We start from the raw sequence: 72,089 nt of genomic DNA, 5'->3' as shown, positions 1-72,089 counted from the left end.
AGGCGACTTACTTCTTCGTCTCGCTCGGGCCTTCATAAATCATCATCATCGTCATCGAAGGTTCATGTGATAAAACAAACCCTAGTCAGAAACTCATTTACTATAACCAATCTCATCTCCAGGGACGGAGCCAAGGGGGCTAGGGGGGGCTAGAGCCCCCTCCCAAATTTTGAGTTTTTTTTTTATAATTTTAAAATATATATAGATATATGTTTATACCTATTATAAAATAATTTTGTTTTATAAAAGAGTATTTGGTTATTATATTCTCTCATATATATATACTTAATTTAAGGATAATTCTGTTATTTAAAACTATATAATCTTGAAATATTGTTTGTTATTATTACTATTATACTTGTCTTTTAATAAAAAATGCCTAATATGTATGAAATGTTAAAAAAATGATAATGTATTGAAACTAATTTGTAATATATAGAAAATATATAATCTATGAACATGTTGTTTGTTATTATTATTATTATGCTTGTCTTTTAATAAAAAAATGTCTTAAATATACGGAATGTCCAATTTTTTTTTTGTGATATATTGAAACTATATAATCTATGAAAATATTGTTCGTTATTATTAGTATTATGCTCGTATTTTAATAAAAAAATACCTTAAATATATAGAATGCCCAAAAAAAACTCAATAAAACTCAATCCCTAGGTATACTTAACTTCTAAGGATTCACACGTCCTTCTCTCGACTTAACACTCAACTCGGATCAAACTCATAGCAATCAAGCACATAAACAAGCATAACCACATAAGCATATCAAAACACACATAGACAAGTCAAAAACAAGCTTCACTCTGCACTGACTCGACTTCAAAACCTCACCAGACTCGGTACAGAACTCCACTGTAGTCGTGGCCTATACCAAATGAAACCAATTTGAGTCTAGTTTCATTCAAAAAAAGTAGGATGAAAAAATCTAAGTATTTTAGGAGATATGACTGTTTTACTACAGTCTACCATATTCGGTAGTTTTGAGCAATCAAAAACTTTGATTTTTGAAAAATAGCAAACGTTGCTGAAAAGGTTTGAAATTTGGTGGGTACTTATCTAAGACACTCGTGTCTTAACAATAAAAATTTGGATTCCAAAAAGTTAGTGAAAGATACTGGAAAACGTGACTCTATTGGCTACTCACCGAACATTTCGGCAGAACGTAGCAGTTTTGGTTTTACATTTTATAAAAATAGTAAACAAAGTTTAAATGACTTGAAATTTTATATGTGTGCTCAAGACTCTCAAATAGACTTAGCATAAAATTTTCATAGTATTTGGGTAACAAAAACCCCTCGAAAACAGTAGGTCAGTGCGTCCCAAAAAAAAAGACTCCCAACTCAATCACACAAGTAAACATGCTTAACTCAACATTCCTTCAAAGAAAACTTATCAAAGCTCATCTTAAACACTTATAGCGCTCAAAAACATTCAAGCATATCATAATACTCATCATAACTCAAACTCGACTCTTCTCTTACATCTCAACTCAAATCTAAAAAAAAACGTTTCAAGAACGCATCACTTCAATACTCATCTCATTTTCATGCTCAAAATTATTCAATCAAATATAAATGACCTCATACATCATATAACTCATTATACATACATAGACTCTCATTAATCATGCAAACTAAACTCAAAGAAAAACTCACGTATCGACGTGGACTCTTAATTAAAGCATGACAAACGTTCACGTAATTATCATAAAGCAATTTGACTCCATCAAACCAAGCATCGACTTCTCAAAATATGAAAACTCAAAAACTCATATAAACTAAACTAAGTCAAAATTTTATTTAGCCAACAAAAGACCTAATCAAACATAATTAGACACTAATATCATGCTCAATTTCAATTATCCTAAGCCAATTCACTTAATAAACACATAGGCAAGAAAGTCCTAATTTTTATTAAACTAAACTCTTTGAAATTCTACAAGCACATATGTAACTTTAATACAACCATGGATCTATCAATTATAACCATTTAATCTCACATTTAAACCATCAATTAACAATTTAGGGCATAGATACTCACATCTCTAATTTTATCAAACTAACTCACATCAAGTCATCAATTAACATCACATCCTCAATCTACTCCATCAATCATCATCATAGACATCTCATAGTCTCATTCTCATCATCAATTCATCACTTAAAACATCAACTCACAAATTCTCAATTTTGGGTAAACTAAACTCATTCAATTTTCATATCTCAAGGCATAGCCTTTCAAAACACATATCAATCATCACCAAACATATCATAGATCTCATTTTTCACCCCAATTCAAGGAAAGAAAAAGAAAATTTTTTGAAGGGTAGGAACCCTCAAATTTTCGAAAATTTTGAAAAAAAAGAAGGGGTGATTTTCTTGCTTCAATCTTCCAAATATATTCACATATAACATCATACAAGTTAGCTCTATGAATTTAAAGATCACTTACCCAAGCTTATACCCAAAATCAAACTTTCTCTTTCTAACTTTTAAATCAAACTCCAAGGATCTTCTTGGATTCAAGGAGATAGAAGGTGTTTAGGTAAGATTTAGAAGTGGATTTGTGTTTTTGGTATGATTTTGTGAAGCTCCGAAGGTTTTCAACAATGATTGTCAATGGAGGAAAAGTGAGAGATGAGGGAGAGAGGTGGTGGTCGAAAATGAGGGAAGTGAGGGAGTGAAATGAACTTGTCTTGCTTAGGAAGGATGATTAGGGACAAAGCACTATTCCTAATTAATGCATGTCTCCCCTAAACCTACACACTAATCTCTTCCCTTCATCCTCATCATGCCACACGTTCACTTGCAAGTAAGGCTAAGGAAATTAATACATGCCAATTAGATTAAAATAATCATGTGTGTATAAGGTTGTGTGGTCTAGAATAAATCATGTGTTAAGCTACATTAATAAAATCATAAAAGACTAATTACTAATTAATGAAATGCTTTAAAACAAAACTCTTGTGACCAAATTTAAAATAAATATGGCACTAATAGTAGTGCACTCACTCAATTATAATATTCCTCCTCGTAGGAAAAATAATTTGAAAAAAATATTATGCTTGGAAAAATTTCCATAAACCGGCATTATTTGATTTCTCGGTAAAAATAAACCGCACTTGCTTTGGAAACTTAATTAAAATTCCCAGTGCTAAAGTCCTCAAATAAAAATCATAATAACTTGCTCATAAAGACACAAGTAACGAAAATCACATAATCAATCAGTCACGTAAATTCACATAATATCACGTCAAAGCAGTCGGCAAACACAAACAAACTAGACGTCTCTCTGACCGACTCTTTTCATCAAGGGTTTTCACTCTTTCTTTCTCGACTCTATTTCCAACTTATTATTCCTATTTTCTTAATAGGACAATCAATCTCTGATAACTCGGTATCCGGTAATTCTATTCCCGGTAGTCAGAAATAAAATAAAATCTCAACTCAATTCAATCAGCATCTCTAACTCAACTCATTTCTCAAATCTAATCACTCTAACTCCATCATTGGTTTGTCCACTCGTAACTCTATTTAAAAGACAATATGTCTTATCTGGTCATAAAAAAAAATCTCACATCTCGACATCTCAGTACTCTCCATAGTGTTAAGACACTATCTCACAACATAAGGAAAAGTACGGGGTGTTACAGGTTTCAAGTATCTTGATTGTAAAAGGATTTTTATAGTGAACATACACTGTAATTAATTAATATTATAGTATAAAACCAATCTATTGTGTGTACTTTACATTTACGTTGTATTTATTGAGAGAATTGTTCGATCATTCTACCTGCCATTTCTGTGTTTGCGAAAGTAACAAAACTGTTAGGTCCTGAGGGTCTCGAATAGGTGTATGGGGGGGGGAATACACCTATGGGCTATTTTTACAAAATCCTCTATAGCAGAGGGATCTCCAAGAGAGATCAAAATGAAACTTTACACGCAAACAGTGACGCCTGTTAACTGAAAACAGTTTTGACCAAACAGGGTTGACGAACTGATACTGAATGCTCTTCAGTAAGGAGTTATCAGTTAAGTTACTGGAAATTAACTGATGCACTTATGGGCTTCAGTCGAGTTTGCTAAAACAGAGATGATAACACTCTTCCTGACTATCAAAAGATAGATCAGTCAGACTGATATCATACGCAGCGGAAATTAAACTTAGTTTCGTAATAGCCTCGGTTGAGCACGTTGTTGGTCTTAGGTTTCTCTTTGCTGTTAATCAGTATTCAGTTTATCAAATGAAACAACACAAGTAGGAATGTAAAACTGAAAGCTGTAAACAACATAGAAACTTTTACGTGGTTCGGAAAAACCCTTTCCTACATCCAGGGTTGGTTGATCAGACCAACAATCCACTCTGCAAGTGCTTAACAGGTACACTACAAACCAAACCGTGTGCTTTTCGGGTGCACACAACCGTACCACTGAAGAAAACCCTTCTTCAGTACCCACGCTTCACTCGCGTCGGATTTCTCTTGCTTAGCACAACCCGCGCTAAGACTCTCAGAGTCAGAGTACCTTCCTGAATTCCGAATCACTCAAACACTCTTTTGTGGGGATGTTTGAACAGGTGCCAACTATACTGCAAAGAACAAGTTCTTTGTAGCAAGTTTGACCTTGGCTTCTGGGTGAACAGAGGTTTGCCTAAGGTCTAAGAGAATGTATGTAATCAGTAGTGACTGATTTTGGCTTTGGAATTCTCTTCTTCGATTCAAGCTTTGGGGAGATTAAGCTTTAGGCTGAGTAGCGATTTTGGCAGAGCTTCAGCTTATGTTGTTGAATCGGTGAAGATTGAAGTTGATCCTCGAGCGCTATTTGTAGGAGAACTCTTGAATAGATCCGTTGGCGTAGAACGTCGTCAAGATTTCTTCCGTTGGAGAGCAATTCGAATTTGGGCTGAGGCTTCAATCTTCGAGGTTCATTGTCTGGTGGAAACGGCTCTCTTGAGGGATAGGAGATTTGACGTCTCTGATAAAGTAGCCACCAGATAGGAATGACCTCTGCAGAGATAAGATCCTGAGATCTCTGCATTTAATGCGGCTGTACTTTATGAGTACGTGGCTTCCTTTGAACGTTGGAAGATCAGTCTGAGGAAGAATGTTCAACTGATACTTGACTTTAGTATCAGTCCATGGCACGCATTAAGTAATCAGTTCCTAACTGATTCTTCAACTGATACTTCAGTTGGTATCTTCAGTCTTCAGTCTTCAGTCCTTCGTTCTTCAGTCTTCAGTCTTCGAAACCGCAAGCTAAACTAGAAACGAACTCTAACACTTGAGTACAAAAAAGTTCCAGTCTATTACAATTAAGACCTATGAATTTTGGTATCATCAAAACAAGGATTAGGATATTCCACAAGGTTCCCAACAATTTTCCCCTTTTTGATGATGCCAAAACCACACAGCAGTTCTAGACAACAAAAAGACTGAACTCACATCACAAGTTCTAAAACTGGGGTGAAAACAGTTCCCCCTTAACAATAGAACCTAAAAACTTGTACTTAGAGTTAAGAACGGAACAGTTCTAAAACAGAACAAGGAGAAGACAGAAAAACATAATCAGAGCCTGGACAAAGAGTTATTGTCTTCAGGTTGAGATAAAAAAGAAGTTCTTTTCATTAATGAAAGACTGCTAAGTCATCAGTCTAAATTACAATTATGAGCAGAAAAGATCAACACTGAAAAGTAGAAGACAACCAAGAGATTCAAGGTTTCTGATTATACAATTTCAAGACTGCTTCCCTGATTTCGTCGGCTTCATGGGATTCTGGATTCACATTCCAGATCTTGCAGATGGCTCTGATCTCTGCCTTGATTTTGTCTCTGTTGACTCCATTCTTGATCCTTGGTGGAGCCACTATCTTCTTCATTGGATCAGGAATGCTAATTCGGAGTCTTCTTTGAGCATCTTGCATTTTCAAGACCAAATCTCGTTCTGGCTGCTGCAATAGGAAATATTTCTAGGCATCATTCCAGAAATCCGTGTCTCATTGGATGTTCGCAAAGATCATCTATTTGGTGTAGCATTCCTTGATCTTCTCCCACCAGACATTCAGTTCAGATGGTATCCATTTGTCTTGACGCTCAAATTTGTCCAAGTATGATACCATAAGGCCTTCTTTCGAGTAATGCTGGAGCCTTTGATCTTCCAGAAGACGTGATGAGAAATCGGGTTTCGTGGGTTTCGTCTTCTTGTCATTTGGCTCTGGTTCTTTTGAAGAGCTTTCTCTGGCTCTTTTTCTATTGAGATCAACTGAGGCCGTAGTAGGAGCGATCTTTGAGATCAGATCATCAGCTTTGGCGAAGTCAAAGTCCTTCTTCAAGGATGGAGGAATCCAATCTTCTTCCTTTCGGTCGCGCTTCTTCTTCATATCCTCTTCCCCCTTTTTGGCATCATTGGGAGGAAGTCTGCTTTTCAGGTCTTGAATGTCGTCAAGCATTATGTGAAGAAGGTCAGAGTCAGGGGACTCTCGGGAACGCTGAAGTTGCTGTTCAACTGCTACAAGTCGAGTCAGGACAGGGCGCACTGTCTCTGCAACAAACAGTCTGACTTCAGTTGAAGGCATGAACGTCTGCAAAAATTCGAGTTCCATTTGGTTAACCCGAGTTTTGAGCTCATGAAGTTGCGTCTTCGTCTGGATCTGTATTTCAAGAAAGAGGTTAAACAAGTCATTGTGATCCTTCTTGAGTTTGGGAAGACCTTCGGCTGGATCAACCATTTCCTTCTTGAAATTGATAAGAGCAATCTCATCATTTAGCAAGTCAGTTTTGAGCTTGTGGATCAGACCGGCGTGATGAATCATGTCGTCCGTTGCCTGTTGCTGAATTTCTTTGAGTTTCCCCACAAACTTCTCTACATAGATGTTCTGACGTTCGAGTTCATGATGAAGTGACTCGATTTCATGCTGTTGATTGGAGATGTGCTCGAGTAGAACAGCGATCGGATCTTCTACTCCTTCAGAAATCAGAAACTGATGCTTGCGTGGTCGATTGTTTTTCCAGATGGTCAGGAGCTCATCAATTTCTTCATCTGAGTCGAATAGAACAGGTCCTGTCGGGCGAGGAAGCTCGATATGTTCTATTGGTATTTCTGGATCGGCAGAAGAGGCCTTCGCTTGTCGATCGTTAGAGGGAGCTTTGGAGGTGGATGCCTCAGCTTTGCTCGGTGGAGCAGGGCATTCAGCTTTTTCTACAGCAGGATGCTAAGAACTCGTCTGCTCTTGACTGATGATGATGCCTTCAAGAGGAGTAGGCACATCAATGTTGAAGAGGGACGATGATGAAGGCTGAGGAGTCTCTGTGATATCCTCGAATCGTCCTTCAGGAGATGAGGGATCAGCATTGTCGACTGATTTCAGTTCTGCTGCGGGTAGTGATGCATCTATTTCAATGACACTAGCTTGGTCATCTTCAGCAGAGATTGTCGGTGGAGTTGATACTAAATTCAACTGACTGATTAAATCAGTCATCAGCTGGTCAGAAGCAACGTCAGCTGTGGATTCAGCTTGAGGAGCAGTCTCATGAGCAGGTGCTTCTTGGAGGTCCTGGCAATGCGGCGACGAGACTCGTTCAGAGATGAAAGGCTCTTCAGACGCCTTTGAAGGGCCAGCATCGTCATTGGATGAAGTAGGATGTCTGGACTGATCGAAGGAATCCAGATAATTCATGGCAAATCTGTCAAAGCCATAAATTACATCCCACACTCTCTCAATTTGAAAGAGGCTGATCAAGGATGCCTCTTCCATTTCGAATGAGTCTTCAACTTGATTATTGTGAAGATTGTTGATCCGAGGGCAGGGTGTTGTCTTCAGAAAGGTATACATAAGAAGTCTGTGTAGATTCTAATAGACTTCTAGTGACGTATCGAAATCACCAAGCAGATGTTGAAGGTGATTTGTAGCATCTCGTTGAGCTTCTGATTGTAGTTCAACGACTTCTGGATGTTTCTCTGAGTGACCAGTAGAGACTGGTTCAGGGGTAATCTCTAAGACAGCTTTGCCTTTGGATTTTGGTGAGATGGGCTTCCTGGAGGCCATAGTTGGTTCTGGTTTTGAGATTTTCTTGGATGATTTTTGGGGGAGGGTGGAGCGAGATCGGCGGGGCACAAATGTGTGAGCATGAGGATTTGATGGAGGGGATTCAGGGGCGTTAGATGCAGATGATTGTGGGGAAGAGATATTGATTACCTTCGTCTTCGGAGAAGGTTTGGGTTCTCTTTTTGCAGGTTTAAAGAGGCGAAAACTGTCTGTGAAGTCAATCATCTTTGGCCATTGCACAAAGCTATGCTTCTTTGTTCCTTGGATGATAATCTGGGAGACCCTGTTCCCTTGTTGTACCATTGTTGTCGGCCTTGTGTTGTGGCTTCGTTGTAGAGAAGCTTCAAATAAGCTTCTTCCCAGTTGAAGGATTTATCCTTCAGAAGGGCTGCCATAACGTTTTTCTGTGGTTGAGAGGCCTTGTTGGGGGTTTCGGTTGCACCTATCCAGCATTTCTGGATAATCTTGCCCAGCATGGCATACTCAGGATGAAGGTGGGAAAGTGTGACTTGGCTTTCCGTCGATTCAGATTCATCCTTCAGAGCAGACTTAAGAGTCTTGTTTGCTTCGTCATCAGTCAGACTGGAGAAAGAAGTTCCACTGAACAGTTTTCTGACAATCCTAGAGACGTTGAGAGTCTCTTCAACACAATCTGCCGAGGTGTAGACACTGACTTTGGAGACAAGTTATCCGGAGTCGTTGAAATTGAGATTCTTATAGAATTCTCTGACTGCGTCGTCAAGTAGATATTTCGCTTCGCTGGTGACGAATTTGGTCCATCCATTCCGGTTGAGAATTATTGAAACTCTCGCGTATTCAGGCTTCTTCTCGAAAGATTCCTTGTGCACAGACTGTTCGTATCTGACTTCTTTATTGATCGAAGCCTCCTTCTTGTTGTCGTTCTTCTTGTTGATGTTGGTCTTGGCCATTTCGAATGTGAAATCTGAGAAGAAAAATTTGCAGAGTGTAATCTCACAGAAGAGTGCTGTGGATTTTGGAGTTAGAGAGAATGCAAAAGTGAAGGATGATGGAGGAGTGGGCGTAATGAAGGAAGTGTGATCGTGGAAGATGAACAGTTTCCTAGGCCAATTGAAAAGACGTGGGCGGTTTGAAATCCTCGCGCCAAGTCGTGTTTAATGAAATTTGAAGTCCGTAATTAATGCCCGTCAGAGAAATACCTTAAAATAAGAGATATAAACTGATATGGAATATTAGGCATGATCTCTTGCTAAAAATAGGCGGCGTACAGTGCATGCAATGATTTGAAAAGATATGCTCAAAAAGAGGTGTTCAGAAATTAAAAGTTCAGAACCTAACGCAAAGTCGCCAGTTAATTGATATGACATACATGCCCTATTTTCTTTATCAGATATAACACTGATAGAAACAAGTTCCCAACAATAATACTCAAACAAGTTACCGATGGATAGGAAATCAGTCAAAAACTGATGATACTCAAGCAGAGTTCCCCCTAAATTGGATAATCCATTATCAACTCAAGCAATACGGCACAGGAAACAACAGTTGAGTAAAAGTAACAAAAGTAAATCAGTTTGAAATTCATTTAAAGACAAAATTGCATGAAAGTGCAGAAGAACAAAGTAAGGAAGAATGAACAAAGACAAACTATGAATATCATTTACAAAATGAGAAGTTTCTGATCAGATGACATTCATTGACCTTCCTTTGCCTTCAGTTGATGCGGAGCTGCTTGCTTGGTTTCCTTGGAGGACTTCCTCTTGGTTCTTCAATCATTTTCCCTTTTCCCTTCTTGTCTTCTTCTCGTTTGTCTTTGTCATCAGACTCAGGAACACCGCTGTACTTGTTCTGTATTTCCAGTTGCTGTTGAAGATGCATGACTGTTGATTCAAGAATAGCCATTTTGACTTTCAGCTCGTAAGTTGATTCTTCTTGAATGATCAGCCTCTCGTCAAGCATTTGAATTTCTTCATCGGTGAGAGGTCTTGCAGATCTTTGATCTTCAGTAGCAGTGTCTTCATCTCTTGCGTCGGAGGGAGCAGTCTGACGCAGTGGAGACTCTTGATGGACTTCAGTGCCCTCGGCATCATCTTCTTTAAGAAGTCCTCTGGAAATCAGGTACAGTTTGAAGTTGGGTGCCCAGTCATGGATAGCATCCCAGAGATTAGTGACTTTGAATTTTTCAAAGTCACTGTTCTCTAAAGCTTCCAGTTCTTTTTCAGTCAGAACTTCATCAATCTCTTTGTATTGCGATTTGGGCAAAGTCTTGACAAAGATGAAGAAGAAATAGTTGACAAGATCCTGAAACTCTTCAGGATTCAGGGTTGCAATGATTGAGGGAAAGGTGGTTGTGACACAGTGTTGGGCCAATTGTGTCACAAAGTTTTTGAGAAGAGCAGTTTGATTGACAGAGGATGAGGATGCGACATCAATGTCAGCAGGCTCATCAAACTTCGCCTTCTTGTTGAACCCTTCCAGGCAGAAGTGGAAGAATCCTCTGAGAGGAAGTTCTTCTGAATCAGTTCCTCTGATGTCAGTCGCTTGTGTCTCCTTAGGCTGTCGATTTCCTTCATCTTGTGGAGGAACAGTGGGAGACTGATGCTGAGATGATTCAGTGCTTAGAGTTAGCACTTCTTCTGGAGCTTTCTTAGCAGCTTCTTCAAGATCCTCTATGGGAGACTTTTGGGGAGTGTCAAGTGAGATCTTGACTGGAGATGACAAACAATCATAGCTTCTTTTGATTGAGCCTCGAGTTTTGTAGCGTGGCTCTGCAGTGGTGAAAGGGGTTTCAGTTGACAGACTGATATTCCCTTTGGTTGAGCCTTTCCGTTCTTCGAACATACGTATGGTGGAAGACACTTGAGTGGTGTTCTTCCAGAAGCATTTAGTTTGTTTCACACTGTGAAGTATCAATGATGAAACTCTGGTTCCCTGACGAAGATGCTTGGTGGAATGAGATTCCTTCTTTTCTTCAGCAAGGATTTGAAGATAGGCCTTCTCCCAGTTGAATGGGCCTTTCTGGATCAGGGCAATCAGTACCAGTTTGTGTGGTCTTGAGAGATGACCAGGAGATTCAAGAGTGTCGAACCAACATTTCTTGATCATTTTGGTGATTGATCTGAGATGAGGATGAAGTTTTGACATGCTCAAAACATTTGTGAGGCTGTGGTCGGCAGGTGCATCACTCATCAGAGTATCTCTCATGAGATTCATGGCTTCGTCATCGGTGAAGAATGGGGCTGGTCCGTCAGTTGGGAGATTGAACACTTCTCTTGCTGCTCGAGAGATCTTGATGGATATCTTTGTGGAGTCTGAGAAATTTCTATTTGTGAAAATAGAGATTTCTGTTCTGAGATCACCAGTTGACTCATCAGTCTTGATGTTGTCGTAGAATTCTCTGATGATCGTCTTGTCAAGAAGAAACTCTGGTGAGTTTTGAAGGAATTTCATCCATCCATGGCGTTCCAAGATTTCATTAATCTTGTTGAATTCAACAAGATTCTGGAGTGCCTCAAATGTTACAAAAGATTCGTAACATACAACTTGTTGAGATGCTGATTTTTCCATGTGGAATTTTGAGTGTAGAAGATTTCTGCAAAAATCTGTAAATTGATTCTCACAGAGATTGAACTGTGGATATTCACTGTTAGCCTTGAAGAGATAGCACACTCAAAGAGTATTTCGCAAATGATTTCTCAGAGATTGAGTAAATCTTTTTCCGAAGATGAAACGTTTTTAAAGTGAACGTGAAAGATCGTGCACAAGGCGGTTTCAATAAACTTTTGAAATCCGTACAAATGGAGACGTGGCACGTGGATCAAACCGCTTATTAGTAAAAAGGGCGGGATCGTGTGATCGTGTGTCACCCATTTTTGAACGAAGTTTACACGTGTCAAATAAAAGGCAATGAGAATGTAAATACATTGACACGTCAGACTAAACATTTTTCAGTCGAGAAGGATAAAGAGAATCAGTCATAAGTACAAGTGACTTTGTGGAGAGAAACTTACACAGTGACTACCACTAGATTAGTCGATGACTGAAGTGCAAATTCCTTTCTCGCTTCATCATTCTTCTGAACTGAAGTGTTCCTTCATGAATCACTTCTTCAAAGACTTCTGACGTCCTTTTGAATTCGGTCTCTGTTTCCTCGAGACGTGGTAGAAGTTCTTGTTTCTGAGACTGAAGCAGTTTCAATCTGTTGATCAGTCTGCGCTCTTGAACATCCCTTTTGTCAGCTTCGTCTTCATCTGAAATGAAGTGGCGCATGATGATCCTTCGAGCATCTTACACAAGATCGATCTCTCTGATGATCTGTCTGTGCTCCCTAAGGAGATTTTCAAATCTCGTTCTTAGGTGTTGATACTCTAGCCGACTTTGATCATATCTGCTCGTTCCTTCTTATTTGGAGTGGGTTGGACTCTGATTTTCATCTGGAAAGATAAATCTGTCATCTTGGTCAGAATCCAACATCCCAATCTCTAGTCCGTTGACCCCTCGAAAATATGTGTGGACATAGTCGCTAGAGAGGTCTTTCTTGTTCCTGTTCATTGAAGAGAAAATAAGGAGAAACACACAGGAAGCAGGAAGAGAGCACGGAGCAAGCAATCTCAAGAGGAATCTTGAGAAAAGATTTTGATCAAAAACAGAATACCCTCATTAGGATCTAGTTCAGTTAGAACCTAATCAGACACAGAGTATTCTTGTGAACAGCCTGCTCTGATACCAATTGTTAGGTCCTGAGGGTCTCGAATAGGTGTATGGGGGGGGAGGAATACACCTATGGGCTATTTTTACAAAATCCTCTAAAGCAGAGGGATCTCCAAGAGAGATCAAAATGAAACTTTACACGCAAACAGTGACGCATGTTAACTGAAAACAGTTTTGACCAAACAGGGTTGACGACTGATACTGAATGCTCTTCAGTAAGGAGTTATCAGTTAAGTTACTGGAAATTAATTAACTGATGCACTTATGGGCTTCAGTCGAGTTTGCTAAAACAGAGATGATAACACTCTTCCTGACTATCAAAAGATAGATCAGTCAGACTGATATCATACGCAGCGAAAATTAAACTTAGTTTCGTAATAGCCTCGGTTGAGCACGTTGTTGGTCTTAGGTTTCTCTTTGCTGTTAATCAGTATTCAGTTTATCAAATGAAACAACACAAGTAGGAATGTAAAACTGAAAGTTGTAAACAACATAGAAATTTTTACGTGGTTCGGAAAAACCCTTTCCTACATCCACGGTCGGTTGATCAGACCAACAATCCACTCTGCAAGTGCTTAACAGGTGCACTGCAAACCAAACCGTGTGCTTACCGGGTGCACACAACCGTACCACTGAAGAAAACCCTTCTTCAGTACCCACGCTTCACTCGCGTCGGATTTCTCTTGCTTAGCACAACCCGCGCTAAGACTCTCAGAATCAGAGTACCTTCCTGAACTCCGAATCACTCAAACACTCTTTTGTGGGGATGTTTGAACGGGTGCCAACTATACTGCAAAGAACAAGTTCTTTGTAGCAAGTTTGACCTTGGCTTCTGGGTGAACAGAGGTTTGCCTAAGGTCTAAGAGAATGTATGTAATCAGCAGTGACTGATTTTGGCTTTGGAATTCTCTTCTTCGATTCAAGCTTTGGGGAGATTAAGCTTTAGGCTAAGTAGCGATTTTGGCAGAGCTTCAGCTTATGTTGTTGAATCGGTGAAGATTGAAGTTGATCCTCGAGCGCTATTTGTAGGAGAACTCTTGAATAGATCCGTTGGCGTAGAACGTCGTCAAGATTTCTTCCGTTGGAGAGCAATTCGAATTTGGGCTGAGGCTTCAATCTTCGAGGTTCATTGTCTGGTGGAAACGGCTCTCTTGAGGGACAGGAGATTTGACGTCTCTGATAAAGTAGCCACCAGATAGGAATGACCTCTGCAGAGATAAGATCCTGAGATCTCTGCATTTAATGCGGCTGTACTTTGTGAGTACGTGGCTTCCTTTGAACGTTGGAAGATCAGTCTGAGGAAGAATGTTCAACTGATACTTGACTTTAGTATCAGTCCATGGCACACATTAAGTAATCAGTTCGTAACTGATTCTTCAACTGATACTTCAGTTGGTATCTTCAGTCTTCAGTCTTCAGTCCTTCGTTCTTTAGTCTTCAGTCTTCGAAACCGCAAGCTAAACTAGAAACGAACTCTAACACTTGAGTTCAAAAAAGTTTCAGTCTATTACAATTAAGACCTATGAATTTTGGTATCATCAAAATAAGGATTAGGATATTCCACAAGGTTCCCAACAATTTCCCCCTTTTTGATGATGCCAAATCCACACAGCAGTTCTAGACAACAAAAAGACTGAACTCACAGCACAAGTTCTAAAACTGGGGTGAAAACAGTTCTCCCTTAACAATAGAACCTAAAAACTTGTACTTAGAGTTAAGAACGGAACAGTTCTAAAACAGAACAAGGAGAAGACAGAAAAACATAATCAGAGCCTGGACAAAGAGTTATTGTCTTCAGGTTGAGATAAAAAAGTTCTTTTCATTAATGAAAGACTGCTAAGTCATCAGTCTAAATTACAATTATGAGCAGAAAAGATCAACACTGAAAAGTAGAAGACAACCAAGAGATTCAAGGTTTCTGATTATACAATTTGAAGACTGCTTCCCTGATTTCGTCGGCTTCATGGGATTTTGGATTCACATTCCAGATCTTGCAGATGGCTCTGATCTCTGCCTTGATTTTGTCTCTGTTGACTCCATTCTTGATCCTTGGTGGAGCCACTATCTTCTTCATTGGATCAGGAATGCCAATTCCGAGTCTTCTTTGAGCATCTTGCATTTTCAAGACCAAATCTTGATTGTAAAATGATTTTTACAATTAAGAGTTCTAGTCTATTACAATTAAGACCTATGAATTTTGGTATCATCAAAACAAGGATTAAGATATTCCATAAGGTTCCCAACAAAAACTTTTAAATATTTTGATGCAGACAGTTTATGCATTTTCTTTTTGACATTAACTAATAATTAAAATATTTATAAATTACTTTAAATATAGTTATAGGTTAAATCAGATGCTCAAAGCTGAAACCAACATTAACACCAAAGAGTGTAAAAGCTAAAAAGTATGTTATAAAAGTGGAGCCTGCAAAAATAAAATAAAGTCTGAAGAAGGCAACAAAATCAAGTTCGAGAAATAGTCACAAGACTTAAAGGCAAAACCAACACCACTATCATTTTGAGAAGTCAAATAGCCAAAGTTGTAAGACACAAAAGATGTGTAACTCGAATTATATTTATATCATCTTTTATACTAAATATTTTTCTTTCATTGATGTGTTTCCTATTTGATTTTCGACAAAAAAGATTAAAGAGGCTTGGCCCAAGGAACTTTGCTAATGAACATCGGTAGTTTGTAGGCGATGAATAGGGATCTTAGGTTAAAAAATTATAAATCATTAGAGCATCTCCAATGGTTCACTCTACATTAGAGTGAACTTCACTCTATTGTAGAGTGAAATGTGGAGTAATTTCATTTTGCTCTCCAACAATCAACTCTACATTTCACCCTACAATGGAATATTCTATTTTGATACTTTCAATTATTATTAAATTAATCTTTTTATATAGTTATTATATATTATATCTATTTATTTATATTTATTCTAATTTATTTAATTATAACATAATATAATATAAATATTTCTATTTATTTTATTAAGAAGTATATTTAAATTATTGCACATTAATTTATTCCAACAACATACTCCCTCCGTCCGCCAAGATTATGTCACAATTACTATATTGGGCGTCCGCTAAAATTATGTCACTTTCCTTTTATGGCAATGGTCCCACCATCCTCTTTAATATTTTATCCTTACTAACACTCTTTATTTACAAAAAAAACCACTCAAAATTCAATCTCAACCACTCATCTCATAAAGTGGTGGGACCATTCTCCACTACATCAAAATCATCACCAATTTTATTAAATCTCGTGCCCAAGCAAATTGCCATAATCTTGACGGACGGAGGGAGTATAAAATAACATTACATAATGTTGGGAACTTAATGAAATATCTTAATCCTAGTTTTGATGATACCAAAATCGATAGGTTTCAATTGTAATAAACTAGAATTGTTCGAACTCAAGTGTTAGAGTTCTTTCTCTAGTATAGTTGCTGTTCTGAACACTGAAGACTGAAGAATGAATGACTGAAGATGCTGACTGATGTAACGATTAAGGCAAAGTCAAATATTGATATTTGACTTATCAGTCGAAGGATCAGTTTCGACTGATTACTTAATGCGAGCCACGTGGATTCAGCGGACTGATACTAAAGTCAAGTATCAGTTAAACATTCTTCCTCGGACTGAACCTCCAACGTTCAAAGGAAACCACACACTCCAGAAGTACAGCCGCATTAAATGCAGAGATTTCAGGATAGTCCTTTCTCTGCAGAGGCCACTCCTTTTCGGTGATTACCTTTTCAGAGATGTCGCATCTCCTGCTCTTCAAAGTAGTCGTTCTCACCAAACAAGGAACCTCAAAGATTGAAGCCTCAACCCAAGTTCAAATTACTCTCCAACGGAAGAAATCTTGAAGACCATCTCCGCCAACGGATCTATTCAAGACGTCTCCTATAAATTGTGCTCGAGGATCACTTCAATCTTCACCGATTCAACGACATAAGCTGAAACACTACCGAATTTGTTACTCAGCAAAACCAAGCCTTCCCAAAGTTTAAATCGAAGAAGAGAATCACAAAGCCCAAAAATCAGTCACTGCTGATTACATACATTCTCTTAGAACTTAGGCAAATATTGAATATCCAAAGCCTAGGTAAAACTGACTGCAAAGAACTTGTTCTTTGTGGTTTAGTTGGCAAAGTTTTCAAACCTCTCTTCAACCAACCGAATTGAGTGTTTGTGTCGAAAAGGAGTTCAGACCAGTGTTTTGTCTCCGTGAGGTATTAGTGCCCAATGTGCGCTAGGAGTGAGAAATCCAACCAGGTGTGTTGGTACTGAAGATAGGATCTTCGGTTGTCTCGTTTTGTGTGTACCCGCAAGCATACGTTCAGGTTTGCTGTGCACCCGTAAGCATACGCATCGGTTTGCAGTGCACCCGTAAGCACTTCCCCAGTGAAGTTGTTGGTCTGATCAACCGACCGTGAATGTAGGAAGTGTTTTCCAAACCATGTAAAAATTTATGTGTTATTTACAGTTTTCAGTACTTATATTCTTACTTGTGCTCTTACCTTCATAAACTGAAAACTGATTAATCGCAAAGAGAAACTTAACTGATTGACAACGTGATTAATTTCACAAGTTATTTCAAAACAAAAGTTTTCTGCTGCGTGTGTTATCAGTCTAACTGATCTATCCTCTGATAGTCAGTGAGATTCATAACATCTCACTATTTATCAAACTCGACTGAAGCCTTACGTGTATCAGTTAAAGTCTTTGACTTAAATGATAACTCCTTACCGAAGAGTATTTAGTATCAGTCGTCAACCCTGTTTTGACAAAACTCTTTTCAGTAAACAGGTTGAATCAATTTGAATTTGAAGTTTCATTTTCACTGAGAAAAATAGCCCATAGGTGTATCCCCCCCCATACACCTATTCGAGACCCTCCGGACCTAACAATTGGTATCAGAGCAGGTTGTTCGCAAGAATAATTTTGCTTTGATCAGGTTCTACAGAACTAGATGCTTTTCCTCAAAGGTCTCGAAAACCTTTCTTTTTCAAAAAGTGCTTATTGCTTTTCTTGTCTGTTGTATTCTATTTTCCCTTTTCGATGGAGACTAACCATAAGCAGCACTACAAAGGAAAAGAAAGAGAAAGCAAGTCCAGATATTCCACTGACAGAAGCGGAGAAAGAAAGTCAACTGCTATTGATCTAAAAGATGTGGAATGCTATGGATGCAAGAAGAAAGGGCACTATCGATCTGAATGCTCTGAAGTGTCGCAGTCTGAGCGCAAAGAGATGAAAGCTAGGAGAGAACGTAAATATGCGAAGAAGAAAGCGATGGTTGCTGACAATGTAGGATCTTCCGAATATGCATCAGAATCATCTGCCTTAACTCCACCAGCTAAGATGATGAAAGCCAAGCCCTCATGGCCAACGACACCAAAAGCGTGGCCGAAAATAGCTACGACAACGGAATGAATGGGCCAGAGGTAAACTCTTACTCAAAAACTCCTTATACTGATAACTCCTTGTTGTTTACAGGAGACTTCTCAGAATTTGGAGATAGCTCAGTCGATGAAACTGAAGAGTACGATCAGCTCATGACTGATCACTGTCAGTTAAGGAAAATGTTCGAAGATCTTCTCATGCAGAATCAGAAAATGGAAAAGGAGATCAATGAAGAACGAATCAAGAATCAGACGATCATCTACTTTCCAGATGAAACCTGTCTTGATGGACTGATCATGGAGAACAGTCGACTGAAAGAAAAGCTCAGAATTTCTACATCAGAATGTGACAGAGCATCTCATGAAATCAAGAGGCTCAATCACAAATTGGACGAAACAGTCAAAGACTGCATGATGAAATCTCCCATGATGACTAACTTTCCTTTAAAAGCTCTTGTGGAAAGCATCGGAGGAAAGGTGGCTCCTGCCGATAAAGGAAATAATATCATGATCAAGGAAGTAAGTAACACTTATGAAGACAACACTTCAGAAGAGTCTAGGGATCATGATATGGAAGAAATTCAGAAGCTAAAACTAATGGAAAGAAGAAATGTTCCTCCTCCTCAGAGCTACAGACGAGCTAAGGAAGCCCCCAACCAGTTCATCCTACTAAGAAGACTGGAAAGCAGATTTCAGTCAAAATATGGGAAGGAACATTGGGACTGAAACAGAGTCTTTCTCCCTAGTTCAGGAGGAAGAACAACAGAAGCAATTAGAAACTAAAGTCAGTTCAGTTCCGAAGAGAACAACAACTATGGAGTCATATCTATGATAAGTCCAGAAGAGCCAACGGTCATCCACAACAGCGTGCAACTGGACATCATAAGACTCATGTTCCACAACATCAGTCAAGACTCCATCAGTCAAGGATAGCTCACGCATCTCAAAGAAGACCCTCAATGGAGCAGAGGACACCTGAATACTGCACCAGACAAAGCTTCTACAAAAGCGAGGCTCCTAAAAGGAAAGCTCAACAGAAGAAAGCTCATGTGCCAATTGAAACACCAACAACTTCAGTCAGACAACCAGTTAAGCGCAAAAGATCAGCACCAAGACCAGTTCTGAAGCAGATATGGGTTCCAAAAGGAACACGAGCTAACAATGAAGGACCCAAACCTTGATTGGGTACCTAAATTAACTCTTCCTTGCAGGGCAAAAACAGGAAACTCAAAAAGAAAGAAGAAGTTAAAGCCTCGATCAAAACATGGTACCAGGATAGCGGTTGCTCAAAGCACATGACGGGCTACAAAGAATATCTCACTCAATATGTTGAGAAAGCTGGATTATGGTCTAAAACATAATTTGTTGTCTGTGAGTTAATTTTGTGACAGCGGATTCGCATTGAAGATCAAGAAAGATGAATTCACTGTTAGAAACAGTCAGAAGAAGGTGGTTCTGAGAGGGATCAGACAAGGAAGTCTCTACGTCGTATCATGGGAAGATAGCCCTCCAAAAACATATCTCATCAGCAAAAGCAGCTCGGAGCTCAACTGGCTGTGGCACAGGAGACTCAACCACCTCAACTTCAAAACTATCAACAAACTTGCTAAGCATCAACTGGTAGAGGGCCTACCCTCTATTGTGTTCCAGAAGAAGCAAGAATGTGAAGCATGTCAAAGAGAAAAGCAAACTAGGACACCATTCAAATCAAAATCAGGACACTCCTCTGGAAGAATTCTTCAACTACTTCACATGGATCTGTTTAGCCCAATCTCTCCCAGAAGTTACAACGGTAGGAAGTATACCTTAGTTGTCGTGGATGACTATTCTCGATATACTTGGATCATATTTCTCTACAACAAGAGGGAGACACTGCTGGAATTGCCAAAGCTGCTGAGAAGACTAAGCGTTGAAAAGGAAGTCAACATCATCGGCATCAGATCAGATAGAGGGACTGAATTCCTCAATGCCGTCATTCGTGACTACTGCGAAGAGTGAGGAATCAGTCATCAAACTTCTGCAGCTAGGACTCCTCAGCAAAACGGAGTAGCAGAAAGCAGAAACATGTCGTTGAAGGAAGCAGCAAGGACAATACTAGCTAAATCAAAACTCCCTTTGAAGTTTTCGGTTGAAGCAGTCAACAACGCTTGCTACACTCAAAATCGCTCCTTCATCACTCAAAGACATGGGAAAACCCCATACGAGCTATGGAAGAACATGAAGCCTTCAATCTCATACTTTCATGATTTTGGTTGTCGGTGTTTCATTCACAACAATGACAAAAGGAAGTTAAACACATTCGATAGCAAGGCTGATCCAGGAATTTTTCTTGGATACTCTGGAATTAAACGATCCAGCAAAACCTATCGAGTGTTTAACTCTCAAACTATTTGTGTAGAAGAAACACCACATGTTATTTTTGACGAGTCTACTGATGATTTCAGGATACATGAAACTGAAAGAAGTGCTGAGAACACTGAAGTTTCCAGAACTGAAATGAAAAGCACCGAACCCTCCACAGTTTTGGTGTGGGGACCAGAAAAAGAAGAGGATACTGAAAAGCTTCAATATCAGAAGATCAGTCAAAGGTCTGAAGATCTGATTGGAGTTACTACAGATGGTATCAGCCAAGGGAGAACTCCGACAGTCGAAGATCAAGTTGTACCTGCTGCAGCAACACCAGTTCAACACTCCCCTGCTCGAGAAACTTTTGAAGGACTCAGAACCATTCTGACTGAAAAACCTCCACCATCGCCAGAAGAAATCAAGAAGTATCGAAGATGGTTTGAACTCCACTTAAAGGAGAACATCATCGGAGAACCATCAGACGGTGTGAAGACTCGAAGATCAATGTGCAACCTCGTCTACGGCATAAACCAAAACTGCATCAATGAATATAAGAACTTCAACTGTTTCTTATCATCTACAGAGCCCAAGGACATTGAAGAAGCTCTAAAGTCTACTCAATGGGTCATCGCAATGCAAGAAAAACTCAATGAATTCAATCGGAATTCAGTTTGGGAACTGGTGGATCGACCAGATGATGCAAAAGTGATTGGTTTAAAATGGATTTTCAAAAATAAGAAAGACAAAGAAGGTCACGTGGTGAGAAACAAAGCAAGGCTAGTAGCCAAAGGATACAGTCAAGAAGAAGGAATCGACTACGATGAAACCTTTGCACCTGTTGCAAGACTGGAAGCAGTCAGGCTCTTCTTAGCCTTTGCCACTCACAAAGGATTCAAAGTACACCAAATGGATGTGAAGTGCGCATTTCTCAATGGAGTGCTCACCGATGAAGTCTATGTGGAACAACCTCCGGGTTTTGAGGTTGCTGGACCAGAAAAGATGTACAAGCTGAAGAAATCGCTCTATGGATTGAAACAAGATCCAAGAGCATGGTATGATACTCTTTCTGAGTATCTGGTAGAACAAGGATTCAAGAAAGGATCTGTTGACAGAACCCTATTCACTCTGAAAGAAGGAGAAGATCTCCTACTTGTTCAAATTTATGTCGATGACATAATCTTCGGATCCAAATCCGAACGAATGTGCAAGAAGTTTGCTGACATTATGACTAAGAAGTTTCAGATGTCCATGATGGGAGAAATGAATTTCTTTCTTGGATTACAAGTCAAGCAGACTAGCGAATGAATACTGATTAATCAGTCGAAGTACGCCAAGGAACTGATCGCCAAGTTCGGTATTCAGCACATGAAATCAGTCAAGATTCCGATGAACACAAAGTGGAAGGTAGATCCAGGATCGGAAGGAAAATCTGTATCATCAACCAAATACAGAGAAATCATTGGGTCATTATTGTATTTAACTGCTAGCAGACCAGATATCGCGTATGCAGTCGGGGTTGTGCAAGATATCAGTCGGATCCAAAGGAAGCTCATATGGATGCAGCAAAACGAATTCTGCGATATCTCAAAGGCACACCCAACTTAGGATTGTGGTATCCAGCTGACGACGACTTCAAGCTCTCCGGATACTCAGACACTGATTTTGCAGGATGTAAAATTGATAGCAAATCAACTTCGGGAACTTGTCAATTCCTAGGCAATGAACTTATCTCTTGGTTTTCAAAGAAACAGACTTCAGTCGCCACTTCTACAACTGAAGCTGAATATGTTGCTGCGGGAAGCTGTTGTTCACAACTCCTATGGCTAGTCCAACAACTGAAGGACTACGGGATCAAAGAAAAGGAAGTCCCAATATTTTGCGACAGCTCCAGTGCTATTGCAATCTCACATAATCCAGTTCATCACACAAGAGTCAAACATATTGCAATCCGACATCACTTCATTCGTGATCATGTGGAAAAGAAGAATGTCTTTATTGAATGAATCCGACCGCAGTTCAGATAACAGACTTACTGAACAAAAGCTCTTCCTGAAGATAGGTTCAACGATCTTTGTGGAAGGATCGGCCTCATCAACCTTGAAGAATAATGTTGTGTTTGAAGAACTCAACTGCAGTCACGATGACTGTTGCTTAGCCAACTTGTGTTCCTCAACTGCTGACGTGGAAATCAAAGAAGATGAGTCTTCATCTGAAGGGGAACTTATTCTTATAAGTCAACCAGAAACAGTGGTATCGACTGACTACAATGATCAGTCGATCAGTAAGTATCTTCAACTTACCTGTGAAAATCAGTTAATTCAGTTATGAGTCTTTGATAGTCTTCAAAAACCTTTCTCTAACTGATCGGTTTGTTTCAAAATCTTTAACTGATTGTTGGAAAATGAAATATCCGTGAAGGACAAATACTTTTAAGAAGATTTAAAAATTGCTTTAACTTTTCCTCATTCTTTACTTAAAGTTTTTCCAATCTTTTTGCCTCTGAAATGAAAATCTTGAAAATCTCATTGATTTGACAAAATGTAATGATTTTCCTTACCTTTTGAAGCTTCCGTCCTCTGCAGTGACGACGGACGTGAAATTTTTCTTCAAAAAGATTTTAGGCACCTTTTTCAAAAAACTTTTTCATCTTCTATCTTGGCAATATAGTCTATATATACCTCGATGTCTTCAATTGTTTTCTTCTTCAACTAACATCTCTCCACAGCCTTCTCTGTGAGAATTTCATACTTTCAAAAGTTGTAGAAGAATTTCGTTCCGATCAAGAAGAGTTCAATGACAACGAAGTCATGGAGTGGGAGAATGACGCTCACACACTTGGTCTTCACAGGACCCTTCCACTGGATCTCAACGTCTCTCCGACGTCAAGCTTGTTTCTACCCTCACTTATATCCAGTGACACGAGTGTCTTCCATCCTAATGCCAGGCGCCAAGAAGCTCCTAAGCTTCAGGAGGTTATCAAGCTTATTTCACATATCTTGCTCACCTCCATGGCATGCAACAACAACGAGCTCTTTCTCTCGTTGTCTGCCGGCATCACCAGCTGTACATGGTCCTTTCTTCAAAGACCTCGTACCGACAAATCGACAGTGTTAGTCCTCACGACTGTCACTGATTTGATTTTTCCTTCTCACATCCCTTCTCCGTTTACATGACGAGCCACTCTTTTGCACTACTTCTTTCACCAAAGGCACGCCATGCATTTCTATCATCTCCCTCCTCACCTCAAACACTCCTCTTCCCCACCTCTTCTTCTCTCCTTACCCCTTGCAGGTCCGTATGTATAGCTGCATCACATGAATATCTCCAAGATGCTATGCATACTCTCATTTCCTTCACGCTTCTCTTCTTCATCTCTCGACCTTCTTCACTTCTCCGTCTCTCTGCTCATCCCTCCCCCCACTGGCGTCTTCCTCTTCTGCATCTCTGGACTCATCCCCTTCTCGAATCCTCTCACGAGTTTCTGAGACTAGGAGTTGGGTATCATCTGATCATAGCTTCCATCATTAGCTCTCTTTTTGATGTTGCCAAAAAGGGGAAAAATAGAAGTCAGAGAAAAATCTTCTCAAAGGTGGTTCTTTGCATCTTCTCGAAAGACTGACAATGGTAAAGCAAAAGGATCACCAGAAGTTTTAAGGATGACGTTCCAGTAAGACCTCAAGTCAATGAAAAATAAGTGTGAAAGGAACAAGCTTAGGAACATGAAGATGAAGATGAAGATCAAAGAAGTTCAAGGCGTAGACGAGCAGACTGCTGGAGTTCATGGGTTTCCATGTGTTTGTCCATAGGTTCCCATGTGTTTTTCTTTGTTGTTTTTACTCCCTTGTATGTCTTGCTCTGTACCTCAACTGATTTCTCATCGGTTATTTTTAATGAAAAAAACTTCTTTTTGATGTCAACTTGAAGACAATAACTTTTTGTCCAGGCTCTGATTATTGTCTTTTAGTTTTGTCCTCGTTCAATTTCTTAGAACTGTTGTGTTCTTTCTTCGAAGTGCAAGTTTTAGGTTATATTGTTAAGGGGGAATATAATTCACCCTGTTTAATAACTTGTGCTTTGAGTTCAATCTTTTTCTTGCTTAGAACTGTTGTGTGGTTTTAGCATCATCAAAAAGGGGAAATTGTTGAGAACTTAATGAAATATCCAAATCCTAGTTTTGATGATACCAAAATCGATATAGGTTTCAATTGTAATAGACTAGAACTGCTCGAACTCAAGTGTTATAGTTCTTTCTCTAGTTTAGTTGATGTTCTGAAGACTGAAGACTAAAGAACGAATGACTGAAGACTGAAGATACCGACTGATGTAATGATTAAGGCAAAGTCAAATTAATATTGATATTTGACTTATCAATCGAAGGATCAGTTTCGACTGATTGCTTAATGCGAGCCACGTGGATTCAACGGACTGTTACTAAAGTCAAGTATCAGTTAAACATTCTTCCTCGGACTGAACCTCCAACGTTCAAAGGAAGCCACGCACTCCAGAAGTACAGCCGCATTAAATACAGAGATTTCAGGATCGTCCTTTCTCTGCAGAGGCCACTACTTTTTGGTGATTACCTTTTCAGAGATGCCGCATCTCCTGCTCTTCAAAGTAGTCGTTCTCACCAAACAAGGAACCTCGAAGATTGAAGCCTCAGCCCAAGTTCAAATTACTCTCTAACAGAAGAAATCTTGAAGACCATCTCCGCCAACGGATCTATTCAAGACGTCTCCTATAAATTGTGCTCGAGGATCACTTCAATCTTCACCGATTCAACGACATAAGCTTAAACGCTGTCGAATTCGTTACTCAGCAAAACCAAGCCTCCCAAAGTTTGAATCGAAGAAGAGAATCACAAAGCCTAAAAATCAGTCACTGCTGATTACATACATTCTCTTATAACTTAGGCAAATATTGAATATCCAAAGCCTAGGTAAAACTGACTGCAAAGAACTTGTTCGTTGTGGTTTAGTTGGCAAAGTTTTCAAACCTCTCTTCAACCAACCGAATTGAGTGTTTGTGTCGAAAATGAGTTCAGACCAGTGTTCTGTCTCCGTGAGGTCTTAGTGCCCAATGTGCACTAGGAGTGAAAAATCCAACCAGGTGTGTTGGTACTGAAGATATGATCTTCAGTTGTCTCGGTTTGTGTGCACCCGCAAGCACACGTTTAGGTTTGCTGTGCACCCGTAAGCACACGCATCGGTTTGCAGTGCATCTGTAAGAACTTGCCCAGTGAAGTTGTTGGTCTGATCAACCGACCGTGGATGTAGGAAGTGTTTTCCGAACCACGTAAAAATCTATGTGTTGTTTACAGCTTTCAGTATTTATTTTCTTACTTGTGTTCTTCCCTTCGTAAACTAAAAACTAATTAATAGCAAAGAGAAACTTAACTGATTGACAACGTGATTAATTTCACAGGCTATTTCGAAACAAAAGTTTTCCACTGCGTGTGTTATTAGTCTAACTGATTTATCATCTGATAGTCAGTGAGATTCATAACATCTCTCTGTTTATCAAACTCGACTGAAGCCTTACGTGTATCAGTTAAAGTCTTGACTTAACTGGTAACTCCTTACTGAAGAGTATTCAGTATCAGTCGTCAACACTGTTTTGACAAAACTTTTTTCAGTAAACAGGTTGAATCAATTTCAATTTGAAGTTTTGTTTTCACTGAGAAAAATAGCCTATAGGTGTATTCCATCCCCCCCCCCAATACACCTATTCGAGACCCTCCGGACCTAACATATAATACTTGTAAAAAGCATAAATTTCATGATAATACCAACACTAATATTACATAATACTTGCAAAGTATGAATGTCATATTCAAAGATCATAATCTGCAACTATTCGATAATTTCTTAGCATATCGCAAGTGCACGGGTGCAATTATGTATAGTGGCAAACAAAGTCGAATCCATAGAGACCAATTAAAATCAATTTATATCCTAGATACTAATCATCTATCTGGATAACCGAAATTGAAAGCTTTTTATTTTAAACTAAATAAATAAATAACAGGAAAGAAAGAAATCAAGCTGCAGGGAAGAATCAAATAGAAATAAATTATCCCAAGGTAAAGGTTTCAACAGATTGGAAATCTCAACAGATTCAATTCAACAATCAAGATAAATTCTCCTAGGACAATCTCAAAGCTAGTCTATACCCACTCATGTGGCATACAAACAGTTTATTACATGCAAGACTATCGTCCCCGGATCACACTTCTAAGTCTAACATGCAACTCCTAAAAGTTCATAGGATTAATGTCCTCACAAATACCAATTTCCATTAGAATTAAAATAAATGTGTTCTATGTTCTTAGTTTAGGTAATAATTATCATCTCCTGATCTCAAATTAAAACCTATGATTATGTTAAATTGGCGGCCAATCAATAAAGCAAACAATATAAACAAGAACATAAAAAGGAATAATAACTTGATTAATTGAATCAAACACAGTCATAAATTCAAATCTGTTTACTGGCTAAACCCTGGGAATAAAGGATTCTAACCACACATAGATATATAAATTAGAATAAAAATCTCAAGAAAACAGATAAACATTCAACAAATAAAACCGTAGGGAAATATGTGAATCTTCAGTTCTTGCTCTTGAGGTCTTCTCCGTCTATCTCTCTCAACTCTCAAGAAAAGTAGAATATGATAAAAGTAAAATCTGGATATTTTTTCTTGAAGCTTTTGAGGGGTATTTATAGGCCAAGGTGTCAAATACTGTACAGAGCTCGAAAATACTGATAAAAGCCCAAAATTCCGAAAATTCCTGTAAATCCCGTTGAGCACTATTCACAGTTGTGCGTGACTTTCTTGTTTCGGTCATATCTTTCTCGTCTGAACTCCAATTTATGATCCGTTTGTGCTCATGAATTTCATCGAGATGCCCTACAACTTGTATTTCAGATAATTCTTCCAAATTGTGCTTCATTATTTCTGAAAATTCATTCAAACAATAAGGAAGTAACAAGTTCTTAACAATAAACCAATAAATGCTCAAATAAATCATCAAACACACAAAATCCTCACAACTAAGCATCAAATATGACACACCAAGAGGCAAAAATGCATGTTTATCAACCCCCCAAACTTGAACTATTGTCCGTCCTCGGACAAAACAAAGATGAACCAAAAATGAATCAACATGAGCGCGGGGAAGAATTGATAACATTGTGGCTTCAGATTTGTCAACAAAAACACCAACATGCATTTGTGTTTCCTATTATCAATACTTTCGACGGGTCATTATTTTATAGTATAATTTATAATAAATTTTATTGTTAATTATATTGGTGATATATATGTTATTATTTTAATTTGATATTGTCTGTAGAAGTTTTAGTGTGACATATTTTTTTATATCTTTGTTCTATTGTAGAATGAATACTTAAATAATTATTATTGTTATGTACGACATATAAGAAAACTAACTCGTAGAACATCAGGCCATAATTCACTTACGAAAAGTAAAGGCAATGGTACTCAACACAACAACTCACTAACCAGACAATTGGCCACATCTTCGAAAGCAAGCAATACAACAATCATTTCCAATTCCTCACTTTAAATCCTGAATCTACAATAACCTTCATAAGCTTTGGCTTGAAGAGGAAGTTTCTAAATCCAGAATTGTAGATCCGCACATAGCCTCTGCAAGTAAAAGATACGATATACATAAGCAATTTTCATACATAGAAATCTAATACTCATTCTCATCCATCTAGAATAGCAGTGTTAAGTAAATAGCATTATAAATGCTTAATGAATGCTACTGGTCTATAAAGATATGAATAAGATGATCAAAGTTAAATCGTATTTACCTTTCAATCTATCAAAAATTTCATTGTATACCAGGTTAGTTGTTGTATTGCTTGTCTGACCATTCTCGTCACATATCAAAACTTTGAGACCTTTTTTACTAGTGACTCGTGAGATTGCAACATACAGCTGGTCATGACTGAATACGGGTTTTGGTAGGTAAAGTCCTACGTTTGAAAGAGATTGTCATTGGCTTTTGTTTATAGTCATAGCATAAGAAACACTTAAGGGAAACTGTCACCTCTGAAACCGGATCAAAAATTTAGTGAAATCCGACGGACTCATGACCTTTGTAGCAATTGGAAATTTCTTACCCACATTATTTCCTGAAATCAGTTTTGCTTCAATCACACATTCTCCTATTTTAGTAACTATCATCCTCGTTCCATTGCACAACTCATTGGACGGATCGATATTTCTAAGAAGCATGATGATGCATCCCTTCTTCAATTTTATTTCATGGTTTGTCAATCCTGAACATTTGATTGCAGAACTCAACATTGATGCGAGCTCGATACTTTAAAATTAAATATGAATTGTACTGAACAACGAACCTATTATCAAGTAAAAATCCATTTTTATCCACGGTTATTCCTGTGCCTCTCCTCATATAGGTTGGGTATCCGTTATCATCAAGTTTTGTATGATCAGTGTAGTCCTTTGGGTATCTCTTTGAGCACTTTGAATTCACCATGCAAGGTGAGTTTAATCTGTCTGGACCGCGAGGACCGTGCATCATACATTCAGCAATTGCGTTGTATAGTTCGAGATTTTCTTCTCTTTTTGGAATTTATGTACATATGAAATCGTCTATATTCGCTATCAAGTAACGTTGAGCTTCGCTCTTAATAAAAAGAATGATGTGAGCATGAGGGAGCCCTCGCTTCTGAAATTCGTAGCTTGCTAGCATGCATTTTTTATTGTTATCTTATAGCATTATTGCCGGTATTGCTGTTGCCGGTATGACAGCCTTAGTTTGGTTCGATATTTTAAGCTCAATGAGTTACGATTTTGACGTGATGAGCTTTGCTATTTTGTTTTCTGCTGCCATCGATTTTGGCATTGGTGTCAATTTTTGGCCGTCTGTTGGAGACATTTTTGTTGGGAACTTAGTGAAATATCATAATCCTTGTTTTGATGATACCAAAATGATCATTAGGTTTCTTTTATAATAGACTATAACTGCTTGAACTCAAGTGTTAGAGTTCTTTTTCTAGTTTGGTTGCGGTTCTGAAGACTGAAGACTGAGGACTGAAGTTGCCGACTGAAGCGTCAGTCGAAGAATCAATTTTGACTGATTACTTAATGCGAGCCACGTGGAATCAGCAGACTGATACTAAAGTCAAGTATCAGTTAAACATTCTTCCTCGAACAGAACCTCCAACGTTCAAAGGAAGCCACGCACTCCAGAAGTACAGCCGCATTAAATGCAGAGATCTCAGGATCATCCTTTCTCTGCAGAGGCTAGAGCTGTCAAACATTGCGGGCCGGCCCGGCCCGGCCCAACCCAGCGGGCCTAGGCAATTTTTTGGACCGGGTCGGGCCGGCCCAAAATTTCAACGGGCCTCGAACAATGAAGCCCAGCCCGGCCCTATACGGGCTGCCGGGCGGGCCGGGCCAAAACGGGTCAAAATTAATAAATTAATATATATATATATATATATATATATATATATATATATATATATAGTTTCAAAAATTAATAAATTAAATCAAATTTAAAGAAAAAAATTGAAGACAAATTCGATGAAATAAAAAGGGCCTTAAACAATCTACATCTAAATTACGTAATTGACTAAAATTAAATGTAAACAAATATGACTAATACTAAATGTAAATAATATGAATACAAGTAAAAAACAAAAACTAATTGCAAAAACAACAAAAACTGAAAACGATTTATTCACAAATGAATTAATACAGTAATCAAATCAATTGGAATCAAATAACAACCAAAAAAATAATCAAAAATAAATAAATCTTTCAAGTAAAAATAATTTAATATTGATTGTTGATTGGTAATTTAAATCTTAAGTTAGACTTTGACTCGTCATTGTCGTCAATTAAAGAAATGGACTTAGATTGGGTTGGGTCCATTGGGATTTGGGAGGAGATATAAATTTTTGAAATTTTCACCTAATATACTGATGGGCCGATTTGGGCCCGAAAGCCCGGCGGGCTTTTTGGCCCGCGGGCCGCATGGGCCGGGCCAGGGAGGCCCGGATTTTTTTGGGCCTTGAAAATCCTAGCCCAGCCCGGCCAAAACTACGGGCGGGCCTATCGGGCCGGGCCATTCTCGGCCCATTTTGACACCCCTAGCAGAGGCCATTCCTTTTTGGTGATTACCTTTTCAGAGATGTCGCATCTCCTACTCTTCAAAGTAGCCGTTCTCACCAAACAAGGAACCTCGAAGATTGAAGCCTCAGCCCAAGTTCAAATTACTGTCTAACGGAAGAAATCTTGAAGACCTTCTCCGCCAACGGATCTATTCAAGACGTCTCCTACAAATAGCGCTCGAAGATCACTTCAATCTTCACCGATTCAACAACATAAGCTGAAACACTGCCAAAATCTTTACTCACCTTAGAGCCTAAACTCTCCAAAGTTTGAATCGAATAAGAGAATCCCAAAGCCAAAAATCAGTCACTGCTGATTACACATATTCTCTTAGACCTTAGGCAGACTTTGTTTATCCAAAGCCTAGGTCAAACTAACTCCAAAGAACTTATTCTTTGAAGTTTAGTTGGCAAGTTTTCAAACCTCTCTTCAACCGACCGAATTGAGTGTTTGTGTGAAAAAAGAGTTCAGAAAGGTGTTCTGTCTCCGTAAGGTCCTGGTGCCCAGTGCGTGCTAGGAGTGAGAAATCCAACAAGGTATGTTGGTACTGACGATTGGATCTTCAGTTGTTTCGGTTGTGTGCACCCGCAAGCACACGTTCAAGTTTGCTGTGCACCCGTAAGCACGAGCATCGGTTTGCAGTGCACCCGTAAGCACTTGCCAGTGAAGTAGTTGGTCTGATCAATCGATCGTGGATGTAGGAAGTGTTTTCCGAGCCACGTAAAAATCTCTGTGTTGTTTACAGCTTTCAGTATTTACTTTCTTACTTGTGTTCTTCCCTTCGTAAACTAAAAACTGATTAATAGCAAAGAGAAACCCAGTGACTGACCATGTGCTTAACTCACAGGCTATTGCAAAATAAAAGTTTTCCACTGCATATGTTATCAGTCTAACTGATCTATCTTCTGATAGTCAGTAAGATTCTTAACATCTCTTTTTATCAAAGTCGACTGAAGCCTTACGTGCATCAGTTAAGGTCTTTTTACTTAACTGATAACTCCCTACTGAAGAGTATTCAGTATCAGTCGTCAACCCTATTTTGGTGAAAACTCTTTTCTGTGAACAGGTTGTGTGAGTTTGTGTTTGAAGTTTTGTTTTAATCTCTTGTGAACATCAAAAATAGCCTATAGGTGTATTTCTCTCCCTCCCATACACCTATTCGAGACCCTCCAGACCTAACAATTGGTATCAGAGCAGGCTGTTCGCAAGAACAATTCTGTTTTGATTAGGTTCTACTGAACTAGATCCTTTTCCTTAAAGGTCTCGAAAACCTTTTTCTTTTTCAAAAAGTGCTTATTGCTTTTCCTATCTGTTGTTTTATGTTCTCTCTTTTTATATGGAGACTAACCACAGCAGAGTATCCTCACTACCTATGTTTAGTATTGAAAAATACGACATATGGAAGTTTCGGCTTGAAAGCTTCCTCACCGCCCAACATTGCCGAATGTGGGAAGTCATCACCAGTGGACCCATCATCATCACTGAGGTAGTCAAAAGAGTTCCTCTAGATCCATCTAGAGATCCCTTTGATGATGTCCAGATCAATCCAAAGGCTGACTTCACCACAGAAGAAATGAAGCAAGATGAGCTTGACAACCTCGCCAAAAGCATCATCTCCGGCACAGTTCCAGACAAGCACGTCACCAAGATCATCAAGTGCAAAATTGCAAAGGAGATGTGGGACATTCTTGAGGGAATGTGCATCGGATCCGAGGAGATAAAGGAGAACAAGTTATCAATAGCTTGTCAAAAATTCAACTCATTCCTCATGCTCAAGAATGAATCTGTCGATGAGATGGAACTCAGATTCAACCAGATCCTGAATGAAGTTCAATCCATCTCGAAGGATAAGTACACACAACGAGAAATCAACTTGAAGATTCTTCGAGCACTTCCGCGAGGAGATTGGCAGATCTACTCAGTCGCTCATCAAAACAAGCCAGGATTCAATCGGCTCCCGACGAACAAGCTTTTCTCTGATCTCTTGGCAAATGAGTTCGACATTTAGAGAAATCTTGGAACAAAGAAGGCTGGAGGATCAGATGAAGATGGTCCATCAACCTTAAAAGGAGCTGCGCTGAAGGCTTCAGCAAAAGAAAGCAAGAAGCAGTCAAAGGAACCAGCGGAACTCAAATCCGAAGACTTCTTCAGTCAATATGCTTTGTTGACTGAAAGATTCAACAAGATGGAGTCTACGTTTTGCAAGTACAGGAAGTTCCACAAGCAGCACTACAAAGGAAAAGAAAGAAAAAGCAAGTCCAAATATTCCACAGACAGAAGCGGAGAAGGAAAGTCAACTGTTTTTTACTTAAAAAATATGGAATGCTTTGGATGCAAGAAGAAAGGGCACTATCAATCTGAATGCCCTGAGTTGACACAGTCTGAGTGAAAGGAGATGAAAGCCAAGAGAGAACAGAAATTTGCGAAGAAGAAAGCGATGGTTGCTGACGATGCAGGATCATCCGAAGATGCATCAGAATCATCTGACTTCAACTCTACCAGCTCAGATTATGAGAGCCAAGCCCTGATGGCCAACGACACCGAAAGCGTGGCCGATAATAGCCACCAACCATATTGTTAGCACCAGATTTTACATGGAAAAGATCAACCTCCACATTAACCTCCCAATGAGCTGTTTTCTTTATAATTTCTGCTGCTTCTGTCACATACTGCAGCAGAAATCAAAAACAAGAAATCCACGTTTCACTCAAACTCCCAAAAATCATAAATCTATGAGGCCATGAAACATAAAAAAAATAATACATTCGAATCTTGGCAAAACTGAAGAGACAACTCTATAAAATCCAAACAAGTTTTCGAGCATACATCATCCATGTAATAAAACGTGCAGAATAAGATTCTAAATAACAATAAAATTGAAAAAGGCATAAATGAGATGGCAAGAGACTACCTTCACTGCACTCTCCAGAGCATCAGAACCAACAGTATGCGGGCCTAATTGAGTCAAAGCTTCGACGTGTTTCATGGCCTCATGCTCCGAAAACCCTCTCTTTCCGACATGCTCGAGTGCCAAGGGTACAGGCAGACTCTCAAACTGGTAATGATACACACCCCAAGCCCCATATATAACCAACACAAACAATGTAAACACTACATAACTTGACCTCTTAGCAATCAGAGCTACATTCTTATCCTTCAACGAATTTTCCCCTTCTCCACCACTATTTTCTTGATTTGTGGCAGAACTAATTGGATTAGGCTTCAAAGAAGCACCTTTAGCCCTCTGTCTCATCTCCCCTCTTACTCAAAAACTCCTTATACTAATAACTTATTGGTGTTTACAGGAGATCTCTCAGAATTTGGAGAAAGCTCAGTCGATGAAACTGACGAGTACGATCAGCTCATGACTGATCACTGTCAGTTAAGGAAGATGTTCGAAGATCTTCTCAAGCAGAATCAAAAAATGGAAAAGGAGATCAATGAAGAACGAATCAAGAATCAAACAATCATCTACTTTCCGGATGAAACTTGTCTTGATGGACTGATCATGGAAAACAGTCGACCGGAAGAAAAGCTCAAAATTTCTTCATCAGAATGTGATAGAGCGTCTCATGAAATCAAAAGGCTCAATCACAAATTGGAAGAAACAGTCAAGGACTACATGATCAAGTCTCCCATGATGACCAACTTTCCTTCAAAATCCCTTGTTGAAAGCATCGGAGGAAAGGTTGCTCCTGCTAATAAAGGAAATAATATCATGATCAAAGAAGCAACTAACGCTTCTGAAGACAACACTTCAGAAGAGTCAAGAGATCATGATATGGAAGAGACTCGGAAGCGAAGACTGATGGCAAGAAGAAATGTTCCTCCTCCACAAAGCTACAGACGAGCCAAAGAGGCCCCCAATCAGTTCATTCTACTGAGAAGACTGGAAAGCAAATTTCAGTCAAAGAATGGGGAAGGAACATCGGGACTGAAATAGAATCTTCCTCACCAGTCCAGGGGGAAGAACAACAGAAGCATTCAGAAATTGAAACCAGTTCAATTCCGAAGAGAAGAACATCCATGGAGACAAAACTATGATAATTCCAGACGAGCCAAATGTCAACCACGACGGCATGCAACTGGACATCATAAGACTCATGTCCCGCATCATCAGTCAAGAATGACTCACGTATCTCAAAGGAGATACTCAATGGAGCAAAGGAGACCTCAATACCGCACCAGACAAAGCTTCTACAAGAGTGAGGCTCCCAAAAGGATAGCTCAACAGAAGATAGCTCATGTGCCAACTGAAGTACCGACTACTTCAGTCAGACAACCAGCAAAGCGCAAGAGATCAGCACCAAGACCAGTTCTGAAGCAGATATGGGTTTCAAAAGGAACACGAGCTAACAATGAAGGACCCAAACATTGATTGGGTACCTAAATTAACTGTTCCTTGTAGGGCAAAAATAGGAAACACAAAAAGAAGGAAGATGTTAAAGCTTCGATCAGAACTTGGTACCTGGATAGCGGCTGTTTGAAACACATGACGAGCTACAAAGAATATCTAACTCAATATGTTGAGAAAGCTGGATCAAAAGTTGCATTCGGAGACAACTCAATCGGAGAAACAAAAGGCTATGGTGTACTCGACATGGGTAACGCCAGTATCAGTAATGTTAGCTATGTTTTTGGACTAAAACATAATTTGTTGTCTGTGAGTCAATTTTGTGACAGCGGATTCGCATTGAAGATCAAGAAAGATGAATTCACTGTTAGAAACAGTCAGAAGAAGGTGGTTCTGAGAGGGATCAGACAAGGAAGTCTCTACGTCGTATCATGGGAAGATAGCCCTCCAGAAACATATCTCATTAGCAAAAGCAGCTCGGAGCTCAACTGGCTATGGCACAGGAGACTCAACCACCTCAACTTCAAAACTATCAACAAACTTGCTAAGCATCAACTGGTAGAGGGCCTACCCTCTATTGTGTTCCAGAAGAAGCAAGAATGTGAAGCATGTCAAAGAGGAAAGCAAACTAGGACACCATTCAAATCAAAATCAGGACACTCCTCTGGAAGAATTCTTCAACTACTTCACATGGATCTGTTTAGCCCAATCTCTCCCAGAAGTTACAACGGTAGGAAGTATACCTTAGTTGTCGTGGATGACTATTCTCGATATACTTAGATCATATTTCTCTACAACAAGAGGGAGACACTGCTGGAATTGCCAAAGCTGCTGAGAAGACTAAGCGTTGAAAAGGAAGTCAACATCATCGGCATCAGATCAGATAGAGGGACTAAATTCCTCAATGCCGTCATTCGTGACTACTGCGAAGAGTGAGGAATCAGTCATCAAACTTTTGCAGCTAGAACTCCTCAGCAAAACGGAGTAGCAGAAAGCAGAAACATGTCGTTGAAGGAAGCAGCAATGACAATACTAGCCGAATCAAAACTCCCTTTGAAGTTTTGGGCTGAAGTAGTCAACAACGCTTGCTACACTCAAAATCGCTCCTTCATCACTCAAAGACATGGGAAAAACCCATACGAGCTATGGAAGAACATGAAGCCTTCAATCTCATACTTTCATGATTTTGGTTGTCGGTGTTTCATTCACAACAATGACAAAAGGAAGTTAAACACATTCGACAGCAAGGCTGATCCAGGAATCTTTCTTGGATACTCTGGAACTGAATGATCCAGCAAAGCCTATTGAGTGTTTAATTCTCAAACTCTTTGTGTTGAAGAAATACCACATGTTATTATTGATGAGTCTACTGATGATTTTAGGAAATAGGAAACTGAAAGAAGTGTTGAGAACACTGAAGTTTCCAAAACTGAAATGAAGAACACCGAACTTTCTACAGTCTTAGTATGGGTGATAACACTCATGTTTCCATGGTTTTTAATGTTCATATGATGATAATTTTATAGGAAATGGAGTGCTGGATGATTGTTTTGTGCTTAATTTGCTTTATCTTGTGAAACATGATTCTTACTCGAACATTGAAGGAAATTTCAGGATTATTGAGTTCGAATTTGGAAAACTGTGCTGAAATAGAAGTTGTAGATCGTCTCGAGAGGAGTTCGTGAGCGCAAACGGATCATAATTCAGAGTTTGGACGAAAAAGGTATGGCTGAAACAAAAATGTCGCGCGCAGCAGTCAAAACTCAGCGGTCGACCGCCGAAAATGGGCATTTTGAAGAAGAAATTCGGCGACCAAAACGGCGGGCGCCGTTTCAACTGCCGAAATCTCTGTTTCAGTTTTACGCTGCGAGTTTTAAATTCGGCAGGCACCGAATTTGGTGATTTTTCAGCACAAAAACGGCAGTCAACTCGGCGACCGTCGAATTGGGCGGGTTTGCGAGTTTTTCCATTTTTTAGAGTTCTTCTGGGTTCCAAACACTGTATTTTACCCTGACACTTTAAATAGGTCCTATTTTTAACCTATTTAGGGTTCCCAACTTTATTGTTTTTAGTTCCCAGTTTTTGTTTTTCAATTTCATAGCTTTAGAATTTATTATTTTTTTCCAGTTTTCAAGGCTTGGATCAAGATTGAAGATTCAAGCTGCTACAATTGTTCTACTTTCGGTTTTATATAATTTAGTTTTTACAATCGTGTTCTTTTTAATTATGTTTATGTTTTCTTTTGCGATGTCTGGGTAGTTCTTTTATATGAACCTAGGGTTTGTACAAAGTTGATCTAATATGTGTGTTTCATTTGTTGATATCAATTTGCCTCCCAACTTGTGATTTATGATTCCTGGTGCTTGTTTTCTTGTGAATTACCTGATCAATAATTTACATGTCTAGCTGTTCAGTTTGAATCTTGAATGCGATAATTGTTCAGCCGATTCAGGAATGCATGATATAGTGTTAGCCTTGAGTCTTGAATGCAACAGGTGAAACTATAGGAAGCTATTCTTTATGTGCTATTTGGAGTTAATTTATTCCTTGGAGTCTTGAATGTGAAAAGGGGTAAATTAATCTACGTTCAAAGGTGTTCGTTAGAGAAGCTTGTGAATAATATAGTGATCTTTCATCGGGGTTGGATTAAATTGGTAATTGAATCAATAGGTTGAATACAGGTGTTTGATTAGCGATAGTACGTTCCCTAGGGTCAGAGTATTTTATTATTTGAGTTTTTATCCTATTTTATTTGTTGCTATTTGAGTTTAGTGTTAATCAAACCTTCCTACTTTCTGTTGCTTGTCTACTGTTATAGTCTGTTTAGGAGATAGCTAGAGTTGTTTCGTTGTGGCAGTCCATAAGGATACGATACTCGATTACTTGTTGCTTGTTACAATTACCTGTGTTAGTTGCAGTAATTTTTGCTGCTAAGAATTTAGTGATCAACTTTTTTGGCGTCGTTGCCAGAGACTGATTAGAAGTTGCTTTAATATTTTCGATAGGACTTTATAGTACTTCAGGTTTTTATTTGTTTTTATTTTTTCTGTTCTAATTTTTAAGTGGTGTTTTTGTAGGTTGCGTATGAACACAAGATCTCACGGTAATTATCTTTTTGAGTTTGATCCTGAAATCAACGCTACTTTGCGCAATATCAAGAAGCAAAAGAATCGAGCTGAGTCAGATACGATGGCTACCCCTGAGCAAATTCAAATTCGAGCTCTGCAAGAGCAGTTGAAAAAGTTGATTGATGAAAAGGAGGCTGTAGAGGCTCAGAAGCAACCCGCTATTAATGAGGCGTTCATACCGCATTATGTGTACCAGGAACCCCCACGAGTCAATGTTAACAATTTTGAGCTGAAAACGGGTTTGATTACAATGGTCCAACAGAGTCAATATGGTGGACATGCGATCGAAGATCCTAATGCGCACCTAGCGCATTTTCTGGAGCTATGCAGCACGGTAAAGATGAATGGTGTTCCCGATGACATTATCTGTCTTCCTCTTTTCCCTTTCTCGCTGCGGGATAAAGAGAAGTCGTGGTATCATACACTACAGTTGGGAGAGAATACCGTGTGGGAGGATTTGGCTCATGCGTTCTTACACAAGTTTCATCCGCCTAGCCTCACCTTGAAATTGAAGATGGACATCGTGCAGTTTCAGCAGTATGAGGGAGAAAAGCTGGCGCATACTTGGGAGCGATATCAGGAAAAGCTCAGAAAGTGTCCAAGCCATGGATTTGATGAAGGCACGCTTATGATCATGTTCTACAATGCCTGCGGGGAACGTACACGGATGCATATGGATACAGCTGCAGGAGGTTCTCTGCTTCAAAAAGGCAGTTCCGAGGCATGGAGCATCATTGAGAGTATGGCTGCTACGAGTTGCCAATGGCCATCAGAGAGAGCGCAATTGAAAAAGGTTGCAGCTGCTTCCAGTTCTGATCCTATTGCAGCAATGGTTACACAACAAGCAGCGATGGCTACGCAGCAGACAGCGATTGCTGCGCAGCTGGCAGAGTTGCATGAAAAGTTCAATGGTCTGACTGTTGGACATCCTGAGCAAGCTATGAGAGATCTCATATGCATAGAAAACGTAAATTTTGTCAATGGCCAAAACTATGGAAATTTTCAGAAGGTACAACCAGGAATGTACAACAGAGGGCAGCAGTTTCAGCAGCAGTATCAGCTAGGAGGGCGCCCACACCCAAATCTAGCCTATAGCAATCCCAACAATGCTTTGCAACCTCCACCGGGATTTTCTGTGTCTAGTAGAGGAGTCATCAATGAGCCGAAGAAGGATTCACTAGAGGAGATGATGAAGCAAGTATTGGTGAAGGTGACCGGGATGGAGGCAAACATGGGGACCAAAATCTCCAACATATAGCAAAAATTTTTAGCGTTGTCTAAGCAGGTGCAGATGTTGGAGACTCAAGTTGGTCAGATGGCTAACCAAGCAGCTGCACAGCACAAGCCAGGCCAATTTCCTAGCAACACTCAGTTCAATCCGAAGAGCCAACAACAACAGCCTCAGCAAAATCAGCAATGTCATTCCATCCGGGTGGTTGATAATTCAGTTGAGGATGAAGGTATTTCTGTTTCTCCCCCTCTTCCATTCCCGAGGCCAAGATTAGATGAGCAAAGTTCCAAATTTTTGGAGACATTTAAGAAGTTGGCTGTGAATATTCCTTCCGTGGAGATCTTGAGAAACAAGCCAAATGAAGTGCAAATTGTGAAGGCTGTGATGGACAAGAAGAGTGCATTCAATGAATTTGAGGAGGTGCTCGCAGTGAAAGAGTATCAGTTGCCTCCAAAGAGAGAAGATCCGGGCAGCTTCAATATTCTTGTGAAGATTGGAAAGTCATTATTTGAGAAAGTGATGTGTGACACCGGAGCAAGCATAAATGTCATGCCTCTCAAAGTTTATAGGAAGTTGCAGCAGGGGGATTTGAAGCCAACCAACAAGACAATTCAGCTTATTGATAAGTCTTGCTCTAAACCTCTAGGAGTTGCGAAAGATGTGCTTGTGCAGGTGAGTGATTTTTTCTTCCCAGCCGACTTTGTGGTGTTGGATATTTCGAAGGATCTAAAGATGCCTTTGCTGTTAGGGAGACCTTTCCTTGCCACATGTGGAGCAAAGCTAGATATGCAAAGGGGGACGATGACATTGGAAGCCTATGGGGAAACTGTGATTTTCAAGAAACCTCCACCAAAGGAAGTTCCCCAGAATGAAGTGATTAATTTGGCTGACAGTTTTCTAGCAAATTCGGAGGATGAAGAGGTTGAGAAGAATGAGCTGCCCAAGTATGAAGCCAAGAAAAAAACTACAAAGCCAAAAGAAGTTCTGAATTTTGAGATGTGTTTGTTTTTGGAGCATGATGGGGGGGTCTTTGAAAACTCATACCCCCAAGAAGAAGAAAGTGAAATTCTGGATTTTTCGGAACAAGAATGAGAAGGGGGCAATGCTTGTGGAGGATGTCCGAGCCAAGAGAAGTGTTTTGGTGGAGAGGGCACCCAAGAGTAGTGTTGGGAACCCCATGGAATATCATGTTCTATTTTGATGATACTAAAATCCTTAGGTTTTATTTGTAACAGACTAGAACTGTTTTGAACTCAAGCGTTAGAGTTCGTTTCTAGTTTAGTTAGCAGTTCTGAAGACTGAAGACTGAAGGACCGAAGGACTGAAGGACTGAAGACTGAAGATACCAACTGAAGTTTCAGTTGAAGAATCAGTTCAGAACTAATTACTTAATGCGTGCTTCGAGGACTCAGCAGACTGATACTAAAGTCAAGTATCAGTTAAACATTCTTCCTCGGACTGAACTTCCAATGTTCAAAGGAAGTTACGTGCTTACACAGTACAGCCGCATTAAATGCAGAGATCTCAGGATCATCCCTCTCTGCAGAGGTCATTCCTATTTGGTGGCTACTTTATCAGAGACGTCACATTTCCTGTCCCTCAAGAGAGCCGTTTCCACCAAACAAAGAACCTCGAAGATTGAAGTCTCAGCCTAAATTCGAATTGCTCTCCAACGGAAGAAATCTTGATGACGGTCTCCGCCAACGGATCTATTCAAGACCTCTCCAATAAATAGCGCTCGAGGATCAACTTCAATCTTCACCGATTCAACGACCTAAGCTGAAGCTCTGTCCCTCAAGAGAGCCGTTTCCACCAAACAAAGAACCTCGAAGATTGAAGCCTCAGCCTAAATTCGAATTGCTCTCCAAAGGAAGAAATCTTGATGACGGTCTCCGCCAACGGATCTATTCAAGACCTCTCCAATAAATAGCGCTCGAGGATCAACTTCAATCTTCACCGATTCAACGACCTAAGCTGAAGCTTTGCCGAAATTGCTACTCAGCCCAAAGCTTAAATCTCCCCAAAGCTTGAATCAAAGAAGAGAATTCCAAAGCCAAAATCAGTCACTACTGATTACATACATTCTCTTAGACCTTAGGCATATATTTGTTTACCCAGAAGCCCAGGTCAAAACTTGCTCCAAAGAACTTGTTCTTTGAAGTATAGTTGGCAAGTTTTTCAAACCTCCTTTCGCAAGAAAGACGCCGAGTGTTTGAGTGAATAGGAGTTCAGGAAGGTACTCTGACTCCGTGAGATCCTAGTGCAAGGTCGTGCTAGGAGTGAGAAATCCGACGCGAGTGAAGCGTGGGTACTGAAGTAAGGTCTCTTCAGTGAAACGGTTGTGTGCACCCGGTAAGCACACGGTTCGGTTTGCAGTGCACCAGTTAAGCACTTGCGGAGTGAATTGTTGGTCTGATCAACCGACCGTGGATGTAGGAAAAGGTTTTCCGAACCACGTAAAACTATCTGTGTTATTTACAGCTTTCTGTCTTTACATACTTATTTGTGTTCTTACTGTTGATAAACTGAATACTGAATAACCGCAAAGAGAAACCTAAGACTAACAACGTGCTCAACCGAGGCTATTACGAAACAAGTTTATTTCCGCTGCGTGTGATATCAGTCTGAATGATCTATCCTCTGATAATTAGAAAGACCTATATCATCTCTGTTTTAGGAAACTCGACTGAAGCCCTTACGTGCATCAGTTAAGTTCCAGTGACTTCACTGATAACTCATTACTGAAGAGTTTTCAGTATCAGTCGTCAACCCTGTTTGGTCAAAACTCTTTTCAGTCAACAGGTGTCATAGTTTGCGTGTAAAGTTTCGTCTAGATCTCATTCTTGAGATCCCTCTGTTTTTAGAGGAATCAATAAAAATAGCCTATAGGTGTATTTCCCCCCCCCCCTCATACACCTATTCGAGACCCTCCGGACCTAACAATTGGTATCATAGCAGGTTGTTCGCAAGAACAGTTTGTCTCTGACTAGGTTCTAACTGAACAAGATCCTACTGAGGGTGTTGTGTCATTGATCAAAATCTTTCCTCAAGATTCTTCTTGAGTTTGCTTGCTCCGTGTTCTCTTCTTGCTTCCTGTGTGTTTCTCCTTGTTTTCTCTCCAATAAACAGGAACAAGAAAGACTCCTCCAGCGACTATGTACACACATATTTTCGAGGAGTTGTTAGCTATTTTATTAACACGCCGCAAGTGTACGGGTGCAATTGTGTACAGTAGCAAGCAAGGTCGTATTCCACAGAGACTAATTATTATCAATGCATATCCTAAAGCTGAGGAGGTGTAGTCCATGCTTATGGCGCTGAGGGAAAGGTGTAGTCCCGCTCGGAAAATTGACCATCTTGAAATGACGCTAGGGAAACGGCATCCACCCCGGAGGACGCAGATGAGGTGGGAGTCGTCGGCCTTCCTCATGAACTCTCCACGATAACTCTCCTCTCTCCATCTCACGAGATCCATGGCTACCTTCAGAGGTAGTTTCACTCTTCAATCCGATGGCCATGCACTGCTCCTTTGCATTCACCTTGGCATTGTTTATGAGATTGCCCGACTGTTGGAGTTTGTTGACGGCGGTGGCTATTTGACCCAATTGGGTCTCGAACATCTTCATTTGAGTCCCCACAGCAACGGCATTGGACTCTAGCTTTTCCATCCTCTCGTCGGACTTGGAGATAAATTTCATCAGCAGCTCTTCCAAATTAGGCTTCTTCTCCTCATTGATGACTCCATTGGTGACAGAGAAGCCTGGTGGAGCCTGAAGCGCGTTATTCGGATTCCCATAAGCCAAATTGGGATGTGGACGCCCTCCATGATGAAACTGTTGTCCACTATTGTATCCACCCTGTTGCCCATGCTGAAAGTTCCCATAGCTTCTGCCATTGATGTAGTTGGCGTCTTCTACGCCTGTTGGGATCTCCACAGCCGGCTCAGGATTGCCAATAGTCATCGCATTGATCTTCGAGTTCATCTCTGCCAGCTGAGTCAAAATCAATGCCATAGGGTCCGAACTGGAGGTAGCAGCAACTTTCTTCAAGTGAACTCTCTCGGATGGCCATTGATAGCTCGTGGTGGCCATACTCTCTATGATCTCCATAGCTTCAGAACTCCCCTTCTTGAGCAATGAGCCCCCTGCAGCTGTATCCATGAACATCCTAGTGCGCTCCCCACAAGCGTTATAAAACATGACCACCAGAGTCCCCTCATCAAAGCCATGGGACGGGCACTTTCTCAACTTCTCCTGGTATCTCTTCCATATCTCTGCTAGTGTCTCTCCATCGAACTGTTGGAATTGGAGGATCTCCATCTTTAACTTCAATGTGAGCCCGGGAGGATGGAACTTCCGCAGGAAAAGATCCGCCACATCCCCCCATACCGAATTAGCTCCCAGCTGCAAAGTTTGATACCATGACTTTGCCTTATCTCGGAGTGAGAATGGGAAAAGGCGGAGTCGTATGATGTCATCTGGGACTCCGTTCATCTTGACGGTGCTGCACAACTCCAAGAATTGCGCCAGATGCGCATTTGGGTCCTCCACGGCTTTACCTCCATACTGGTTTTGCTGCACCATCGTGATCAAACCAGTCTTGAGCTCAAAATTATTTGCGTTGACTCTTGGAGGCTCGTAGTACTGATACTGCGGAGTGAACGCCTCATTGATCGGAGGCTGCTTCTGAACCTCGCGGTTTTCCTGCGCCTCAATCAAACGCTGCAGTTGCTCTTTGAGAGCACGAACTTCTTCTACGGTAGCCATAGAACTACCTAGCAAACTTCAGAACCAAAAATCAGGACCACAAGAAAAAAATAAAGAACAGAATTTAAATAAACAGAAAAAAAATCCAGATTAGTATCAAATAATCAACAGATAGTACTGATAAAAATCAGTCCCCGGCAACGGCGCCAAAAACTTGTTCGCTATTTTATTAACACGCCGCAAGTGTACGGGTGCAATTGTGTACAGTAGCAAGCAAGGTCGTATTCCACAGAGACTAATTATTATCAATGCCTATCCTAAATTATTCTACTCTATCTGGACAAACGAAATGAGAGTTTTTGTAGTAAAGAACAAAATAAATAAACAGCAGGAAAGAAAATAAAGCAAGCTGTGAAACAGAGAAACAGATAAGAGAAGATTTCCCAAGGCAAAGGTTTCAACAGATTCTCCTAACTAACATGTTCAATTCAATTAATAAGATGATTCCTAAGGCAATCTCAAAACTAGTCTATACCCACTCCCGTGGCATACAAACCGTTGATTACATGCAAGGCTACCGTCCCCGGATCGCACTTCTAACATGCAACTCCTAAAAGCTCATAGGATTAACGCCCTCACAAATATCGATTCCCTTTAGAATTAAATATATGTGTTCTATGTTCTTAGTTCAGGTAATAATTATCATCTCCCGATATCAAATTAAAACCTATGATTATGCTAAATTGGTGGCCAATCAATAAAGCAAACAATTATAACAAGAACATAAAAAGGAATAACAGTCTCAATTAATTGAATCAAACAATTAGAAATTCAAAACATGTCTACTCCCTAAACCCTGGGAAAAAGGGATTCTAGCCACACATAGACATATGAACTAGAATACAATTCTCAATAAAACAAATAAACATCCAACAAGAAAAACCGTATTGAAATCGAGAATCTTCAATCTTGCTCTGTCTCCGTTCTCCGTCTCTCTCAGCTCTCAGGAAAAGTAAAATATGATACAAAGTGATAAAAGGTCGCAAAGAATAAGTTCTTGGGGAGTATTTATATGCCCTAGGTCTTGTAGCTCTCAAAAATACTCAAAATCGTAAAAAAAACGAATTTTGGGCGGAAATACGGCGACTCGCGCGGCCACGTCGCGCGGCCGCATGGCTGGCCTGCGTGACGAAACAGAACTTCTGACAGCTTTGCGCAGTGATTTTGTTTTGGCTCGTTCTCCCTCGTCCGAACTCCGATTTATGATCCGTTTGCGTTCAAAAACTTCTATCGAGACGAACTACAACTTATATTTCAGCCAATTCTTCCAAATTCTGCTTCATTATTTCTGAAAATTCGTTCAAACACAAGCAAGTAACAAGTTCTTGACCATAAACGAATATAAGCTCAAATAGACCATCAAACACACAAAATCCTCACAACTAAGCATCAAAAATGACACACCAAGAGGTAAAAATGCATGTTTATCAGGAGTCAACGGACTTGAGATTGGGACATTGGATTCTGACCAAGATGACAGATTCATCTTGCCAGAAGAAAATCAGAGTCCAACCCGCTCACAGTCAGAAGGAACAAGCAGATATGATCAAGTCCGACAAGAGTACCAAGACCTAAGAACGAGATTTGAAAATCTCCTTAGGGAGCACAGACAGATCATCAAGAGATTGATCACGTGCAAGATGCTCGAAGGATCATCACGCGCTACTTCATTTCAGATGAAGACGAAGCTGACAGAAGGGATGTTCAAGAGTGCAGACTGATCAATAGACTGAAACTGCTTCAGTCTCAGAAATAGGAACTTCTGCCACGTCTCGAGGAAACAGAGACAAAATTCAGAAGGATGTCAGAAGTATTTGAAGAAGTGATTCATGAAGAAACACTTTAGTTCAGAAGAATGATGAAGCGAGAAAAGAACGTGCAGCAACAGTCGACAGATTTGTAACGAAAGAAGAACCAGTCATACATTCCAGGGAGAACTTACATTTTAGTCTACGACTGATCTTGTGGTAGTAACTGTGTAAGCTTCTCTCAACAAACTCACTTGTTCGTATGTCTGAATTTCTTTATCTACTTCGACTGAAATTTGTTTGAAAGCTGACGTGTCATTAAAATTACTTTCAAATGACACGTAGAAATTTTGTTCTAAAATGGATGACACACGATCACACGATCCCGCCCTTTTTACTAATAAGCGGATTGATCCACGTGCCACGTCTCCATTTGCACGGATTTCAAAAGTTTATTGAAACCGCCTTGTGCACGATCTTTCACATTCTCTTCAAAAACGTTTCATCTTCTGAAAAAAAAAAAAAAGATTTACTCAATCTCAGAGAAATCTTGTGTGCCAAAAATTCTTTGAGTGTGTTTTCTCTTCAAAGCTAACAGTGAAAAATCCACAGTTCAATCTCTGTGAGAACCAATTTACAGATTTTTGCAGAAATCTTCTTCTTTCAAATTTCACATGGCAAAATCCGCATCTCAACAAGTTGTATGTTACGAATCCATTGTAACATCTGAGGCGCTACAGAATCTTGCTGAGTTTGACAAGATAAATGAAATATTGGAACGCCATGGATGGACAAAGTTCCTTCAATGCTCACCGGAGTTCCTTCTCGACAAATCGATCATCAGAGAATTCTACGACAACATCAAGACTGATGAGACAATTGGTGATCTCACAACAGAAGTCACTGTCTTCACCAATGAGAACTTCTCAGAATCCTCGAAGGTTTTCATCAACATCTCACGAACAGCAAGAGAACTGTTCGGACTCCCAACTGAAGAACCAGCACCATTCTTTGCTAATGACGAAGCCACAAATCTCATGAGAGATACACTGATGAGTGATGCCCCTGCCGACTTCAACATCACTGATGTCTTGAGTTTATCAAGATTACATCCTCATCTCAGACCAATCGCCAAATTGATCAAGAAATGCTGGTTTGGCACTCTTGGATCTCCTGGTCATCTCTCGAGACCACACAAACTGGTGTTGATTGCTCTGCTTCAGAAAGGCCCATTCAACTGGGAGAAGTCTTATCTTCAAATCCTTGCTGAAGAAAAGAAGGAATCTCATTCCTCCAAGCATCTTCGTCAAGGAACCAGAGTTTCATCACTGATCCTTTTCAATGTGAAAGGAATTCAATGCTTCTGGAATAACATCACTCAAGTGTCTTCCACCATCCGCCTGTTGGAAGGACAGAAAAGTTCAATCAAAGGGTACATCAGCCTGATAACTGAAACCCCTTTCTCCACTTCAGAGCCACGCTACAAAACTCGAGGCTCAATCAAAAGGAGCCACAACAGTTCTTCATCCCCAGTCAAGATCTTGTTTGACATTCCTCAAAAGTCTCCCAATGAGGATCCTGAAGAAGCTACACAGAAAGCTGCAGAAGAAGTGCTAATTCCAAGCACTGAAACGTCTCAACAACGATCTCCCACTGCTCCTCCACAAGATGAAGGAGAACATCAGCCGAAGGAGACGCAAGCAGCTCACAACAGAAGAACTGATACAGAAGGGCATGCCTCACCTCCTCTCAAAGGATTCTTCCACTTCTGCCTGGAAGGGTTCAACAAGAAAGTGAAGTTTGATGAGCCTGCTGACATCAATGCTGCATCATCGTCCACATCCTCTGTCAATCAAACCACTCTTCTCAGAAACTTCGTGACACTTCTGGCTCAACACTGTGTCACAACCACTTTTCCCACAATCATGGCAACCCAAAATCCTGAAGAGTTTCGGGATCTTGTCAACTACTTCTTCTTCATCTTTGTCAAAACCTTGCCCAAGTCTCAATACAAGGAGATTGATGAAGTGCTAACTGATGAAGAGTTGGAAGCTTTAGAGAGCAGTGTCTTTAGAAAATTCAAAGTCACTAATCTTTGGGATGCTATCCATGACTGGGCACCCAATTTCAAGCTGTACTTGATTTTCAAACTGAACCATCTCAGCATCAGTCTCCCACTGTTCCTCCACAAGATGAAGGAAATCGACAGCCTAATGAGACACAAGCGACTGACATCAGAGGAACTGATTCAGAAGAACTTCCTCTCAGAGGATTCTTCCACTTCTGCCTGGAAGGGTTCAACAAGAAGGCGATGTTTGATGAGCCTGCTGACATTGATGCCGCATCCTCATCCTCTGTCAATCAAACTGCTCTTCTCAAAAACTTTGTGACACAATTGGCCCAACACTGTGTCACAACCACCTTTCCCTCAATCATTGCAACCCTGAATCCTGAAGAGTTTCAGGATCTTGTCAACTATTTCTTCTTCATCTTTGTCAAAACTTTGCCCAAATTGCAATACAAAGAGATTGATGAAGTTCTGACTGAAGAAGAACTGGAAGCTTTAGAGAACAGTGACTTTGAAAAATTCAAAGTCACTAATCTCTGGGATGTTATCCATGACTGGGCACCCAACTTCAAACTGTACCTGATTTCCAGAGGACTTCTCAAAGAAGATGATGCTGAGAATACTGAAATCCATCGTGAGTCTCCACTGCGTCAGACTGCTCCCTCTGACACAAGGAATGAAGACTCAGCCAGTGAAGATCAGAGATCAGCCAGGCCTCTCACCGATGAAGAAATCCAAATGCTTGACGAGAGACTGATCATTCAAGAAGAGGCAACATATGAGCTTAAAGTCAAAATGGCTTTTCTTGAATCCACAGTCGTGCATATTCAACAGCAACTGGAAATGCTGAACACGTACAGCGGCGCTCCTGAGTCTCACGACAAAGACAAACAAGAAGAAGACAGGAAGGGAAAAGGGAAAAAGGTTGAAGAATCAAAAGGAAGTCCTCCAAAGAAACCAAGCAAGAAGCTCCGCATCAACTGAGGTCAAGGGAAGGTCAAGGAATGTCTTCTAATAAAAAAATTCTCATTTTGAAAATGATGTTCCTAGATCATTTTCTTAGATATTTTTTTTTCCTTTGTTTCATGCTTCTGCGCTTCATGCAATTTTGTCAATGAATCCAAATCTGCCTTATTGTTGACCTTACTCAAGTTGTTCCATGAGCTTTACTGATTTAGTTGATAATGGATTATCCAATTTAGGGGGAACTCTGCTTGAGTACTATCAGTTATTGACTGTTTTCCTAACTGATTGTTGGGAACCTGTTTTATCGGCTTTAACCTCAACTGACAAAGAGAATAGGGACATAATGTTTTACTGGCGACTTTGCTTTAGCTTTTTGACTTTTAATTTCATAATACCTCTTTTCGGACTTATCTTTTCAAATCATTGCATGCACTGTACGCCGCCTATTTTCGGCAAGAGATTGTATCTAATATTCCATATCAGTTTAAATCTCTTATTTTAAGGTATTACTCTGACGGGCATTTATTACGGACGTGAAAAATTCATTAAACCTGACTTGGCGCGCAGAATTCAAACCGCCCATGTCTTTTCAGTTGCCCTAGTTTTTGTCCATCATCCACGATCTCAATACATCACGTTCTGCACACTGCCTCCACTGCTCACGTTTTCCCATTCATCACATTCATCATCTTTGTTGCACTCTTTGATGTGTGTATTTTAGTTACTTAGTTTAGTGCGTGTTTCGCCTTGGTTTTATATGATTTTTGCATAGTTTGCAATGATTTGGCGCAGGAATGAGAAGAACTGGAGATGACTGCTGTTGATGGAAGGAGTTGGAGAAAAACGAGCTTTCAATGGAGATTCGACGTGAAGTTGGAAGATAGTTAGAGATTGGGCTTTTAATTTCTTGTTATATTTTATGAAGCTCAAAGCTCTTGTTTTATTTTAGTTTGGATATTAATTAGGTGAAGGGCCGAAGCCCATGATTTCTTTGGATTAGGCGGCACCTTTTAGGAATTTATTTCCTAAACTTTTGGGTTAGGGCCGCATGCATGCATGGCCATATATAATAGTTAGGTTTTATTTTTCTTCACACACAATTTTTATTCAGCCGCAATATTTGATCTAGTTTAGGAGTTGACTTTTGTTAGATATATTTTCATTACTTTCATGCAATTTTCGGTTCATACGTCTTTAGCACTTTCATCTCATAGCTTTAATTTAGATTAGTTCTTGTTTGTTGATCCATCATTGCGGCTGGATTGAATCAAGGAGCAGACGACTTTTCTTCAATTGGTTCAAGGGTTACTTTAATTCTTGCAATTTATTTCATAGCTTTGTTCGATTATTTCTTCATGTTTATTTTTATTTATTTGATTGTTTTTATTTCAAGCATGAGTAGCTAAACCTTTTAATTCGGCGAGAATAATGAAACTCTAATTTAATGATCTGTGAGACCTAATTGGTTTAAAATTGATTCCGATTAATTTCTAGGTTCAAAGATAATTCTGATTTTATTTAAGTCTGGCCAACTAAGGTTTAATTGGATTACAGTCAATTAGTTCCTGCCAATCCGTAATTGTTGGAATTGGACTGATTAGTGATACAATTACCATGTTCGTAGTAGGAATTAATTGGTATATTAATTATTACTAGCGTCTCTAGGATAATTGATATAAATTGGGTTCCTTCATCGTAATGCTATTAGAATATTAAATCTAGGTCTGGCGTCTCCAGCTAGGTTATATTTTAATAAGTGAATAAGCAGGTCTGGCGTCTCCAGCTGTTTATCGACACAGTAAGTAGGAATTGGGGTACGTCCGTTGCGTTTCACGGTATCCTATAACTGGTTGGTTGATAGGGATTAATTAATTATTGCGTCGATGATCAGGGCTTTGAATTAGTGTGGATTTATTTGAGCCGAATTACCCTTTTAATTGATTTAATTCAAGAGTCTTTTATTTGATTAATTTTGCATTCTTAGTTTTAATTAATTCTTCTTAAAATTAAGGCGTGGTGGCAACACCAAAATTTTATAGATTTAGGGAATTGAATGGTTTATTCTGCTCTCTGTGGGATCGACCCTGCTTATCACGATACTAATATATTTTGATAATTCTGCAGAAATTATTTGGTGGTATACGACGTCCACCAAATTGGCGTCGTTGTCGGGGAGCGGTGTTAATCTAATTCTTTTCCCTTTGATCTATTTTTCCTTTTTTATTTTCTTTTTTTTATGAGCAGATCGTCCAAGCCAAACCTCCTCTACGATTGTGAAATTGAGAAGACCGCGAAGAAGTTAAGGAAAGAGGCTAAGGCGAGGAAGCTACTGGATCTGCTGGGTTCACAGTCCGACCTACCGGATCGAACGGAGCAGTTCGTCGAGGAGAAGCCCGGTGCTGTAGCTGCTGACGAGGTTCTGTTTGCCCAAACAGACCACAACTCAGAGACAGAATCAGACTTTGAAGAAGAAACTGACTCGATTTCGATTACAAGTACTGAGAGTGACATGGCTGACGATCCGAGACTGTGCGATCTCTCCAGCCACGAAGCTGATGACCCCCCAACTCCGATCCGGATGCCGGCGGCTACTACTGCTATAGAAATTAAGCTTGGGTTGCTTAATGTTCTTCCTAAGTACTACGGGAAGAAATGAGAAGATCCATATAATTTCCTAAGCGAATTCATCAAGATCTGCAAGGTACAGAAGCGCCCTACTGGAGTAACGGAGGAACACTTTAGATTAGCTGTTTTTCCCTTCACCATGACAGCAGAGGCGAACTCTTGGTTCGCGAGTCTTCCACCTTATTCTATCACTACATGGGCGGAGATGAAGAGGCTATTCCTGGAGCACTTTTTCCCTCCCACCAAGACTAATGCGCTTAAGAAGGAAATCAGTGGTGCAAAGCAGGAGTATGATGAGTCATTAAGCGCCTACTGGACCAGATTTAGGAGGTTGGTGGATAGTTGCCCAAACCACAAGTTTTCTGAGGGCGACTTGTTGCAATACTTCTACCAAGGGAAGACAATAGACAGCAAGAATTTGGTGAATTCGGCAAGTGGAGGGGGATTTTCCCAGAACACGATGAGTGAAGCCAAAAGATTGATACAACACTTGGTGGAAGCGACAAGGGAGTATGAGGAGCCGCGCATCCAACTGCTCAAGAAAGCTGCTCAAGCTAGTTCGTCGGATTTTGAGGATAAGTTCGAAGCAAGGTTGGGGAAAATTGAGAAAATGCTAAGTACTGTGGTGGAGAAGGTTGCAACTGCTGGACAACCGACAGAAAAGCCATGTGGAGCATGTGGTAATTCAGGCCACACGAGCTTACAATGCACAGGGGATGAGGAAGAGTATCAAGCCCATGCAAACTCTTCCCACAATTTTTACAGCTGCGACGCACCACTGCCCCATTTGCCCAAACGGGACCAGTACACGAACAATCACAATGCTCCATGGCGAAACCATCCCAATTTTCGATGGAGAGATCCCGAGCCGAAGCAACCACCAGCGATGCAGCAGCCACAGAAGCAAAATTACCGTCCTCCACATCAAAGGACGGGGTATCAAGCTCCACAAGCTCAGCAACATCCTCCCGACAAGCAAGGCAAGTCACTTGAGGAGATGATGGTGGATTTGATTGGTAACCAACAGTTTCTGCAAAGTAATGTGCAACAGCTTCAACAATCTCAAGCCGAGCAGAAGGTGCAAATCGAAGGACTATCCCGTCAGATGTCTCAGCTCGCCACATCCATGAATCAACTTAAGGGAAATAATGGAGCCTTACCATCTCAAGTTCATGTGAATCCCAAGGAGAATGTCAATAAGATCACCTTGAGGAGCGGTACAGAGTTGGACGGACCGACACCCCAGAGCTCTCAAGATGGTTTGCAGGCAGATTATGGAGTTGAGTTTCGTGTGGAAGAATTCGAGCGTTCTGGTGGCACGACGGATCCAGTCATTCAGCAGGCAGAACAGCCCTGTTTGGCCAAACAGAACAAGGGGTCGACAGTTGAGCAGAAGGGGGAATGAGCAGCACCTGAATCCAACGAAGAGGAGCAGACCAAGGACTCTAACCCTTTGAGCTTACATGATCCCAAGGTTGCAACATCAGTTCCCTTTCCAGGAAGATTGGCGAGGAAGAAGCCGGAAGAGGAACTCATTGATTTTGTGAAGATCTTTGGCAAACTTGAAGTGAATCTTCCATTCTTGCAAGCACTGAAAATTCCTCCTTTTGGGAAATTTGTGAAGGACTTCATAGCTGGAAAGTCCAAGGCAACTGGAAAGATTGTGATGGGCGAGAACGTTTCAGCCACACTCAAGAAGGAGTTACCAGCCAAGTGCAAAGATCCTGGTATGTTTTCTCTTCCCATTTACATTGGTGATACTAGGATCGAGCATGCCATGTGTGACTTAGGAGCGTCTATCAATGTTATGCCTCTCACTGTTTATAATAGATTGTCGGGTGTAGAATTGGTAGATACTAGAGTGGTCATTCAGTTAGCCGATAGGTCTTGTGTTTATCTCGAGGGTTTGCTCGAGAATGTTCTTGTGAGTGTGAATAATTTTGTTTATCCTGCCGATTTCTATGTGGTGAGGATGAGTGGAGTGCAATCTGAAGGTTCAACGGGAGTCCTTTTAGGCCGTCCGTTCCTAAGAACTGCAAAGTCAATCATAGATGTTAGTAATGGCACGATTTGTCTGGATTATCATGGGGAGAAATACACTTTTAGTATGGATGATGCCATGAAAACTCCTAATGATGCTGAAAATGCTTATTCTATTGATGTGATTGACCCTCTCGTCCAAGAATTTCTTGAGACCGAATTCATGCAGGATAAGTTGGAGCTCACCATGATCAAGAGCTGGACAGATTTTGATGCTCAAGGGATGAACGATGCAGAGGTCAAGGAGGCCATCATGTCTCTTTATGCACAACCGGAGGTGGTCAGTTTGGGAAGCCAGTTCTGTTTGCCCAAACAGACATCGTACGATAGACCACTGAGATCCGATGAGAAGCCGCCTGAACTGGAGCTCAAACCTCTACCTCTGAATCTGAAGTATGTTTACTTGGGGGATGCTGATACTCTTCCAGTCATCATTAGCAGCGACTTGACCGCAAGCCAGGAGCAGCAGTTGATCACCGTGCTTAAAAGGAACAAGAAGGCTATTGGTGGACATTGGCGGACAACACTGGTATAAGTCCTGACGTGTGCCAACACAACATCTTGATGGAGCCGGATGCTAAGCCTGTTAGAGATCCGCAGAGGAAGTTGAATCCGAACATGAGGGAGATCGTGCTTAAGGAGATTCTAAAGCTTCTCGCTTTAGGAATCATTTATCCTATCTCTTACAGCAAGTGGGTGAGCCCGATTCACATGGTTCCAAAGAAGTCGAGGTTGCAAGTGGTTGAGAACGAGAAGAATGAGTTGGTGCCGATGCATCTTGTGACTGGATGGCGGATGTGCATCGATTACCGGAAGTTAAATGCAGCCACTCGCAACGACCATTTTCCTCTACCATTCATTGATCAGATGTTGGAGCGCCTAGCTGGACAATCATTCTTTTGCTTCTTGGATGGATATAGTGGCTATTTTCAAATTCATGTCAACCAAGAAGATCAAGAGAAGACTACCTTCACCTGCCCGTTTGGAACATATGCTTGCAAGAGGATGCCGTTTGGATTGTGCAACGCACCTGGCACTTTCCAAAGATGTATGATGAGCATTTTTTCTGATTTGATCGAGAAGAGCATTGAAATCTTTATGGATGATTTTACAGTTTATGGAGCATCGTTTGAGGGCTGCCTTGACAACTTGGAGAAGGTTTTGACACGTTGTGTGGAGAAGAATCTAATCTTGAATTTCGAAAAGTGTCATTTTATGGTCAAGGAGGGCATCATTTTAAGCCATGTTGTTTCAGAAAGAGGGATTCAAGTGGACAAGGCAAAGGTGGATTTGATAGCGAAGCTACCGTACCCTACAAATGTGAAGGAGATTCGAGGTTTTCTTGGTCACGTTGGATTCTACAGAAGATTCATCAAGGATTTCGCAAAGATCGCGCAACCATTGACACATCTGCTGTAGAATGATGTTCCGTTTCCCCTAACAGACGATTGTAAGCAGGCGTTTGACTTGTTGAAAACCAAGTTGACCACGGCTCCGATTATGCAACCACCTGACTGGAGCCTTCCTTTTGAGCTCATGTGCGACGCTAGTGAACATGCTGTGGGTGCGGTTCTTGGACAAAAGATGGGGAAGGAGAGCCACGTAATTTATTATGCTTCAAAGACGTTGAATCCTGCCCAATACAACTACGCAACAACAGAAAAAGAGATGTTGGCGATTATTTTTGCCTTTGAAAAGTTCCGTTCATATCTTTTGGGGGCGAAAATAATTGTCTACACGGACCATGCCGCATTGAAGTTTCTACTATCAAAGAAGGAGTCAAAACCACGCTTGATTAGATGGATTCTTTTGTTGCAGGAGTTTGATTGGGAGATTCGGGATAAGAAGGGAGCCGAGAATCATGTGGCTGATCATTTAAGTCGTTTAGTCCAGAAAGATGAAGATGAGATCCCTATCAACGAAGCTTTCCCAGAAGAGCATCTTTATGCTATCCAGACCTGTTTGGCTGTCTGTTTGCCCAAACAGAGCCTTCTATCCGAGCCAGCAGCACGTTCAGTCGTTGTCAAGAGAGATCCCGAACCTTGGTTTGCCGATATTGTCAACTACTTGACATCTGGACAATTTCCACCTCTGTTCACAAAGGCGCAGCGGATGAAACTAAGGAGTGAGTGTAAGTATTATTTCTGGGATGAGCCATACTTGTGGAAGGTTGGAGCCGATCAAGTTATACGCCAATGCATTCCCGAGGTAGAACAACAGGAAATTCTCTTGCACTGCCATTCTCTCGCGTGTGGAGGACACTTTGGCCCAAAGAGGACAGCTCGGAAGGTGCTCGATTCAGGATTCTTCAGGCCCACGTTGAATAGAAGTGCGTATTTGTTTTGCAAGAGTTGTGGGAGATGTCAACTGACCGGAAGTATTTCCAAACGAGATGAGATGCCCCAAGTCCCGCTGATTTTTTTTTCTTCTTCTTTTTCTGTTTTTCTCTTCTTTTTTTTTTCTTTTTCTGCACCACTTCATTAAAACAACACAATCATGCAAAGAGTACATCAAAAACAATCTGCCCAACTGTCAACATCCTCCTCTGTTTGGCCAAACAGACCATCTGTCTAGATTCAGAATGTAATTTTTGCTCGGGTTCTGTTTGGGCAAACAAGCATCCTTATGCACATTCCTCCAAAAGCTCAATTAGGACGTAATTCAATTCTAGCATGCACAATAGGGCCAAAGAGAAGGTAAAAAAACAGGCCTTGGCTATATATATATAGTGACTAATATGAACAATAACGGCAAAGGCTCAAACATGGCTCACTAGGGGTTAGTGTATGGGTAGGAATTCAAAAGCAGGCCAAATGGCTACCCTAGTGCCTTTTTTCATTCACCACATATGACACACTTAATATCACGACTTCACGGATAATCAAATCTCTCAAAACCAAGAATAGTAGAGAGTGCTCTACTCTATTAGGCTCAATACCTCACTTATGTGTAGTTTAGATTCACTCATCGCCCTTATTTTGTCATTCCAGACATCATTTAATAAAAACACACACTGTCAATCACAAGTTCTCAATTCTTAAGTAGAAAAAGATCAAGTTATCACACATATTCAAATCTAACAGCATGCTCCAACAACTGAACTTATCAATTACATGGCCAGAAGACTCACAAAAACTTAACATAAACTGACTCAACAAAGCAAAGACTCAAAGACGCCCCCCTCACACAGAACGACACTCAAAACACAGAAGCATAAGTAAGGGACAACGAAAACACAGAACGACACTCAAAACAGAAAAAACAACACAAGAACAAACAAAAAAGAACAGGAAAAGAAAGGAAATCACCGCGCGCGCTGCCGCCGCAGCTCCTGTCTGATGGTGGCGCTCAAGTTTGCGATGCTCTCCTGCAGGGCTGCTACGTGCCCATCCAACTGCGCCAGCTGCTATGTAACCGCCGTCCTGAACTGTGAATGCTTCCAACACTTAGAAAAATTTTCACCAAACTCAACCAAAATTTCGACCTATTTTTTTATATATATATTTTAATGGTAAAGAAATTGAACATAACAAAACCTTAAAACTAAATAAGGGAAACTAAGACTGAAAAGAAAACTCAGCAAAAAACGAGAATTAAAGAAAAGAAAAACAAAACGGAAAAATAAAAGGGAAAGAAAGTCGGGTTGCCTCCCGATAAGCGCCATTATTTAACGTCGTCGGCTTGACTTCCAGTTTTGATCAAGAATGTTTCAGAGGTAGGAGTGAAATTTCTTCCACATCTACCACGGGTGATGTATCATAATACGGCTTCAATCGATGTCCATTGACAGTAAACGTCTTCGCCGTATCCAAACTACGAATCTCAAATGCCCCGTTTGGGCAAACAGACTGTATGACGAATGGGCCAATCCACTTCGTCTTCAATTTCCCGGGCATCAACCGCAGCTTTGACTGGAACAACGGCACTCTTTGGCTGACTTCAAATGACTTTCCTCGCAGGTTCTTGTCGTGCCACATCTTGGTGCGATCCTTGTACCACGTCGCTGTGTCATAAGCTTCAAGATGAAGCTCCTCCAACTCTTGAAGTTGGAATTTCCTCTCCTCCTCACACTTAGGCGATTGCATGTTCACCTTCTTGATTGCCCAATATGCTCTATGCTCCAATCCAACAGGTAAGTGGCACATCTTCCCAAAAATCAATCGATAAGGTGACATGCCAATTGGAGTTTTATAGGCCGTTCGATAAGCCCACAATACATCATCAAGCCTTGAACTCCAATCCTTACTTGATGGATTCACCGTCTTCTCCAAGATTTGCTTTATCTCCCGGTTGGAAACTTCGGCTTGCCCGTTTGTTTGAGGATGATAGGGAGTAGCCAATCTATGTTGAACTCCATACTTCCGCATCAAAGCTTCAATTGTGCGGTTGCAAAAATGAGTCCCTTGATCGCTTATCACTGCTCGCGGTACTCCATACCTTGTGAAAATATGAGACTTCAAGAATGCAGCGACCACCTTGGAGTCATTCGTTCTGGTGGCTTTCGCTTCTACCCATTTTGAGACATAGTCGACGGCGAGCAATATGTCGAGATTTCTGAATGAACTCGGAAACGGCCCCATAAATTCCATCCCCCACACATCGAATACCTCACAAGAAGAAAAAAAAAAAAGAGAAAAACATAAAAAGAAGAAGAAAAAAAAAACAAAAAAAAAGAGAGATAAAATAAAGGTTGCACCAAGGATGAATTAGTATACATGCATTGAGTTGTTTGATGGTTGTTGCCCATAGTTCGTTGGAAGTTGCTCTTCATATGTTTAGAATTCTTTTGGGTGTGATTTGATTCGAGCATGCACGATATTTGATCTTCAATGTTTGAACTTAGGACCCCTAGGATCTTGCCTACATCATTGATAGTCCTTAGCCCCATTACAACCAAGAAGAAAGACCTCTTTGAGCCATAATGTGACTGCAAAATATCATGATTAATTGGAGTTTCTTTTTGTGTGAGAATTACCTTATCTTATGGAGAGATTGAATGAGCGTGAGAGTTGCACTCATTATTACCTAATTTGGACTAGATTGATGATGAAACATATGTTGGAGGTTCATGTTCTTAGTTCGAGAGTTGAGAAGTGATTGTGAATTGCATGATATTCGATTTGATAGAATGTTGCGTCCTGATGCTTGGCTAGTTGTTTGGTTTGTCCGTGTCTTGTCTCGTTTTCATTTTTACTTTCCTGTTCTTTGCGTGTGTTTGTTGTGTCTGTTTTCAGTTCGTTCGTTTCTAGAGTCTTCGTGTCAAGGAAGGGAGTTGCTTCTAGTGGCTGAATTTCACCATTAATTCTTCTCTTATTTCATACTTGAGGACAAGTATGATCTAAGTGTGAGGGGATTTGATGTGTGTATTTTAGTTACTTAGTTTAGTGCGTGTTTCGCCTTGGTTTTATATGATTTTTGCATAGTTTGCAATGATTTGGCGCAGGAATGAGAAGAACTGGAGATGACTGCTGTTGATGGAAAGAGTTGGAGAAAAGCGAGCTTTCGATGGAGATTCGACGTGAAGTTGGAAGATAGTTAGAGATTGGGCTTTTAATTACTTGTTATATTTTTATGAAGCTCAAAACTCTTGTTTTATTTTAATTCGGATATTAATTAGGTGAAGGGCCGAAGCCCATGATTTCTTTGGATTAGGCGGCACCTTTTAGGAATTTATTTCCTAAACTTTTGGGTTAGGGCCGCATGCATGCATGGCCATATATTATAGTTAGGTTTTATTTTTCTTCACACATAATTTTTATTCAGCCGCAATATTTGATCTAGTTTAGGAGTTGACTTTTGTTAGATATATTTTCATTACTTTCATGCAGTTTTCGGTTCATACGTCTTTAGCACTTTCATCTCATAGCTTTAATTTAGATTAATTCTTGTTTGTTGATCCATCATTGCGGCTGGATTGAATCAAGGAGCAGACGACTTTTCTTCAATTGGTTCAAGGGTTACTTTAATTCTTGCAATTTATTTCATAGCTTTGTTCGATTATTTCTTAATGTATATTTTTATTTATTTGATTGTTTTTATTTCAAGCATGAGTAGCTAAACCTTTTAATTCGGCGAGAATAATGAAACTCTAATTTAATGATCTGTGAGACCTAATTGGTTTAAAATTGATTCCGATTAATTCCTAGGTTCAAAGATAATTCTGATTTTATTTAAGTCTGGCCAACTTAGGTTTAATTGGATTACAGTCAATTAGTTCCTGTCAATCCGTAATTGTTGGAATTGGACTGATTAGTGATACAACTACCATGTTCGTAGTAGGAATTAATTGGTATATTAATTATTACTAGCGTCTCTAGGATAATTGATATAAATTGGGTTCCTTCATCGTAATGCTATTAGAATATTAAATCTAGGTCTGGCGTCTCCAGCTAGGTTATATTTTAATAAGGGAATAAGCAGGTCTGGCGTCTCCAGCTGTTTATCGACATAGTAAGTAGGAATTGGGGTACGTCCGTTGCGTTTCACGGTATCCTATAACTGGTTGGTTGATAGGGATTAATTAATTATTGCGTCGATGATCAGAGCTTTGAATTAGTGTGGATTTATTTGAGCCGAATTACCCTTTTAATTGATTTAATTCAAGAGTCTTTTATTTGATTAATTTTGCATTCTTAGTTTTAATTAATTCTTCTTAAAATTAAGGCGTGGTGGCAACACCAAAATTTTATAGATTTAGGGAATTGAATGGTTTATTCTGCTCTCTGTGGGATCGACCCTGCTTATCACGATACTAATATATTTTGATAATTCTGCAGGAATTATTTTGTGGTATACGACGTCCACCACTCTTCTAACCGCAAAATCCACAGCACTCTTCTGTGAGATTACTCCTTGCAAACCTTTTTACTTTTCAGATCAAGCATCAGAAATGGCGAGAACCAACTTTAAGAAGAACGACAACAAACAAGGAGCCAACACAAAGAAGAACGACAACAAGGAGGAGACTTCGATCAAGAAGGAGATCCGATATGAACAATCCGTGGACAAGGACTCTTTCAAAAAGAAGGCTGAATACGTGAAAGTTTCAAAAATTCTCAACCGACATGGATGGACAAAGTTCGTCACCGCTGAAGCGAAATATCTACTCGATGATGCAGTCAGAGAATTCTATAAGAATCTCAAATTCAACAGCTCCGGAGAGCTTATCTCCAAAGTCAGCGTTTTCACGACGCCAGACTGCGAAGCAGACAAGAAAGAGACTCTCAACGTCTCTGAGATTGTCAAGGAACTGTTCGAGCTTCCGAACAGTGGAACTTCTTTTTCCAGCGTAACTGATGAAGAAGTCAACAAGACTCTGAAATCTGCTCTGAAGGATGAATCTGAATCGACGGAAAGGACTATCACACTTTCCCACCTTCATCCTGAATACACCTTGTTGGGCAAGATCATCCAGAAATGCTGGATAGGGGCAACCGGAACCCCTGACAAGGCTTCTCAACCCCAAAAGAACGTCATGGCAGCTCTTCTGAAGGATGAATCCTTCAACTGGGAAGAAGCATATCTGAAGCTTCTCTTCAACGAAGCCCACAACACAAGACCTGCTACGATGGTTCGACAAGGGAACAGAGTTTCCCAGATCATCATTCATGGAATGAAGAATCACCACTGTTTGTACTGGCCGAAGATGATTGATTTCACGAACAGTCTTCGACTATTCAAAACTGGAAAAGGAGGACCCAAATCTTCTCCAAAGACAAAGGTAATCAATATCTCCTCCCCACAGTCATCTGCTTCAGAAGCCCCTGAATCCTCCCCATCAAATCCTCCTGCCCACATAAATGTGCCGCGACGATCTTGTTCCACCCTCCCCCAAAAGACATCCCAGAAATTCTCCAAATCAATACCAAAATCTGCCTCCAGACAGCCTATCTCTCTGAGATCCAAAGGCAAAGCAGTCATGGAGATGATCCCTGAACCAGCTCCTACCGGTTTGACTGAGAAAATTCAAGCAGTCACTGACCTGCAGACAGAAGCTCAACAAGATGCAACAAATCACCTCCAACGTCTCTTGGGTGATTTCGATACATCTCTAGAAGTCTATCAGAACATTCATAGACTTCTTACGTATACTTTCCTGAAGACAGCACCATGCCCTCAACTCAACAATCTTCACAGCACTCCAGCCGAAGACTCTTTTGAAATGGAAGAGGCGTCATTGGTCAGCCTGTTTCAAATCGAAAAAGTTTGGGATGTAATCTATGGTTTTGATAGATTCGCCTTGGAGTATCTGAATTCATACAATCAGTCTAGGCATCCCACCCCATTCAATGACGATGCTGGCACTTCTAAGGGTTCTGAAGAGACCCTCATCTCTGAACGAATAGCTGATTTACTCAGCTCATCACCACATCGCCAGGATCCCCAAGAAGCATCTGCTTGTGAGACTACTCCTCCAACAGAATCTGCAACTGACATTGCTTCTAAACAACTGATGACTGACTCGATCAGTCAACTTCACTCTGAGCCTTCAGCTAATCTGCCAACCTCAGCTGAAGATGATCAAGTTGGTGTCATTGACATTGATGCCCCTCTCTGCTTTTCATCAACTACAGAACTACAATCAGCTGGAAACGCCGATCCTTCATCCCCAGAAGGTCAAGTCGAGGACATCACAGAGACTCCTCAACCTTCGTCACCAGCACTCTTCAATACTGATGAGGCCACCACCTTTGAAGGCCTCAACATCAGCAGAAAACGGATAAGTTTCCAACTACCCGCTGTTGAGGAAGCTCAATGCTCAGCTCCACCGAGTTTCGCCGAGGCATCTACCTCAGGAGCTCCCTCTGCCTTCCAGCAAACTTTGGCTCCTCCTGCTGACTCAGAAACTCCAATAGAACACGTTGAACTTCCACGTCCAACTGGACCTGTTCTATTTGACTCTGACGAAGAAACTGACGAGCTCCTCACTGTCTAGAACAACAGACGACCGCTCAAGACTCAGTTTCTAATTCCTGATGGTACAGCTGATCCTATTCCAGTTCTGCTCGAGCACATTTCAAATCAGCAGTATGAAATCGAGTCACTCCAGCATGAACTCGATCGCCAGAACATCTATGGTGCCAAGTTTGTGAAGAAACTCCAGAAAGTTCAGAAACAAGCGACTGATGACATGATTCATCACTCCATTTTGATCAATAATCTCAAGATTGATTTGAAGAAGGATGAAATCGAGCTTATCAATTTCAAGAAAGAGATGATTGATCCAGACGAAGGCCTTCCCAAAATCAGGAAGGATCTTCATAACCTGCATACATACGTGCTTGAATCAGAGATCAAGACAAATGTGCAACTTCATGCACTCGAGACTCAGCTCGATAGATTGCGAATTGAGCTCGTGAAGGAATTCATGCTTCCTTCCGATGGCAAATTGATCGTTGCTGAAGAAATGCGCCCATTTCTAAATCGCCTTGCAGCAGTCGAACAGCAACTTCAACATCCCCGAGAGTCCCCTGACTCTGCTCTTCTTCAGAAGATGTTTGACGATCTTCAGGAACTCAAAAGTCGACTCCCTCCTGATGATGCCAAAAAGGGGGAAGAGGATATGAAGAAGCGCGAACGAAGGGAAGAAGAGATGAAGAAACGCGAACGAGACATTCCTACATCCTTGAAAAAGGACTTTACCGAGGCTGCAGCCCGTTTCTAAAAGATTGCCAAATCCTCTGTTTGATCACTATTTTATTAGCAACAAAAATACCGCAACTAACACGGTGTAATCGTAGTATAAACAGTAATCGGATATCGTATCCACAGAGACTGTAAAACGAAATTGCTATAACTATCTCCTACACAGACTATCACAATATGCAAGTAAAACGATTATGAAGTTGTATTACGAACTAAATTTAACCAAATTAAAAACGAAACACATATAAACAATAAATACTTAACTCAAATATATGGAAAACTCTGACCCTAGGGATGTACTTTCACTAATCAACTACATGCATTTAACCTATTGATTCAATTACCAATTTTAATCCAACCCTGATGAAAGATCACTATATAATTCACAAGCGTCTCTAACGACCACCTATGAACGTAGATTAATTAATCCCTTTTCGCATTCAAGACTCCAAGGAATAAATTAACTCCCAATAGCACATAAAGAATAGCTTCCTATAGCTTCACCTATCGCATTCAAGACTCAAGGCTAACACTATATCATGCATCCCTGAATCGGCTGAACAATTATCGCATTCAAGACTCAAACTGAACAGCTAGACATGTAAATCATTGATCAGATAATTCACAAGAGATTAAGCACCATGAATCATGAATCATAAGTTGGAAGGCAAATTGATATCAATAAATCAAAAACACATAATCAATCAGCTATGTACAAACCCTAGGTTCAGATTAAAAGACTAGCCAGACATAATAAAATCAAACATAAACATAATTAAATTGAACGCAATCGTAAAAACAAATTGTATAAAACCGAATTAAACGATTGTAGCGGCTTGAATCTTCAATCTTGATCCAAGCCTTGAAAACTGGAAAGCTAAAAAGTTCTAAAGCTATAAAACTGAAATATGAATGTTAAGAACTGAAAAACTAAAGCTGGGAACCCTAGATAGGTCTAAAGAGGACCTATTTATAGTCTTAGGGTGAAAAACCAAGTTCTAAACCGAAAATAACTTTAAAAATCGTAAAAACGCGGAAGGAAAATAAAGCACGCCTCAAAACGGCGACCCGTTCGGCGGTCGCCGAACTGGTCGCCGAATTCAGGCCAAATCCTTCATGAAAACGGCGACCGCCGTTTTTCCACCGAAGGCCAAAATTGAGTTAGGATTTTCGGCGACCTGGCCGGCGATCGCCGTCTTGGTCGCCGTTTTCATCCTTTAAATCGCCGAAATTCGGCGGTCAACTCCCTTTGACCGCCGAACTGCTCCTTTTCCGTCCTGACTCCAGAATCTTCGTCTTTTCTCGATTTTTGGGCTCGATTCTCTCAAAACTCTTCTCTTCAACATGTTCCTTATACTCCATGCTCCATTATCACTCAATTCTGCATCCAAACAGTCAAAACTACACCCAACCGTGAAATCTCGAAATAATAGTCAATAAACTCTAAACAATAATGAAACGGGTGTAAAATCGACTTAAACTACAGAATATAAACCATAAAAACTATGCAAAATGAGTGTTTATCAACTCCCCCAAACTTAAGATGTTGCTCGTCCTCGAACAACGAGAAGAACAAAACAATAAACACGAATGGGTAAGATGATTGGATCATCGATGCCTCAGGAAAAATAAAACCTTTCGAATTCCCTCAAATTCTCAACACATGAACACAAATATCACCAACAAGCAAAATCAATGGCAAATTCAACCTCGACATTCCAACAATTGACTCTCAAGATAAAAGTGTTTCGCTCAACTCTCAATTGATGGAAAAAGGACGTGTATCACTCATCGAAACTCATGAAATGCAGATTACTTACCATATGCTTGCCAATTGTCTCAAAATCTCCATCGCTAAAAGTGTGTCAAGGGTAAGATCAAATAGGTCTTAAATTTGGGTTCTAATGTAGGGACATTGGATTAGGTAGGGAAATTTGGCTAAGTGACTCAAATTAAATTGTTCTCACCAACCTTATGACTTCACCATTCAAGCATGGAATAAATTCCATCTTCCACCTAACAACATCTCCATAATCATCACAAACCAAGGGATATAATCATCATAAATCAAACTAGACATTCTTTTATGCTCTCGTTTTTCTCATAACAACAAAGTCGACTATCCATGAATTTTTCAATTATCACTCGACTTTCATCAATCAACTTTCATCAAAATTTCTTTCTTTTTCTCTTTATTTTTTTTTCTTTTTTTTTTTCTAGAGCTTATAAGAATGACTAGAATCATGTTTCATCCCTTATTTCAATCAACCCACATGGTATATCACACGACGATCCCCATATACTCCATCACCCCCTATCATCCGGTTAATGAATCAAAAGTTAAAAAGGCTCAAACACGGCTAACAAGGGAATAATATTTTCAGGACAGTGTTTGGGATATAACGTGGATCACGAAAAATGGCCTAAGATCATCTCAAACTCTTGAACACAACAAGCAACCTCGACCAAGACTCATGGCAAGTTCTAGAAGCGCACTACATGCATGACAACACTCAAAAACAAAGAACAAACTGCAAATATGGGCAGTTAAGGCTCAATTCCTCACTAGCTTGTTCAACGTCAAAAGTCAAGGCGAAATCTACTCATCAATCACACACATCGGTTCAAATCATGTCATCATATCAAGAAAAATTGAGAATTACCTTCTTTTTCGCAGAAATCGTCACAGGCACCTTACCAATCAACTAAATGGAGCAACAACCATTCAAATAGCACAGAAACTATGGAGTAAGTCTGAGAGATTATATCAATTTAATTACATGCCCAGGAATTAAAAGACTAAGAAATAAATCTCCTCAAAAACATCAAAAAGATCAAAGATATGCTAGGCTAAAAATGCAAACCATAACTAATCTCCATCCCCCTCCCCCAAACTTATTAAGGAGTGTATGCTCGAAAATAAGTTTGGAGGGAAAAATAGATAAAAGTTATGGTTAGCATACTTACACATCACTCAAGATGGCGGTCCTCCTTGTCGCCTCTGGAACTCCTGAAACTGTCGTAGGAGTTCCTCTTGCATTGCCATCTGCCTAGCGTATTCTTACTGCTGTCTCACCATCTCAGCCCGCTGCCACTCCTCAAAGGTCGCCTGCCGGTTGAACTCCTCCCGGGCGTATGTCTCAAAAGCGCCATAATGAGCAAATTGCTCGCGCTGATATGCATCCATCGCTTGCTGCTGCAGGCGAACCGCTGTGACGTCAGTGCGCATCACCGTGAGCTGCGCCTCCTGTTGCTCGACGAAGGTCTGCAACCGCTGCATCCGATCGGTGAGGTCAGTCACATCAAAATGGGCTCCCGGTCCCCATTGTTCTCCTGCTGCTTCTGCTGCGGGCTCCTCCTGCTCCTCTTCCTCCTCATGCACCTGCTCCTACTGAAAGACCTGCTCATCAACCCGCTGTCCTGCAATAGCCCTCAAGTGGGAGTCAGCGTTCATTAGCCAATTTTGCGTCTCAAAGCGTCCGCCCACTCGGGTGAGAGGCGGGTTCGGCTGGGAGAAGTGGTCTCCATCACTTTGCACCAGCTTGAATGGGGGCTGGGCGCTCGTCAAGAATCGCATGTGGACCATTCGGCGACCGTTGAGTAGCGTATCACCTGACAACGCATCCCATTGAGCAACGGCGGGACAAATACGGCGGGCAAGTGGTGTGAGCATCCCTCCAATTGTAATCACTCCTCTGGCCGCGCTGGATGCCTTAAACAACTGCTTGAGGAGGATGTAAGTCAAATCCATTGGGGTGCGTGTGAGCATCCCCCACATGATGAACAGCTCCTGCCTCGTCACATGAGTGTTGTCCTTCCTTGCCAACACCGTATAAGCTAAGATGCGATGTACCATTCTGAGGACAGGATTTCTTATGTCCGCCGCATTCGATGTCCCCGACACAAATGACCCAGCGCTCGGCAGGGCTATTTCTCTCCAGAATGCTCCATCATTGAACTCTGTACCAATAGAGTGCACGGTGTAGCCCCCTACCCTGCAATTGAGTGCCGTGGTGATCTCGGTCACCGCGATATCTGCCTCCCAAATATTGTTGAGCTGGAAAGAGATGGTTCTCGGTCTGTTGTCCTTGAAGGCCGACTGATCCAACGAGCTCAGAATCTCCAGCGTTGCTCGTTCATAGGTGGGCCATCCACCGTTAAAGATGTGGATCCACCCCACATGGTAGAACAAGTCTCTCACGTCGTCATAAATGCCCATCTCCCGGAGAAGGTCATGATCGGCATACCGTGTGATTTCAATCCCCTTCTTAGCAAGCTTCTTAAACCGGACCCTATCATCGTCGGATATCAGGACTACCCCATGAAACTCGGGGTCCTCCCGTACGTATTCTGCCGGTTGGCGTGAGCTTGAGGCGCCGGCGGTTCTACGCTTCTTTGGAGCCATGGTACCTGGATTAATTGCTAGTTAGAAACCATGTAAACATCCACAAGATTTCAAAATAAACTAACTAGCACCCCCTTTCCATCTCTCTTGACAAATCCAACCTTCGTTGTCTATCATAATCCCCCCAAACACCAACACAAAACATATGATTCAAACTCCCTAAACAATTAAGCTCATAAAAAGTTCTATCATAAACCCTAGATCTACTAACCCATCAAAAATCTCACAATCAAACCAAAGAAAAATAGTAGTAGCATTGGAATAACACTAGATTAAGAGTTAGAAGCACATACCTTGAGGATTTAGGAGTGAAAAACGAAAATTCAAGTGTTCTTGAGCAAAAACCCTAAATTCGTGAATCTCCCGATTTGGTGGATGAAAACCCGAAGTAATCGGATGGAATGGAAGATAATGATGTGGGTTGTGTATGTATGGAAGGAATTGTGAAGATTCAAAGTCGTTTGGGAGCAATTGGATGAAGAAATTTCGAAATTCTTACTACTATGTGTGCTGAGTGTGTGTTTTAGGTGAAAAGTGGGAGAAAAGGATGAAAATCGCGTCTTTAAACTAACCTGGGCAGTTCGGCGACCAACTCGGCGATCGCCGAGTTGGTCGCCGTTTTTCGGCAAAATCAGTCATGAATTCGGCGATCGCCGAATTTCGGAAACATGCGTAAATTTCGTCCAGGGAAATCGGCGATCTGGACGGCGATCGCCGTTTTGGTCGCCGTTTTCAGAGCTGGGTCGCCGAATTTCCAGTCGAGTCGCCGTTTTTCGATTTTTCCATTTTGTTTTTTTTTTAAACTAAGTAAAAACGAGAAGAAAGAAACGACAAACGAAAACAAAGAAAAACAAGCAAAAACTAAAAAAAATAAAATTGGGTTACCTCCCAACAAGTGCTAAAATTAACGTCTATAGCTTGACGATACCTCCAATCATGGATCAATGAAATTTACCACTTCCACGTCGTGGTCCATCTCAGCTTTGAAGTACGGTTTGAGGCGATGTCCATTAACAGTGAAAGTGGACCCATTCGATGCAAGCAACTCATAAGTCCCATTCCAATTGCTCTTGTGAACCACATATGGACCTCTCCACCTAGACTGCAGCTTGCCAGGAAAAAGTCGAAGCTTAGAATCATACAAGAGTACCTCATGTCCCGGCTTGAATTCCTTTGTGCGAATGCTCAAATCATGAAACTTCTTCGCCTTTTCCTTGTAAATACGGGAACTCTCATACGCTTCATTCCTCCACTCATCCAATTCTGTCAACAAATCTCTTCTTGTGTGACCGGCCTCCTTGAACTCCAAATTGATTTTCCTCGTCGCCCAATATGCCTTGTGCTCTATCTCAACAGGTAAATGGCAGGATTTGCCAAACACAAGTTGATAAGGAGACATACCAATTGGAGTCTTGTAGGCGGTGCGATACGCCCAAAGAGCATCATCCAAGTGCTTGGCCCAATCTTTCTTGTTGGCGACACTCTTCTCCAAAATCTGCTTGATTTCTCGATTTGCCAACTCTGCCTGCCCATTAGCTTGAGGATGATATGGAGTCGTCACCTTGTGCTTTACTCCATACTTTGCCAAAACGCTTGCTAACAGCTTGTTGTTGAAGTGCGAACCCCCATCACTAAGCAGCGCTCTCGGTGCTCCGAATCGAGTCAAAATATTCTTTTGCAAGAATTTAATGACTACCTTTGAATCATTGGTGACAGTCGGGATCGCCTCCACCCATCTAGACACATACTCAACCGCAAGCAATATATAGGAAAAACCACATGAAGGAGGGAAAGGACCCATGAAGTCAATTCCCCAAACATCAAATAGCTCTACCTCAGCAATGATGTTTTGTGGCATCTCATCCCGCTTGGTAATGTTGCCCATGCGTTGGCATCGATCACAAGACTTCACGAAAGCATGGCAGTCTGCAAAAATTGAAGGCCAATAAAATCCACTATGATTTACCTTCATGGCAGTGCGGTTGGCTGCAAAGTGACCTCCACTAGGTGAGCTATGACACTCCTCAATGATCTTCGGCCATTCATGCTCCCTAACACATCGCCGAATAAAGCCATCGGCGCACCTCCGGTATAGGTAAGGATCCTCCCAATAATAAAACTTGACGTCATGGAGGAACTTCTTCTTTTGATAGTGCGATAACCCCTCGGGAAGAGCTCCAATAACCAAGTAGTTGCTATAATCGGCATACCATGGATCCTTAAATAGCACCGCCCAAATCTGCTCATCGGGAAAAGACTCATTGATGGCCATGTTCGGATCATCCCCCTCAATCGAATTCTCCAATCGAGACAAGTGGTCAGCTACCACATTCTCACATCCCTTACGATCTCGGATCTCCATATCAAACTCTTGCAGTAATAAGATCCAACGAATCAAGCGGGGCTTGGAGTCCTTCTTTGTGAACAAGTAGCGGATGGCGGCATGATCAGTGTAGACAATTGAATGAGTTCCAATCAAATAAGAACGGAACTTATCAAAAGCATACACCACAGCTAGCAGCTCCTTCTCCGTGGTAGTGTAGTTCATTTGCGCAGAATCCAAAGTTTTACTAGTGTAGTAAATTACCTTGAACAGCTTATCTCTCTTTTGCCCCAACACAGCTCCCACGGCCCAATCGCTAGCATCGCACATCAACTCAAACGGGGCACTCCAATCCGGCGTAATCAAAACTGGCGTAGTGGTCAGTGCAGCTTTCAACTTCTCAAATGAGACGAGGCACTCATCGGTGAAGACAAACTTCACATCCTTCTCTAGCAAAGCACAAAGTGGCTTGGACAGCTTGGAGAAGTCTTTGATGAATCGCCTATAGAATCCTGCATGCCCCAGAAAACTCCGCACCGACTTCACAGACGTAGGAGGCGGCAACTTCTCTATAGCCACGATCTTCGCACGATCCACCTCCAAACCTTGGGCAGAAACCTTATGCCCCAAAACAATGCCTTCTCGAACCATGAAGTGGCATTTTTCCCAATTTAGCACTAGTGCCGTCTCCTCACAACGCTGCAACACTTGAGCAAGATTGTCCAAACAATTATCAAAGGAGGAACCAAAAACAGAAAAATCATCCATGAATACCTCCATAATGTTTTCAATCAACCCATGGAAAATCGCCATCATGCAGCGTTGAAAAGTGGCAGGAGCATTGCAGAGACCAAAAGATATCCTCCTAAAAGCAAAAACGCCATAGGGGCAAGTAAAAGCGGTCTTATGCTGATCCTCCGGGGCTATCATAATTTGATTGTAGCCCGAGTACCCATCCAAGAAACAATAGTACTCATATCCTGTCAAGCGGTCAAGCATCTGATCAATAAATGGCAAAGGAAAGTGATCCTTACGTGTGGCTGCATTCAAAGCTCGATAGTCAATGCACACGCGCCATCCTGTGACTAGCCTCGTAGCTATAAGCTCATCTCTCTCATCCTTAACCACAGTCATGCCTCCCTTCTTAGAGACAACTTGAGTTGGGCTCACCCACTCACTATCAGAGATGGCATATATGATTCCTGCATCCAACCACTTGAGCACCTCCTTTCTCACAACTTCTTGCATCGCCGGATTCAAACATCGCTGCGGCTGCACCTTAGGCTTGTATTCCTGCTCTAATAAAATACGATGCATGCAAATAGAAGGACTAATTCCTTTGATGTCAGAAATAGACCATCCTATAGCAGACTTGTATTTCCTCAATACTCGCATCAACTTCTCCAACTCCAACGGAGATAAATAAGCAGACACAATAACAGGAAACGTTTCATTCTCACCCAAAAATTGGTACCTCAAGTGCTCAGGAAGCGGTTTCAGCTCAAGTTTGGGTGCAGCTGCAGCTGCAGCTGGCGCAGGAAAATCAGCTCCCTTTTCCGTGGACTTGCTTCCCCCATCAACAGGTTTGTGAATATCCATGTAAGGCACAGGATCGATGGGATGGCTCTCAACGGCCTCCAGCTCTGCAATATAATCTAAAATCTCATCACACGCCTCATCAAGATCGGAATAAGGATATAAGGACTGTGTGATGCACTCCTCCAAAGGATCATCTACAGCTGCAGGAAAATCCACCATAGTATCAATTAGGTTGCAATCCTCAACTTGTGGCTCAGCTGGCTTCTTCATCGCATCATAGATAGACAACGTCATCTTCTCATCATTGACACGGAAAGTCAGATCTCCCTCCTGAACATCTATCAACGCACGGCCCGTAGCTAGAAACGGACGCCCCAAGATCAATGGAGTATTCTTGTCCTCCGGCATGTCCAATACTACGAAATCTGCAGGAAAGATAAACTGCTCCACCTGCACTAGAACATCCTCCACAACTCCCTTGGGATAAGTAAGAGAACGATCTGCCATCTGCAAATCAATAGATGTAGGCTTGATTTCTCCAATCTCCAACCGTTTGAAAATAGAG

At 40.7% G+C, this 72,089-nt stretch overlaps 2 protein-coding genes and 1 pseudogene across 2 annotated transcripts; 1 reads left to right on the top strand and 2 right to left on the bottom strand.

Annotated features, from left to right (window-relative positions):
* Positions 1-18,914: 18,914 nt before the first annotated feature.
* Positions 18,915-28,850, bottom strand: LOC130998622 (uncharacterized; annotated as a pseudogene).
* Positions 28,851-33,038: 4,188 nt separating this feature from the next.
* Positions 33,039-33,941, bottom strand: LOC130998621 (uncharacterized). The gene is made up of 3 exons (XM_057924034.1): positions 33,598-33,941; positions 33,253-33,355; positions 33,039-33,181 (listed from the first exon to the last, which is right to left on the bottom strand). Exons 1-3 carry the CDS (start codon positions 33,937-33,939, stop codon positions 33,039-33,041), a joined length of 588 nt encoding a protein of 195 aa, XP_057780017.1. The 5' UTR covers positions 33,940-33,941.
* Positions 33,942-52,569: 18,628 nt separating this feature from the next.
* Positions 52,570-54,147, top strand: LOC130998620 (uncharacterized). Its single transcript, XM_057924032.1, has 2 exons — positions 52,570-52,956; positions 53,047-54,147. Exons 1-2 carry the CDS (start codon positions 52,570-52,572, stop codon positions 54,145-54,147), a joined length of 1,488 nt encoding a protein of 495 aa, XP_057780015.1.
* Positions 54,148-72,089: the final 17,942 nt, after the last annotated feature.

This window comes from Salvia miltiorrhiza, chromosome 8 (assembly GCF_028751815.1).
Source record: "Salvia miltiorrhiza cultivar Shanhuang (shh) chromosome 8, IMPLAD_Smil_shh, whole genome shotgun sequence".
Lineage (NCBI taxonomy): Eukaryota > Viridiplantae > Streptophyta > Magnoliopsida > Lamiales > Lamiaceae > Salvia > Salvia miltiorrhiza.
This window is presented reverse-complemented; position numbering and strand designations above follow the sequence as displayed.

Coding starts and splice junctions, on each gene's coding strand:
- LOC130998620 (XM_057924032.1), top strand. CDS start 52,570: ATGATGGTGGATTTGATTGGTAACCAACAGTTTCTGCAAAGTAATGTG. Junction 52,957..53,046: donor AACAGAACAAGGGGTCGACA/GTTGAGCAGAAG, acceptor CATGATCCCAAG/GTTGCAACATCAGTTCCCTT.
- LOC130998621 (XM_057924034.1), bottom strand. CDS start 33,939: ATGAGACAGAGGGCTAAAGGTGCTTCTTTGAAGCCTAATCCAATTAGT. Junction 33,356..33,597: donor CTCTGGAGAGTGCAGTGAAG/GTAGTCTCTTGC, acceptor TTTCTGCTGCAG/TATGTGACAGAAGCAGCAGA. Junction 33,182..33,252: donor TGGTGCTAACAATATGGTTG/GTGGCTATTATC, acceptor CTGAGCTGGTAG/AGTTGAAGTCAGATGATTCT.